The 72089-nt window shown below is 40.2% G+C and overlaps 5 protein-coding genes and 1 long non-coding RNA gene across 7 annotated transcripts in view; 5 read left to right on the forward strand and 1 right to left on the reverse strand.

Annotated features, from left to right (window-relative positions):
- Window positions 1-11699: 11699 nt before the first annotated feature.
- LOC131316486 (uncharacterized) lies at window positions 11700-15230 on the forward strand. 2 transcript variants are annotated; one of them, XM_058345872.1, is made up of 6 exons: window positions 12425-12699; window positions 12822-13454; window positions 13583-13728; window positions 13802-14434; window positions 14513-14653; window positions 14735-15230. In XM_058345872.1, exons 4-6 carry the CDS (start codon window positions 14330-14332, stop codon window positions 15038-15040), a joined length of 552 nt encoding a protein of 183 aa, XP_058201855.1. In that variant the 5' UTR covers window positions 12425-12699; window positions 12822-13454; window positions 13583-13728; window positions 13802-14329; the 3' UTR covers window positions 15041-15230. The 2 variants fall into 2 exon arrangements, with proteins under 2 accessions (XP_058201856.1, XP_058201855.1); XM_058345873.1 differs by having other exon boundaries at window positions 11700-12699; window positions 13583-14434.
- Window positions 15231-32699: 17469 nt separating this feature from the next.
- Window positions 32700-36443, forward strand: LOC131316686 (uncharacterized). The gene is made up of 7 exons (XR_009197227.1): window positions 32700-32892; window positions 33061-33099; window positions 33806-33860; window positions 34672-34749; window positions 34844-34947; window positions 35708-36338; window positions 36395-36443. It is a non-coding gene; the product is annotated as an uncharacterized LOC131316686 (long non-coding RNA).
- Window positions 36444-37838: 1395 nt separating this feature from the next.
- Window positions 37839-41515, forward strand: LOC131316685 (thymidine kinase-like). The gene is made up of 2 exons (XM_058346118.1): window positions 37839-38283; window positions 41024-41515. Exons 1-2 carry the CDS (start codon window positions 38136-38138, stop codon window positions 41224-41226), a joined length of 351 nt encoding a protein of 116 aa, XP_058202101.1. The 5' UTR covers window positions 37839-38135; the 3' UTR covers window positions 41227-41515.
- Window positions 41516-63384: 21869 nt separating this feature from the next.
- Window positions 63385-67316, forward strand: LOC131316105 (uncharacterized). The gene is made up of 7 exons (XM_058345384.1): window positions 63385-63758; window positions 63995-64366; window positions 64843-65070; window positions 65160-65514; window positions 65601-65725; window positions 65873-66008; window positions 66912-67316. The coding sequence occupies exons 2-7, from the start codon at window positions 64023-64025 to the stop codon at window positions 67149-67151; spliced, it is 1428 nt and encodes a 475-aa protein (XP_058201367.1). The 5' UTR covers window positions 63385-63758; window positions 63995-64022; the 3' UTR covers window positions 67152-67316.
- An 865-nt stretch (window positions 67317-68181) lies between these two features.
- Window positions 68182-69877, reverse strand: LOC131315860 (pentatricopeptide repeat-containing protein At5g66520-like). The gene has a single exon (XM_058345075.1). The coding sequence runs from the start codon at window positions 69652-69654 to the stop codon at window positions 68305-68307; it is 1350 nt and encodes a 449-aa protein (XP_058201058.1). The 5' UTR covers window positions 69655-69877; the 3' UTR covers window positions 68182-68304.
- Window positions 69878-71533: 1656 nt separating this feature from the next.
- Window positions 71534-72089, forward strand: part of LOC131317339 (uncharacterized) — a 6612-nt gene continuing 6056 nt past the window's right edge. The window contains exon 1 of the mRNA XM_058346897.1: window positions 71534-71732. Within this exon, the coding sequence (XP_058202880.1) occupies window positions 71534-71732 (199 nt within the window). The remainder of the gene's footprint in view (window positions 71733-72089) is intronic.

Here is a 72089-nt window from a genome sequence, read left to right on the forward strand (position 1 = left end):
TTATTTTTAGGTGCTAACCCGGGACCATAGCTTGCATTGCTTGGCGTGCTTGGAGTATGGACATTATTTTTGAAAGCTAACCGAAGGAGTTACCTATTCATCTTTGTAAATTTATTTTGAAAGATGTATTTGTAACTTAAACTGTAATTCTTTTGACTCGGAATATTGTAACCACTAATTCTCTTTCGAACTTCGCTACTTATGATAATTTGGGGCCGTCGAGCTGATATTGTAATATTTTGGAACCGTGTGAACTTGGAAGCGTAATTAAGGGAATGAGAACACAGTGGTCTTTTGGGTACCGTACGGATATTTGTGAGTATTCTTATTATGTAAATTATTTATAATTATGTTAAAAATCGAGTACGTGACATATGTAATAAAATGCCCTATTAACGTACCCAGAATTTGGGGGCGTTACATTTAATCTCAATCAACGATTCACTATGCGATAAACAAAATCAATCTCACAAACGGAAAGCAAACAAATAACGAACACCAAGATATACGTGAAAAACCCCTGGAAGGGTAAAAACCACGGGAAGAAATCAAGCACTACTAAACATGAGGTTACAAGAACTCTTACGATAAGTTTGAACTCCACAAACCTAAACCTAGACGCTCTTGCTGAATCCACGCACACCTCTCTGAATGCTTGATCGTTGCTGCCTCGAATCCACGAGCCTTCTGTTTGCCTCCAGGAATCCACCGAAGGACTTGAACTTGCCTAGGAATCCTCCTAGGGCTTTTCTTCAGAGATTGATTGTTGTTGAAGTAGAAAACCCCTCGAAGATGATTCTTTAGAGCATAGGAATTGATAAACTTCCACTAGTCTTCGAGGTGTACAAACCCTAGCCGCCAAAAGTGTTGGGAGATGAGAAATATGAGTTGTCCACTTTTATTTCGATGCTTGTCATGTTTCTTAACCTAATGGGTTGATATTTATAGACAGGACCATAAGTTGCTGTATCGCCCGTTTGCTCGAGCAAAACTAAAGGCTTGAGATTTTGCACGAGCAAAACCCTCTTTCATATATTGTTTCCTTATTCAATTTCCACTTTCCTCTTCTCCATGATTCTAGGCTTGACCAGGAAAGCCGAGTCACGTGCGTGATTGTTGGGAGACCGATAGACGACTCGATCTAATTGCTTGATATTGCTTCCACAAGAAATTACAACTCAATAATCACAATTACACAGACGAATGTGTTTTGACGCATGCCATTGACAATCATAAATATTTTGCCCTTACAATCTCCCCATTTGGCAATACATGACAAAACACATCAAATAAAAAGTCTAACACCTCTAACACCTAATCCCAACAATCACAATGATCATCCTACAATGTTCTCAACAAGCACACAGTTAGATCCCATAACATCCTACTCCCCCTTTTTGTCATGTATTGACAAAGGAAGAGCAGGGATAAATGAACAACATATGCTAGGACACGCAAAGAAATCAATTAAGCGCATATAGACTAGGTATAAACACAGATATATCGATGAAACCAAGATACTCCCACTCACCAAACAAAGATATGCTCCCATAGAAAGGGATCTCAAAGAGACAAAAGAATATACCATGAAGCACTCAATCACCAAGATATATCACACACAAAAGAAACATCGCATGGTACCCCAAGTAATAATTGCTTTCAAAGGAGCTACCCTAAGAAAATTTCAAAGAACGACCATGGGTATGAAATCATCCTAGTGTCATAGTGAGTGTGTGCAATGATAGCCTTAACAATAGAATCAACTCATCGCTATGAGGTCATATCAACCAAGAAGGGACCAACTTACATCATTCTCCACAAGGGTGGCAGACCAACTCTAACCCGCTTGAAGTATGATCATATCAAAAAAGAGGTTAAGTGAGTATATAACATGATATTCTCCCCCGCAAGAGATCCCAACTTTATACCAAATAATCACACAATATTTTTGCACCATCATGGGTGGCTTTCACACATCTAAGGCCGTAGCTTAAATCCATGACGCAAAAAAAAATACATGAGGTGCAAGGCAATGGTAGCTTACACATGCACATAGAGGTAGCCATTTCCTCAGGTCTCAATTCTTTATATTTTCTCTTCTTTCTTTTTTTTCAACCCATCAAACCGAGCCAATCGACTTCACATGGGGTAAGCAAGTCAAAGGTCAATACCTAAGGTGAATGACATAGGGTGTCCACCACAAGGACAAATACTCACCCAAAGAGATAAGGATCAACTTCTCAAGGCTATCAATGGGCATGTACAAACACATGCAATGACTGCCAAACACATGATTTTTCGATGAACTTCTCATGAAAGTAGCTCTTGAGAAGGCATGCATGACAAGTATGAACCATGAGATGCACTAGTATGAGATATAGCAAAGACATCAAGAAGTGCAGCATGCTCAGTGCGAAGAAAATGTTTTGCCTTTTAAAATTTTTTTTTTGGTATATGCGAATGTTTTTTGTCTTTTTCAATCATTTATCAAAAATAAAATCTTTTTGGCTTTCCTAAAAAAAATAATGGCAGTCTAGGAACACAATTAAAAAAAATTAAAAACACCAATATAAACTAAGTGCGATAAGAAACTAAGCACAACTAAAAAAAATCAAAGCTCTAGGTATAAGATAGACAAGAAAATCAACCTAGACTTTGGATACAATTAATTAAGAGCAAGCCTTTAAAAGGCAAGGTCTACTCCTCCAGATGATCCAGTGTCATCTAAATGGTTGGTAGATATATTCGCTCGATATTTCAAGTCTGACTTCCTCCCCCAAATAAGTCTGGTCTTAACTTGCACTGCACTACTTGGTTTGCTAGGCATAGGTTCAGGTGTCATACTCCTAATGTTGACATGATTAGTAGTGATACGAGCACGAGGAAAGTAACCATGCAATTGGAAACAATTAGGTCTAATGTGACCTTTTACACTACAACAGTGACATGTAGGAACAAATTTTGAAACATTAGCTTTTCTAACATAAAGAGGCTTCTTAGCAAGATTAATGCTATTAGGTTTAGGATTTACCTCTTTAGACTTTGCTTCATTTACTTTATCTTCGAATTGTTCAGATGATGAAGCTTCATGAAAGCCAAGGCCTGACTTGTCACTTGTTTGTCTTTGAGCACCAAGAATGTCTTCTAATTTCTTTGAACCTGCATTCATTCTTTTAAAAAAGCATTGGCCTTGTCAAGCTCAGCTTGCAAATTAGCTACCTTTAACTCAAGTAATGTGTTAGATTCAAAATAAGCATGCAAATCAATACTAAGTTTCACATTCGTGCTTTTAATCTCCACAAGTTCATTAAATAAAGAGTCCCTATTATTCTCGACTTGACTCTCCCGAGCTTGAGCTTCCAAAAGCTCTTGCTTGAGTTTCACCTAAGACTCATGCTTGAGTTTCACGTAAGACTCATCACTCATCTTCACTTCACTAGATAGCTTAATGTTAGTCTTAGTCAACCTCAGACTTTCTTTGAAAAGTTTATTGTAGGCTTTTTGCAAACTCTCTTCCTCCTCACTTTCACTATTGCTCAAATCTTCATCATTCACTCTCCCATCTCCTAATTTAGACTCACTCACATGAGGATGCATAGAAGCTCCTTAAGCCATGACTTTACTATTCCCCTTACAATTTTCTTCTTCATCAGAGTCAATGTCATCCCAAGTTTTGACATTATAGGATTTATTTTTCTGTTTGTTAGCACACTCTTGGGCAATATGACCAAACCCCATGCACTCGTAACATTGGGGACCAGATGATTTGCTCTCTTTCCTCTCTTTACCATTGGAAGACCTACCATTCTTATCTTTTGAACTAGGACCAACGGTTTTATTCTTTTTAAAAAAACTTTCCAAATTTTTTAACAAACAAAGCCATTTCCTCTTGATCCAATTCATCGTCATCACTATTTGAGACCTTGAAGCTATCTTTAAAACTAGAAATAGCCAAGAATTTTTCCTCATTTTTGTTCTTCTCTTTTTGAGGTCTGTATTGTGACAATTTAGTTTGAAAAGTTAAGAGGTGGCCAACAACTTCCTCAACCTTCATGGAATCAAAATTAGGCAAACATTCAAGAACTTCAACTTTAGTAATAAACCTCTCAGGTAAAGACCGCATGATTTTCTTAACTATTTTTTCTTGAGAAATAGGTCACCTAAGTTAAAGCTTGAGTTCACAATTTCAGTCAGCCTTGCATAAAAATCAACAAAGGTCTCATTGTCACTCATCCGTATCATCTCAAAATCAGTGATAATACTCTAAAGTTTTTGTTGTCTCACTTGATGTAACGCCCCCAATTTTGGGTATGTTAATAAGACATTTTATTACAATGACAAAGTGAGTCTGCTCATTATTACATCACAAAGTCTTACAAGAGTACTTTTATCCAACAAGGGAGGGAAAACTAAGGTTCCTAACTACAGCTCCATCTGCTCTTCCATCCTAGCCAGCTCTTCGGCTCCAAAGGCCTCCAAGGTGTGCAGCTCACCCTGTTCATCTACCAAGTTTGACACATTATACCAGCGTCGCCACCAATATAATATGTCAGGGTTACCAAAAGGTAACACCGTGAGCTACGAAGGCTCAATAGAAAACTCATACCCACTAACCCTTAAATTACAAACATTAAATCATAAGATTAACAGTTAAGAATGACACATCCGCATTTACTATTCAAACTAACGTTGGTGTCCATGATTTTCTGAGTTTCTCCTATGCAACTCGTCGTAGACCGTGTCACCATTTTCCACATTCCCAAAATCATTTTTTAACACACCCAACCTCGGTTCCGCCGTTCCGGTCTCCCAAGTATCCTCACAATAGTTCCGCCGCACCGGGTTCCCATTGGCACACTTTGCATTGGCTCCTCTCTGCGGATAACCAAGTCACACACCCAACCTCAGTTTCGCCGTTCCGGTCTCCCGAGTATCCTCACAATGGTTCCACCGCACCGGGTTCCCATTGGCACACAAAACACACACCACACAATGGGCTACCACGTCCGGCCACATTGCGGTTTCCAAAACATTTCACCCTTTTCAAAACACGCCTTTACATTAACCACACCTTAGGTGTCACGTTTCTACTTTTTCGATTTTCATGTCTCGCTTTCATGCAACGACTCCGCGGTAGGACTTTTCACATACAAAATCACAAATCATTCATTGTAATCTTGAAACTAAACTAGCAAGATCATCCAACTCTATATTACTAATCATGCTCAAATACAACTTTAAAGCATAACGCCACATGTACAGACGCCTTTGGAGTGAAAATCACATATGCTTTACAACAAGACAAGTAATGCAAGCAATTCATGTATGCATGCTCATAGCCATCCTAAAGATCAAAATACGAATACTTCTATCAAACGATAAAGTCTTATCCTTAAAAAATCGTTCTTTCTTCCTTTGTGGGAAGTTCAAAACAACACATGTTTATTGAAGTAAAAGTTCACTATTCAACAAGTTCATACCACCATTAGCAAAACGAGTTTGTTAACCATTGTGCATTATAAACATTATAAGCGATAGATAACCTTATCTACTTGAAAATATTTCATGTTATACTTTGAACTAAAGAATAAAGACATCCTATTTTTTTCAACATACGGTTCTATGCTATACGTTGAGTTAGGGGACAAGGGATTCTACCTTAGTTCTTGGCGGTTGGTCGGTTTTGAGAATAGGTGGTTGATTTTGCGAATCGGCGGCGTAATGGCTCCGAAGTGCTTCGAAAGGAATAGAGATGGATTTTCTCTTCCTAGAAACAACTTTGTTAACTAAACTAGGCTACTTTAAAGATCTATGGGTGATTTTTGGAGGTGGTTTGGAGGTAGCTCTCAAGAACTTCAAGAAAACTCAAGAAACTTGAACCTTGGAACTTGGAAAGCTTAGAAATTCTAGAGAGAAGTTGGAGCAAGGAGTGAAGGTGTGAGTTTAAGCTTGAATGAGCTTGCTATTTATAGGCCAAGCATGCCCTCTCTCTCCCTCTCACCCGAATCTCTCTCTCTCTCTCTCTCTCTCCTATCTTGAATTTTTGTCATGCTTTGATTGAAAGATCAAGGGTTTGCTTGCACTTTTCTACCTAGTTCTAGGCTTGCATGGCTAGATTTAGTACTTTGGATTTGATTTTGGAAAGATTGGTGGAAGGAAGGAGGATGGTACAAGGTTTTATATTGGCAATTGTACATATAAGGACAATGGAGGATAGATTTTTGCTTGAAATAATATATAACCATAGATCGAAAGGATGTAAGAAGATCATGGAAGTCAAGTCAAGGTACAACCAAATCTCCCTCTCTTCTTCTTTCTTTCTCTCTCTCTCCTTCCCTCTCTCTTGGCCACTCTCTCTCTCTCTCTCTCTCTCTCTCTCTCTCTCTCTCTCTCTCCTAGCACTAGTACATATATATACACACACACACACACTTCTAGCTACAAGTAAACATATATATAGGAATGTACTTAAGGTACTATGTGATCTAATGGGATTTCAAGTCAAGATTTTCCCATTAAACTATTCTAATAAACACATGTGTACTTTTGTAATAATGTAAGTATATATATATATATAAGTCCAAGCACACACACACACACACACACACACACACACACACACACACACACACACACACACACATATATATATATATATATATATATAAGTGTGTACCATGCAATCTAGGTAGATTTCCAAATCAAAATCCCTTATTAAAATAGTCCAAATTGGCACATGTTCTTATTATAATATTGTACTAGTGTACCTAGGAAATCTAGGGTATTAAATCTATAAGGTACATACACACACACACACACACACACACACACACACACACACACACACACATATATATATATATATATATAAGTATATCATCACATGGGCAATCTAAGAAATGATTTATTTAATAAACCCTAGTACTTGTTGGTAAGACTAACTCTATTATCCAATGGGTAATAATTTCCCTAGTAGTTATTGACCAATGGATAAAAGGGTGAGGTACTATATATACTAGAATAATACCATATGTCCTTTAGGCATGTGTATATAACTATATATGGGTATTTTAACAAAATCTAGTAAATACTTTTGGTAGAAAATCTAGGTTTTCTATTGAGCCTTCGTCGCTCACGGTGTTACCTTTTGGTGACCCTGACATATTATATTGGTGGCGACGCTCGTATAATGTGTCAAACTTGGTAGATGAATAGGGTGAACTGCACACCTTGGAGGATTTTGGAGCAGAAGAGCTGGCTAGGATGGAAGAGCAGATGGAGCTGTAGTTAGGAACCTTAGTGTCCCTTCCCTTGTGTAATAAAAGTGCTCCCATGGGAGTTATGTTGGAATAATGAGCTAAACTCTATTTAGTTTTCAATGGAAAATGTTTATTTAACGTTCCCAAAATTTGGGGCGTTACACTTGACTATTCCCCTCATGAGTGATGTATAAAATATCCCAAGCATCCTTAACTATTTCACAAGTTGAAATATGTTGAAACTCAGATATCGACACACAACTAAAAATAGCATTAAGGGCACATGAATTATGAGTCGCTTTCAAGTGATTAGTGTTATCCCAAGACTCATCAAGCTTTCGGACAATTTTAACAGTTTTACCTTCCACAGTTGTGGTAGGCTCAGTATAGCCATTAACAACTGAGAGCCAGACACGATTGTTTTGAGATTTCAAATAAGCCTTCATTCTGGCTTTCCGATATGCATAGTTAGAACCATCTAGGAGAGGAGGTTTAGCAACAAAGTTATTAGGGGCTTCCATAATAGCAAATGAGAAAAAAAATTAGGATCCGCTCTAGGAATAAACCCTAATATTACGAGCGACCCGCTCTGATACCAACTGAAAAATTCCTAGCTTGCCTAGGTTTAAAGATTTGCTATATTTTAATCTCAATCAACGATTCACTATGTGATAAACAAAATCAATCTCACAAACAGAAAGCAAACAAATAACGAACACCAAGATATACGTGGAAAACTCCTGAAAGGGTAAAAACCACAAGAAGAAATCAAGCACTACTAAACACGAGGTTACAAGAACTCTTACGATAAGTTTGAACTCCACAAACCTAAACCTAAACGCTCTTGCCGAATCCACGCACACTTCTCTGAATGCTTGACCGCTGCTGCCTCGAATCCACGAGCCTTCCGTTTGCCTCCCGGATTCCACCGAAGGACTTGAACTTGTCTAGGAATCCTCCTAGGGCTTTTCTTCAAAGATTGATTGTTGTTGAAGTAGAAAACCCCTCGAAGATGATTCTTTAGAGCGTATGAATTGATAAACTTCCACTATTCTTCGAGGTGTACAAACCTTAGCCACCAAAAGTGTTGGGAGATGAGAAATATGAGTTCTCCACTTTTATTTCGATGCTTGTCACGTTTCTTAACTTAATGGGTCGATATTTATAGACAGGACCATAAGTTGTTGTATCGCCCGTTTGCTCGAGCAAAACTGAAGGCTTGAGATTTTGCACGAGCAAAACCCTCTTTCATATATTGTTTCCTTATTCAATTCCCACTTTCTGTTTCTCCATGATTCCAGTCTTGACTAGAAAAGCCGAGTCACATGCGTGATTGTTGGGAGACCGATAGACGACTCGATCTAATTGCTTGATATTTCTTCCACAAGAAATTACAACTCAATAATCAAATAATCAAAATTACACGGACGAATGTGTTTTGACTCATGCCATTGATAATCATAAATATTTGGGAGAATTTTTCATAAGTCCATTATAGCATTTTTCAAACCTCCTAAGTCCACTTCTAAGAGGGCATTTTTGTCTTGGTTTAATTTCTTTTTTTTTAAAAGTGGACTTAAGACCTTACTAAACTATATTAGTGGATTAGATGGATTACAAACATTAGAAGTGGACTAACTGGGTTACAAGTTCTCTATAATGGACCCTAGACTAATTTTTTATAAATATTTTGCCCTTACATCATTTATTTGGATCAATCGCAAAAACAATCACGAAAGCTTAAAGTCTTTTGCCCAATATTTTTCCACGTGCTTTTCATGGGCTAGTGGCTAGTCATATTCTCAAGTTTACTTTTCTTCATCCCCCCTTAAACTTGAGACGTCCGTTTGAATTCAGATCAAATCATTTTTTAGGGCGTTTGAATCGTCTTCAACATGCAACTCAGATTCAGTGCTCAAAACTTAGGTTTCACCAAATCAATTCCTAGGCAGCGAAGAAACAAGTTTTTTGTTTTTTGTTCACCGGGTTGTTGTTGCCAGAGTTATTTCACTATCAGTCGACTGAGAACATGTGAGACCTGTGGGCTACCACAGCCCCGGGTGGATCAGGGCGGCCCGAAAAAAAAAAAACATGTTTTTGATTTGAAAAATTGATGAGTCGCCAGCTGAATTTATAGTTTGCCACCCAAGAAACCATTTTAATTGAAAAATGATTGCTTTGAATTGAAAACCAGAGATTCGTTTGAGGATTCGGAAGCCATATTACGAGGGGAGAAGGGTTTTATAGCACCCCCCTCGCCCAATTTAAAATCGATCTCTACTAAACATTTGCAGGATTTTTTGAAAGCCCTTTGTTGCATTAAACACTTAGCAAGTGTCCACATGTGTATATCAAAATAGAAAGTGCTGGCATGTGCTGGTGTACAATGTATGTTGATGAAATAATGCTAAATATAGAATAACGCATAAAAAAAAATGGAGATCACTTTCTGAGAATATCCCCGAGCGTTCGGGAATGCACTCCTGAGTGCTCAGGAATACTGCTATTCCATCCTGCAAATTCTGGTTAGACAAACATGCTGTAATAATTGGAACAACATAAATATTAGTCATTGCTCAGCGGAGAACTTGAACAACAAAGAACTAGTCGTGGCTTTCCAAGCCTTGCTTCATTGCACTTGAATTTAAAGACTAAACGGACTCTTCTGAAAAAGAATTTTCAAAGAAAATGTGGTTTTATCATGTTTACATTAACACATTATTTTCATCCTGTTTTCTGAAAATGAAAGGTCATTGGAAACAGTTGGAAATCTGAATTAACAACAAAATTTAGAAATAATAGGTATTGGATTCATAAAACCCTCATTTTCCTTGAATATTTGACAGAAAAAATGTGAAACGTGAACAGAATTACTCCTGAGCGCTCTGGAGTATTACAGAGCCTATTTGAAAATTTCGTTTGCAGCTCTTTTGCCCTTGTTTTTACACTAAGGTCATTCAGCCATACATCCAGTATTGTGGACTAGAGTGAACTTAATGACCTCCCTCAGACGAATGACAGCCTTTTGAGGTTTAAAAAAGAAAAAGGATTCTACCTTCTTGAATGAACTCTTGCTTCCTAGATGGATTTTCAAGGTGGAAAGAGGTGGAGAAATTCCAATAACTAGGATTGAATGCAACTTCTAACTTTCAGAATTTTCCTTGGAATATTGGAAATTGTTTTAATTTTTGTCAAGCCTTGGAGAGTATTTTCCTTTGCAAAGTGGATTTTTCTTTGAAAATGAGGGAGTGTAAGTGCAGTATTTTCATGGTTTCTTCAGGTGCCTAAAATGCAGCATTAAGGCTGCTATTTATAGGCCAAGAAAAATTGAATTTGAAAATTGAATTTTAATTATATAAAATAATATAAAAATGCTTGAAATGACATAATACATTATAATGTGGTCTTCTAATTTCTCTGATGAAATACTGTAGCAAAGACCGAATATTGGAACAAAACATTGCCATGTGCTTGCTAAAAAAGTTGGAAATTCAAATTTTCATGGAGAATTTTGTTGACCTGAGCGCTCGGGAATAGATCTGAGCACTTGGGAGTTAAAATTGTGAGCGCTCAGGAGTGAGCAAAATTTGGATTTTTGAAATAAGTCTTGAGCGCTTGGGACCCAATTTATTGAGTTGATTTTGATCTTTAAAATCCCAAGAAACAAGATTCCACTATAACCGGTGCTCATATCAATCCAAATTCCTCATCGGGGGAGCCACAAAGCCACAAATTAAGGGATTTCAATAGGTTCAAATTGGGGTGTCAACAGTTGCCCTTTGGACGGCGCTCGGCATCATGTATGGATACGAGTGGCGCCCAAAGATCGAGACAGCTCAATTTGAGCCATACTGAACCCTTAATTCAAACAAAAACACAAATACAAGATGCATGAATGTTTGCAATATGAGGTCATGCCCTTTCGGGTTGCCTATGTACCTTTTTCTGCAGGGGTCAACCCAGCGTAGTTCTTTGGGGCAAAACGCATTTATGAAAAGGATTCGACATGAGATCAACACATGAGGGGCCCACGCATCATCTTAATTTGGAAAAGTATGCGAAAAAAATACACCTTCCTTACCAAACAAGGCGATCTGGCAAAAACTTTGATGATCAATGAAATTTTGACTAACTTCGCTGATTTTTAAATTAAGTGCTCAAGTGTTACTTGACAAAAAATGCATCAACAATTAAAATTATTTTCGACAACCTTAATTCAACGCGTGTGCTTGTCAGGACTGAGATTGATTTTGTAATTTAATCGAAAATTAATGCAATTCAGAAAAGAAGAGATGCGCGAGCAATTGAAAGCTTGGCACGTGAACCAAAATGGGGCTAGGGTTTTGAGACCATTCCTGACCGCTCAGAAGTGGTCCCGAGCGCTCGGGACCGCTACTTGGGCCCGGCCCTCTTCGTCTCCAATTTTTTTTAAAAATAAGTGTTTTTTTCCATTTCCGAGCGCTCAAGAACCAGAGATCAGACCTATCCGATTTCCCTTTTTCATTCTGCTCGATCTCCCTCTCTCACTCTCTCGGTTTCACCTCCTCGAAATTATCCCTTGAATCAACACAGATCGACTGGGGGAACTCGAATTTTCGGCCATACTGCAGTAGGAAACCGTGTGTCAAGAAATCCAACTTAGAAGAAGAAAAATGGATGCAAGGAGGGAAGAAGAAGGGGCGGTCAGAGGTAATGGCGAAGGCAGGGGGCATCTGGTGGCGAGGGAATCGCCGAGGGCGCCACAGCGGCAATGGGAGGAGCTAGCAAGAGTGCTGGGGCTTTCAGCGGAGGTGTTTCAAGTAGTGGGAATACTCCTCACACTCCCACGGTGGAGGAGTTGCTCAAAGCTGCGGACGAAGGATTTTCCAGCGGTCAGGAAGCTACGGCAAAGAGTGAGGCTACAACGGTGGGTCAATTCACTGCCACATCTATTTTGAGGACTTCAGTTGTGGAACCGAGGGGCGGGGATGGTGGGATCGGAGCTTCTGAACCGGTTCCGTTAGTTGAGGGTGATTTCTTAGAGAGAGCTGATCCTTTGGACATTCTTAGGGCTCTCAGGGTTGACCCTAGTGCTGCAGACATACTAAGAGGAGCCGGTTCCCCCGATGCCAGGGCTGTGGCTATGCTTTTGGGTGCATTGCTAAGCCAAGGTGATGAGGAGGCAAGGATGCCTGGAGGAGGATCTGGGCCGGAGGAGGCAGGAATGCCTGGAGACGGACCCGAGGCAGGGGAGGAGGTAGAGGAGCGAATTACAGTGGTGGAGGAAGTGAAGGCCTTTCTGAAGGTTGAGCGCCCTCCTTTTTCTCCCAACACTTATGCTCTGTAGCCACATTTCTTCGAGCCGGTGGGGATGACGGGCTACACTTCGGTTAGCGCTGACTACCCGGGGTACTTGCTCCTGAGAGATCACAATCATCACATTTCGTCGGAGTGGACCACGGTAAGATCGCTTTTCAATTGTGGATTATTCTTGCTGCTCTGAAAATGCTTTTTGGTTGCAAGTTACGCTTATTATGCTAAAGGGATTATTCTGAGATTATTTTACCACTTTGCTTATAACAGCGTACTGTCAACGTTTATGGCCACGGAGGTTCAGCCAAATCTTTAGAGTACTTTAAAGCGTTGCCTCAGAGCGTGCGAGCATTGGTGGAAGAAGCGGGCTTTGGGCCGTTCCTATAGCTATTGACAGTGGTTAGGGTCAACCATGCGGTGTTGACGGCGCTGACAGAGAGATGGTGGGGCACCACTAATACCTTCCATTTCCGATTCGGGGAGATGACGTGACACCCCTTGATTTTGCAGCGATCACAGGGCTCAGGGTTGGAGGAGAACCCATTCCCTATGATTCGGGCTTGGTAAATGATGATGCAGCATTGAGATGGTTTCTCGGGCAAGTCCTGCTTCACAATGGTTGAATGGCGACATATGGCTAGTTCATGACGTACTGGGACCATGAGCCAGCAAATGATGAGGAGGCAGCCCAGATGGCCAGAGCTTATTTGTTATACCTGTTCTTCTTTGTTCCCAAACAGATGAACACGTGTCCATCTCTGCTTCTTGGCGGGTCTGGTTGATCTGAGGCGAGCGGGGAGATACGACTGGGGTGGTGTCGTGCTGTGCACACTCTATTATTTTCTTTGAGCTTCCTCTTGCGGAGTCGGCAATACCATCGGTGGGTATTGGAGAGTAATCGAGGTACAAATTAAATTATTGCCAAACAAAATTGTCCTCTTATTAATCATCCATTTATGAGGTGCATTTATTAGAACAAATGAACTGATTTGAATTCTAAAATACGCAACTCTGGGCTTATGAAATACTAGGGATGTTTCCTCTCGAGAATACTTGCACAGACCCACGCTTACTTCCTCGCGGCCTAGCTTGGAGTAAAGAGTATAGGAAGACCAAGGAAAGGAGAGGGGAGGTGATGACTTTTCGTCGTTGGTTGGATAACCTGAGAGGCGTTTCGGTATGGATTGAATTTTATGCTTATTTTTCAATATCCATCGTTTCTGAAACTGATCCCCTTTTTGACATTGTAGATTTTCTGGAATCGCTGGGATGGGTTGGAAGCTGACTACTTAGTAAGGAGTCGGGAAGTAACCAGGAGCAGGGTTCTATTGGAGTGTCCTCTTGGCTATCAATGGTATCTGGGGGATCGAGTGACTCAACAGTCACTCGGGTTCTCGGTGTTCGTTGTACCGGGGCCACTTCCACCTTGAGTGCAGAGAACAGATACTTACACTTGCGCAGAGCTCGAGCAATTCATGGTGCCAAATACTGATTTAGAGCAGCTCCTGCGGCTCACGATGGATCATGAAGCTTACCGAGAGAGGTATTTGCCTACGAGCTTGGGCATGGAGCAAGAGCTTCAAAGGCGGGTGAATGAAGCAGAAGCCAGGGTGACAACTCCTAAGCTTAAGGGAGAGATCAGAGGAGAGCGTGGTCGCGGAGGCTGCTCATAGAGAGGCAGCGGTAGAGGTGCCAGCTCTCGAGGAAGGGGTAGTGGTAGTACAGGGGTTCCAGAGGTAGCAGTAGGATGTGGTGAGGGTGCCCCAGAGGCGGGTGAGATGCCTGATTTGCGATGGGAAATAAGCGCAAGGGATCGAACAAGTGCTCGGGCGATTGTGGATATCCCACGCCTTCCTCGCCCGGAGATGAATTTTCCAGCTCAGGTAAACTTGATTTGACAATACGCAAATCGACTTTGATGCTTTTAAAACATGATTTCTAATTTGAGCATAATCTTTCAGATTAAGCGAGAATGGGCTGAGTTAGCCATTATGAAGATGTTGGGAATGCACAAGCTTTTACGAAACTGCGCCAAAGGGAAGACATTACAGACTCGCCTTGCCCCTGAGCCAGCTATCACACCAGTCGTGGAGCCGTCACAGGTAAAACTTGAATGCAAATTTTAATTTCATGCACTTTGCTTTGAAAATTTGCCTATTGTTGCAACATGTTATGATATGTAGGTGCAGACTCACCGCGCGACTCGATCACAGTCTCAGGTGGTCACCAGGCCTCTTGCCCCTAGAGTTTCACAAGTGGGTAGCCGACAGTTTGAGCTGCGGCCACGGCCTGGAGCCCAGAGGCAACCTGAGCCTGAGGAATCAGAGGAGTCAGGAGAGCCGGATGAGCCAGAAGAGTCTTTGGGTACTTCAGACTTAGACACTAATTCTGGTTTACCTGACCCTCCTACCGGAGACAGCGATGGTGATGATGACGATGAGAGCTCTGAGGAGGAGGATCCACCACAAAAGAAATCACGACACGACTGAGCTTGTTTTTAATTTGCTAGTTTTCATATGAGCCTACGTGCTATGAGTAGTTGTAGTTTCCAGGCCTGCATGCCTTGGCTTTTGCTTGGGCCTGCATGGCCCTGGTAGTTAGCATTTGGGCGAGGGTGCCCCTCTTTTGAACATTGCATATACTGCTTTTGATTTATGAAAATTGCATCCCTTTTCTTTGGACTCTTGCATTGCATTGAGAATGTATCAGATACCATTATCGGCTAACTTGAACAAGAATTGAAGGATTCGCGAGTTTATACTGATACCCTTAAGACAAATGATGATTTTAGTGAAAATAATGCTAACAATGTGAATAAAACGACAAGGCATGCTCTAGACACGGGATTTATAGCGTCTGAGCGGAAAAATGAAGGATTAAATCATCTAAAAGGCGAAGATCGTAACCAAGCCCTTTTTATTTACAATCGACTGCACCATATAGTCACTCTAGCGTATTGTGACTCACGGGACTCAGCCAAGTTATCAAAATGCCCCTGAAGTAAGATTTGATATACCCCAGGAGGTAAAATTTTTGAGAATTTGGGAGATTTTACTGAAAACACTGGAATTTATGTGGAAACTGGACTTGAATACTGTTGTATCCCTTTTCATATTGAATAGAACAAGTCTTGACCATTGGAATCAAACAAGTGTTTCATTTCATCAACAAATATTGCCCAAAACAATCTGCCAGAATTCAGTAGCACTCTCGCTCTGGTCTGCTGCTATTTGCAAACCTGAGCTAGCTTCCAAGAAAGCCCTGGCTTTTGCCCATTGTCTTCTTCTGCATGTATGACACTTAGACGTGTTTTGGCCTTTACTTCATCTGTTTCCCAGAGGAGAATGGTTTTCTCGGACAAAACCTATGCTTTTCATATTCATTCTTTATATTTTTAAAGTTTGCATGCAAGAAAATAATTGGAAAATATTGCATGTGTCATCACTTTATGACTGAAAGCCATGCAAACCTCCCTTCAGGCCCTTATAAACATTCAGTCAAACCCATTTACACCTTTTTGCCATCACAAGTTACTTTTCCTCCCAAAACCCATTATGGCCATGCTTAACCAAGCCTTGCATCGTCCATGACTGGATAGTCTTGATGTTCTCGATTGGTTGAATTTCCGAGGTCATCACCTTTATGCCTTGAAGCATCTTCGGGAGAACCCTATTTGGCCTGACCTTCTGCATGCGGCGGTGCACTTCTAGGATCCTGAAGTGCATGTCTTCAGATTTGGCATCCAAGAGCTTTGCCCTACCATAGAAGAGTTTCATGCGTACCTCGGGAGTCATGACTTGGAGGAGCCAATCGTTCTGATGATCCAAGAAAGCATGAAGAAACTGCTCAAAACAAAGCTGGGTATCAGTAGTGGAGCTGCTAATTTCCTCATTCAAGATGGTGCCATTAAGATTCTGCGCTTGTTTGAAATGTTCAGCCTACCGAAGGAATTGGCGAACTTCAAATATCAGGGCCACCGTATGACAGCTTGTTGTATTTGCCTCTTAACAGCCTTCTTGCTGGTGCCTTCCGTTGGTGAGCCAAGCTCCTTGCTAGTGGGGGTTGCGGCTCAAATCGGGGCTCATAAAAATGTGGCACCGCTAGCTCTTGCTGAAACTCTGATGGGATTTGATGCGGTTCATGCTGGCCATACACTGACTTTCGGGGGTTGCCGACTTTTGTTGTAGGTAAGGACCTCACTCAGCTCTCCTTTTTCTATTTCTCTCATTCATTTTACCTCGACACTCAGCTTGGTTTTATCTAGTTTCTTACTTGTTTTCTCTCTTTCATCATTTTATTTCGACAGATGTGGGTCTATGACCAACTCAATTTGATGATACCTCCTCCTGAGAATTGGTTGTATCGACCTAGCGAGTGTAACCATCCTCTTAGTGTAATTGAAGACTTCCTCGCATCAGTCGGCGAGGAGGATATTTCCTGGCGCTATCCTTGGTTAAGATTGCCGACCATGACTACGAGTAATATGGGCTCCCAACAAGTGTTCCTGGCTAGGTTGACAGATTTCACATTTTATCTGTCGTTCTGCATCCTTCGCCAACTCTGAATTAGCCAATGCATGCCACCTCCAGGATCTGAAGTTCTTCGTCTCCCTCCGTTTACTATTTCGGGTCTCCGTAGCGATGTCCGAACATGGGTGAACCGCAGGACTGAAACGAGTGATTCAAACTTTGTAACTACCCTGGCTGGACGATATAGGAAGTGGCTACAAAGGGATGTGAAAGCACGGATGGGCTGACTGCTTACTTTACTGCTTTTTGAAATAAAAATGTGTTTTGCATTTTCTTTTCATTCGTGCTCAGCATGTAATGAAGAAATGTTCAGAATAAAAGTTGAATGATAAGGGTTTCCCCCTTTTGGTTCCTTAATAAAGCGCCTTTATTTCGTTTGACTGATTTGTCAATTTGGAACTGAATTTGATGATTTATGATGGTTTATAGTGAGGCTGCCTATGTATCTCTCATAGAAGAGAATCAGGCCAATATGTAGTTCAGGCTAGGGTTCGCTCAAGTATTGACGCTTTTCTTTTGCGCTCTAATTTTTGCCTAGAACCGCCCTTTCCGATTTTCGGCCTAGCGAGCTCTTTCTTGAATTCTTAGCCTTAACTTTTGCCTAGGCCGCCCTTTGGGGTTTTCAACCTAGCAGGCTTTTTGCTCTAATTTTTGCCTGGTGCTGTTTGCCCTTGTAGTTTTTAGCCCAACGAGCTCTCTCAGGGGTAATAGCGCTTGAGCTGGTCCAAATTGACAAGACTGGAAAATTTGTTTCCGTCAAAATCAATGATTGATGCAGCCCCTCTGGAGAGAATCGTCTTGATGATGTACAGCCCGACCCACTTTGGTCGAAACATTATTCGTAAGTCAAAACTGGCGCACGAATCTCTTTGACCACCATATCCCCCTCTTGTAGGTCTCTCATTTTCACCTTCTTGTTAAGCGCCCGGGCAATTTTTCGTTGGTAGCCCTGGATGTGGTATAATGCCCGCAATCTCCTTTCATCGAATAGCATAAGTTCCTCGAACCTCCCATTGATCCATTCAACTTCATCCATCTCGCATTTGGCCATGACTCTTAGTGATGGTACTTCTAGCTCAATGGGGAGAATGGCTTCCATACCGTAAACCAAAGAATAGGGTGTTACCCCCGTTGGAGTACGGATAGACGTCTGGTATCCCCATAAAGCTAGCAGAAGTTGTTCGTGCCAATTCCTAGCCGACTGAGTAGTCCTTTCGAGAATCGTTTTGATAGTCTTGTTTGCTGCTTCGACCGCCCCGTTCGTTTGTGGTCTATAGGTCGTTGAGTGATGAATCTGGATTTTGAATTCCTCAAACAATTCCAGAACTTTCCCCTTGAAATGAGATCCATTATTTGTGTGGGCACACGCCCCTGAAATTTTATTTATGTGTAAAATCGGGTACGCCCTTTTTGGAAAAGCACGGCGAAATGCTACAATTCAGAGTTGCCACTCGAGTTTTAGCGGTATGTACCCAAGGAACCGAACTTGAAACATTTGCTACGTTGTTTGATTTTTGAAAAGGCATAGACTGGTCCGTCGTCACCTTCAATATCTGAGGTTCGGGAGCCAGGTTATGAGAGAGGAAGGGTTTTACGGCACCCCTCTCGCCCAATCTGGAGATCGGTCTCTACTCGGGTGTTTTATAAAACATTTGCATTTTTCTCTCATTGATCATTTTTTAGCCAATTAAGGCGGGGGAACAGATAAAGGGGATTAAAACGGCAACAAGTTTGTAGTGCGATAGAATGTAATGGATGATTTATTTAAACAAACATAATAGATTGAGAACACGTACCTGTGAGCATTTTAAATAAACGAGAGCACACTGATCTGTAATGATGCATGCAAGAATAAACTTGTATGCACTGACCACGCCACTGCATACAGAGATGACCTGCGTACACCATACCATGACTGGCGTGCGTCGTTAAATCTAAACCCACAGCTTTTATTCTCAACCCCTCTAGGCTCTGGAAAGGACCAGTGCACACCCAGGACAAACCACCCAATTTATAGAGCATAATATGCACAGATACAGACATCTAAAATGGCTTTAAGCCATAAAAATAAATAGAACACCCCATAAACAGTGCGGGGAAATAATCAGTGGCCAAGGCCGAGTTGCCATGCAAGGGCCAACCACTAGGCTGAGTATTACTGCCGTACGCCAGTGAATGGTTACTGTACACCAGTTATACTTCTTTTTCCAGTGCTTGGCTTTGCATCTTCTGGGCTTTGGAACATGACCAGAAGGACCCCAGTGGCATTCCAAAGCAAAATAAATAAATAAACAGCTACACAGTCCTAAATACAGAAAGCAGTAAACTAGTTTTTAGCATGTAATATAGTGATAAATAGAAAGAAAAGCATAAAATAGCTAATCATTGATCCCCAGCCAATACTGCACATACAGCCATTACTGGCGTACGGCTTGAACTTACTGGCGGGCGCCAATGTTTGCTATGCTCGATCTTTAAAATCTTGCCAGCTTTAGAGTCAGGACTGGTATTGATTACCAGCCTTGACCCTGCTAGCCCCCCTCAGGGGTTAGAACATAAAGTTTAAAAAAGGTGATATACCTTTGGTTTTGAGGTTGATGAAATGTTGGAGCTTTGAACTTGAGGTATGAGAGATGGATGAGAGTGGTGGTAGACGGCGGTGATCGGATAGAACCAAGGAAGCAAAATGGCGACCGGTGGCAAGAACGACAATGACGGGAACGAAGGAGATCACTCGGACGAGAGGAAAGAAGGAGAGGTTGAGGAAGAAAGATAAAATGGCCCATGAGATCGATCGGACTTAACTTAAATCGATTTTCTGACTTTTGGATTTATCACCACTGAGACATTGATTCTTCGGCCGTGAGATCGATCTCCTGGCCCCCTAATCCATTTCCCACAGCAGCATTAGATTTTGCTCAGTGCACTAATTCAAGTTTTGGGTCCACGACGAACAAAACCAATGATAAACATTGATTGATTAGCCTTGGGGGCATTCCCAAGCAAATATAATGAGATCAGAACTACCCTTGGGGGCATCCTCGAACATATGGAGTCTCAGGCACCAGTATCAAGCCTACTTTGGAATTCTCCACAAGCTCCCTCACCCAGTTAAAGGATCTTTGATCGCTGTACTCCGGAAGTACGATAGCCGTCACACTCGTAATCAAATTCCCTCCATCCAGCGGCTCCATGCTCACTATCTCACTATCTCTACAGCTTTGTGCTCAAGCCACTCAACAACTCCGTGCCTACTACCTCAGTCATTCAGCAACCCTGCATTCATTTACCAACGAAGTTCCATATTCAAGCCATCTCGGTAATCTCACCAAGCTCACTCTCAGAGGCCCTGTGCTCCTCATCACCGCCACCCAGCAAGCCCCGAGCTCATCATTTCAGCAGTTCCAAAGACTCTATCATTCAATCGCTCTAACCTCGCCGTCATTTAACAGCTCCACGCTCATGCCCATTACTATCAAGTCACTCAGCGGATCTACGCCGAATCACTCAGTAGTTCCACGCCCATTACCTCAACCATTCAGCAGCTCTATACTTACTCAACAGCTCTGTGCTCACCATCTCCATGCTCACAGCTCAGCGGCCCTATGCCCATAAACTCATAATCCATCTCAGCAGCTCCACGCCCACTATCTCAACTGGCTCTACGCCACACCAACCAACAAGATATCATCTGTTCTCAAGCTCTATGCTTGAATGCTCAAAATCCAGCATTTTGAATGCTCGAAGATCTTCGAATGCCCAATTACTGTGTACTGGATGCTCAAGTTCTACACTTGAATGCTCAAGTTCTACGCCTGAATGCCCAACCATTACGTACTAGATGCTCAAAGCCTGTACTTTGAATGCTCGGATTCTACTCTTCGAATGCTCGAGCTCTATGCTCTGAATGCTCAAGTCCAGAACTTGAAAGAAGCTCTACGCTTAAATCAAACACACACGCACGGGCCCGTGCACATATTGCATCACCATTATCACATCGAGTCTGCATCAATTACATCACCATATCCATTATCATATCTAACCATCATCATTACACAAATACATATTTTGCATCTCTCTCTCACTCATGAAACAAGTCAATCTTGCAATCAACCGGCTCTATGCCTCGGTTTTATTGATCGGTCCAGTGCCTCGATCCTCTGGCTCTATGCCAAAATTTATGATGGGAAAGCTCTGTGCACAGACCTTCAGACTGCAACCGACTTTACACCTTGGTTTTATCAAGCTCCAACATCCTAGGCTCATGCCATATGATTGATACCGGCTCTGCGCCTCAGTCCTATCACCTCAAGCTCACAGCTCTGAATCCTCAGGCTCTCGCTTACAACCGGCTCCGTGCCTCGATTTTCTCATCTCAAGCTCCGCACTCCAATTATTGGCCTTGTGCCCCCCATATCTTAAAAATTGGTGTCCAACTTGTCTCTAGAAGATGGCTTGGATTTCACCCCACATCTCAAAATTGGTGTCCGATTGTCTCCAGAAGATGGTTTGGATTCCACCCAATTACATTTATTCCATCAAGCTCATTTGCAAGGATAGGCTATTCGACCGAGCTTCCCTCATTTAAATTAAGGACGATAAAGAAAAGACAACGACTCACCCACTGTGTATTGATTTACCCCCAAAATACTAAAGATGCTCTCCGCAAAAATTTCCCCGACAGCTCTGCGCTCCTTCAACTACTCTCCGCCAAAATCCTGGCATTGCCCAGGTATGTTGCACTACGGCTTTTAAAGCCCGAAGGTACATCTTCTGGTCTCAACCCTCCAAACCTTTTATTTTTCTTTATGGCCCCGAACTATGGTTGGTCTGAATTTCCCTTGTGGAATACGTAGGCAGCCTCCCAACCCGACCATAACTAAAACCTTTTTCAAAAACCCTTCGAATAGTGGTTTGACCAAATTCAGTTGCTTTTACGGCTTTGACTCTTATTTAAACTTGTCTCACGATCCGTTTGAGTTCAGTCAAAGAGGGGCATCTGTAGACACCCCAATTTGGCCTAACGATTATTTCAAGTCTCACCTTGGGGACCATCCCGATGATGAATGGATACAGTGATTGCTGATTGACTTCTCATGAACCCATGGACTTATGGTGAGTACTTTTAGCCACTTAGAGGACCCAATCCAGAGCCAAATAGCCTTTCAGACAGAAATACAGTATCCCAGGAAAATCTATCTTTCGGACGTAACATTGATCTCACGGCCTCAACATCATTCTTTCACTTGTGAAACATGTTGCTTGAAAATCTCCCTGAGAGATCGATTCCTTGGCAACCAGATCTATTCTTCGGCTGCCTAATCCATCCTTCGGTCTCCAGATCCTTTAACTGGCCGCCAGAACGTCTATTTTCCAGATTCTGGAATGTTATGTCATACGTTTAATCCGATCCTTAAAACCCTAGTAGCCTTTCTCCGATGCGTTTGGGCTACGAAAGCAGAATCATCTAGATATCTTATTGCCCTAGAATTCCTTATTGATTCATGCCATTTGATTGGCCAAGGTGAGTCACCAATTGCCTATATAAAGGGCCCTTAGGGTTCCGAAATTATATGTTCATACACCCTCCCTTGCCACGAAACCCTGCCAATATACTCTCTCATATCCCATCTACAAAAGCCCTAACCTCCCGAAGGCAACCTCGACGATCAAATCCCGAAGTACAAACCCTAACCCTAGGGTTTTCGTGAAGCAAATCAATCAATCCCACTCAATCCGAAGCAATCAAGCCACTGAGGGATCAAGGTGGTGAGGCCCAGGGGCCTTTGGTTTGTTTTATTTTCAGTGTATGAATGTTAATTGTAGTACTTTAGCTCTTTGTTAGTTGTTTAGCCTGGTGTGAGGAAGAATATCGGCTGGGTCTTCGATCCATCGGCCGGTACATCAAACCGGGAGGATCCCTCGGCTGTGAAATCTATTCGCCGGCCGTGGGATCCATCTCCCTGGGACAGATTTGTTTTCTGCTTATTTTGATGCATGTTTTCAATTATCGTACTAGCTCACCTTATCAACTGTTACAGGCTAAAAATAGACTATGTGTTAGAATCAAATAAAGTAAGCATTAATCATATGTCGAACTATTATGGGCCAGTCTCATGACTGGGCAAAGAGGGGTGCCTAACACCTTTCCCTCATTGTACTTTTGGCTCCCGCACCCGGAATCTCTCTCTGTTTTTCCTAGTTTTCATAAACTTGGTGGCGACTCTGTTTTGATGATAACCGTTATCGTGTGGCGATGTTCCTAGCCATGGGAATATCCATGATCTTGGTTTATGAAGCAAACAACCAAACAAGTAACCAACAATGATCAATCTGTATGGCGACGCTCCGTTTGGAAGGTGTCTACAGTTATACATTAACACTTTCTGAACAACACTAAAGGTTTTGCGCTAAATATTCCTATCATGATACACCTTAACCTTAGCCTTATAAATACTCGAGCTCTCATACGCGTCATTCCTAATCTCCTCAAGCTCACACAATTGGAGCTTCCTATGGGCACCCGCCTCTGGCAAACGCGTGTTCAACGTCTTAATGGCCCAATAGGCCTTATGCTCCATCTCAACGGGCAAGTGGCAGGCCTTACCATAAACGAGCCGGTATGGTGAAGCACCCAACACGGTCTTGTAAGCAATGTGGTAGGCCCACAAGGCATCGGTCAACCGAAGTGACCAATCCTTCCTATTTGGGTTCACGGTCTTCTCTAGAATTCCCTTAATCTCACGATTCGCTAGCTCAGCCTGACCGTTGGTTTGAGGGTGATAGGAAGTAGACACCTTATGAGAGATGCCATACTTACTCATTAACGCCCCAAAAGACCTATTGCAAAAGTGCGAGCCTTGATCAGAGATAATGGCACGTGGCATGCCAAACCTTGATAAAATGTTAGTTCGCAAAAACTCTAACATGACCTTAGAATCAATAGTCTTAGTGGGGACAGCCTCAACCCACTTGGAAACATAATCCACCGCCAGGAGGATGTACTCATACCCGTATGACACCGGAAACGGGCCCATGAAATCAATGCCCCGACAATCGAAGACCTCTATCACAAAAATGTTCTGGAAGGGCATCATATTCTGCGGGCCAATTTTACCTAATTTCTGGCACTGGTCACACAACTTGCAAAACACGTAAGCATCTTTAAACAACTCGGCCAAATGAAACCACACTCATTGACCTTGGCGGTGGTCTTCTTCGCAGAGAAATGACCTCTGCATGCCTCGGTATGACAAAACTCTAAAATTCCCCTTTGATCAGCTTCAAGGACACACCGGCGCATAATCTGGTCCGCGCAATACTTGAACACATATGGATCATCGTAAATATATTGCCGGACCTCTCTCAAAAATCGTTGCTTCTCAGCTGTAGACGAATGGGGTGGAATTTGCCCAATCACCAAATAATTGGCGATATCTGCAAACCATGGGCACGCATTAGCAGCGAACAACTGCTCGTCAAGAAAAGTATCCACGATGGGGAGATGAGAGGTGGGGTCCTCAAACTCCAAACAAGACAGGTGGTCGGCCACTACATTCTTAACCCCTTTCTTATCCTTAATCATGAGGTGGAATTCTTGCAGCAAAAGAATCCACCGGATAAGCCGAGCCTTCTCATCCTTCTTGATCATCAAATACTTCAAGGCCGCATGATCGGTATACACCACAATCTGCGAACCCACCAAGTAGGATCGAAACTTGTCTAAAGCAAACACCACCGCGACCAATTCCTTCTCGATAGTGGTGTAGTTCATTTGTGCCTCGTTCAATGTCTTGCTCGCATAGTACACGATGCAGGGATCTTTCCCTCGCCGTTGCCCTAAAACCGCCCCGACAGCAAACTCGGAAGCGTCGCACATCAACTCAAAGGGCAAACTCCAATCCGGAGGCTGCATGATCGACGAAGTAGTGAGACTCCACTTCAACGTCTGGAAAGCCTCCTCACACGCCTCAGACCACACAAAGTGCGTGTCTTTCAATAGCAAATGGCACAACGGCCGGGAGATAGCACTAGATCCCTTAATGAAACACCGGTAGAAACCGGCGTGACCGAGGAAAGACCGAATGTCTTTTACAGACTTTGGAGTGGAAAGATTTGCGATCAAATCAATCTTTGCCTTATCCACCTCAATACCCTTGGATGAGACAATGTGTCCCAACATAATCCCTTGGGTCACCATAAAGTGGCACTTCTCCCAATTAAGCATAAGTTGCTTCTCCTCGCACCGTTGCAAAACCTTTCCTAAGTTCTCGAGGCATTCGTCAAACGAATCCTCAAAAATTGAAAAGTCATCCATGAACACCTCCACGATCTTCACTACCATGTCGTTAAAAATTTCCATCATGCACCTTGAAAAGGTTCCGGGAGCCTTGCACAAGCCAAACGGCATGCGACGGTAGGCAAACGTGTCGTAAGGACACATGGAGGTGGTCTTCTCCTGATCCTCCGTGGCTACCTCAATCTGATTGTAGCCAGAGTACCCATCCAGGAAGCAATAGAAAGCTCAGCCAGCCACCCTCTCCAAAATTTGATCAATGAATGGGAGAGGGAAGTGGTCTTTCCGAGTGCTCGCATTGAGCTTCTGATAATTTATGCAAACTCGCCACCCGGTTTGAACATGGGTCGTCACTAGCTCGCCCTCGTCGTTCCTCACGACAGTCGCTCTAGCCTTATTAGGCACCACCTGCACCGGGCTCACCCACTCATTATGGGCTATCGGGTAAATAATACCCGCATCTAAGAGCTTCAGCACCTCAGCCCGAACCACCTCCTTCATATTAGGGTTCAGACGACGCTGAGGTTACCTAGAAGGCTTCACGTCCTCATCTAGAAAAATGCGGTGTACACACACCGTTGGACTAATTCCCTACAAATCTGCTATCGTCCAGCCTATTGCCCCTACGTGCTCTCTCAACAAGGCAAGCAACTTGGCTTCTTGATTCACCTTGAGGGATGAGGAGATCACTACCAGAAAAGTATCATCGCCTTTAAGGAAGGCATACTTAAGCGTGTCCAGCAAAGGCTTTAACTGTGGTTTAGGCAGCTGGACAGACGATGGGAGAGCTTTAGGAAATGCGGCGCCCAACGGCTCAAGAACTGGGTTCCAAGCGACGCCACACACATCCTCTATAGCAAGCATCTCCATCAAACTCCCTACCTCTGGAGAATCTAAGAATGACACCTCTTCGGCGGTTAAGGCTATCTCCAGAGGATCCTTGTAGAACACACTATCAACATGCTCTTGCACCAGCGTGTCGATCAAACTCACCTCATATACCTCCTCATCATCCTCAACCCGACTATCCATATTGATAACATTCACCTCCATTTTCAAGTCCCCAAACGACAATTGGATTTGTCCAGGTTTATAATTCATGACAGCACTAGAGGTGGCTAGAAATGGACGGCCAAGGATGATAGGAGTCTTCTCGAAGACCTCTAGTATCGGGCATGTATCCAAGACGATGAAATCGACTGGAAAAAGGAACTCACCCACTTGAATTAAAACATCCTCCACACCCCCTTTGGAATCCTTACACTCCGGTCAGCCAACTGTAGCGTGACTGGAGTGGCTCTCAAATCGCCTAAGCCTAGCTTCAAGTATACCGAATAACGGAGCAAGTTGACATTTGCTCCTAAATCCAGTAAAGCCTTATCAAATTTTTGGCTCGCCACTACTAGAAAATTTACTATAGGTGACGAAAAAAATGGTGACAAAATTTACTGTTTTACTATAGCTGACAAAACAACAAAATTTTCGTCACCAAAAGTTACTATAGGTTTATTTTTCATCACCAAAAGTGACTTTCGGAGACAACCTATAGGTGACAATTGAAACAATAAATTTTGTCACCTATAGCTTGTCTCCAAAAGTCACTTTTGGTGACAAAAACAAATTTTTCGTCACCTATAGTAACTTTCGGTGACGAAAATTTTGTTGTTTCGTCAGCTATAGTAAAATAGTAAATTTTGTCACCACTTTTTTCGTCACCTATAGTAAATTTTCTAGTAGTGCGCGATAGCGATAGGGATGGTGGGACAACCAGGGTCTTTACACTTGGTGGGGATCTCAGCCTGAAGAATGGAGCTCACTTGCTCCGTCAGAAGCACTTTGTCCTGACTCTTAGTTCTCCGCTTTTGACGTGCATAGATCCTTTAATACCTTTGCAAACTGAGGAATTACGTCAATGGGTTCCATCAAAGAGATCGGAAACTAAACTTTCTTGAATAGTTTAAGCATTTGAAAGTTCACATTGACCTTAGGCTTCGCCACCAAGTGATTTGGATATGGAGCAACGGGTGGCAATGGAATCGTGGGGGCTGCAGGTGCAGATACCACCACTTTAGGAGGCTCTGCCTCTCTCTCCTCCTCAGGGACACTTCCCAAGTCTGAAACGACTGCTGGCACAGCTACCGGCACCGGGGGTGGAACCGATTTTTGCTTTGGAGGTAAGTCCTTCTCGATCACCTTCCCACTTCTAAAAGTGGTGATTGCCTTAGCCTTTTCCAGACTAGGATTCAAACTACTCGGGCTAGAAGAATCAGCCACATAATGAGTACCGGCGGCATTAACTAGAGGTTGAGAAGGAAACTTTCCCTTCTCCTGCTGGACTTGTCCAACTGCCGCCGTCAACTGAGTCAATTGGGTCCTAATGTCACCAATTGCCTACTTAGTCTGCTCAATGAAGCTAATTTGAGACTACATGAGAGCCTTCAACATCTCATCAGTCTGCTTATCCCGCGGGGGATGGTTAATGCCTGGGGGTGGTCCAAAAGATGAAGGATCGAACCCCTGCTGCTGCTGAGGTGGGTAACGAAACTGGGTCATTTGGCCTTAAGGAAGTTGGAATTACTGAACTTGTGCCTGAGGTGGTGCCTGAGGTTACACCTAGGCTTTTTGATCCCTCCAACTCAGAAGTGGGTTTTGGGCCCACCCTGGATTATAAGTATTTGAATACGGGTCCCAACGATGGCTAATCGCATTCACCTCAGCCTGATTACTATAGTATGCGTCTTTAACAATGGAACACGCGGGGCAGACAGTGACTAAATGCCCCGGACACTCACATAACACACATACCTCCTTGACTCTCACCTCATTCACCTGATGGACTTGCTTAAACTTTAAGTCCTCTAACTGTTTAGCCATCTTGTCCAGCTGAGACTGAACACTGTGCTCTCGCACACTTGAAGGGAAAATGCCAGACCCACTGGGTCCCTGAGCAGCCATGGCCCTATCACAGATTTCGGAAGGTTCCCAACTTTGGTGTTTCTCGGCCAACTCATCTAAGATGTACCACGCTTTGTCTGGGGACTTGTCTAGAAAATCTTCCTCCTTACAAAGGTACTTAATCTACTGGGCCGTTGCAATATTCAAGCCCAAATAGAAAAATGACATCAACTGGTGTTTCACGAACTCATGATGTGGTAAGGATAACAGCAAGTCCTTGAACCGCTCCTAGCACCTTAAAAATGACTCGCCTCTTTTTACTTATACGACTGAAACTGGCGAGTCAGGTACTTCGATTTACTCTCCGAGAAATATTTCTTATTAAATAGATCTCGGACAGCAGCCCACGTTGTGAGAAACTGTGGTTTCTGCATTCGCAACCACTTATCCGCATTGTCCTTAAGTAAGGATGGGAAAAGCTTAAGGCAAGCATTCTCCCACTGGGTAGTGGTGGCAAAGGTGCACACCAACCGCTCGAAATAGCGGACATGGTCATACGGATCCTCATTCTCCTTCCCATAGAAGAGGGGAAGGGCATTATGCGTACCAGGCTTATGGTGAAGGCATTACGTGCCTCCACCGTCTGGTCGGCGGAACTATTGGTCCGAGAGGAGTGGTCCTCTTTCTCAGGATGCATGAGCTCACGCATTGACTTTTGCGGCTCTGCCATCGGTGGTTCGATTATTAAATCAACGAACAGGCCACCGATATCAAACAACTCACCACTAAAAGACTCCTGATCCTCCACGGTTACTCTAAGCTCTCTCTCAATGGCCAGGAGACACCTGGTATTGTCTCGGTAGTACTTAGGTTTTAGAGGTGATTGCTTTCCTACGATGGAGGACTGCCTACATCTACCTATGTTGACTTGAAACAACTAAAGAAACTAAAAAGAAAACAAAATAAATAAATAAATAAAAACTACTACCTGAATTTTTAACACACGTTACCGTCCCCGGCAACGGCACCAAAAATGCTTGACAATTTCCTAGTCCTAAATTAATGGGTTGCCCCAAGCGTAGGGCGGAGACCGACGTAACACAATAACTGGTAAGACCGGAGTCAAATCCACAAAGACGGTGATGTGTGCTAACTAAAAATTCGGGCTCTTATAATTTAAACAGGTTCTTAGGTAGCCACCCTTTGTCGATTTGATTAAGATTAACTAAAATTTAAGGAAACAACTATTCTTTTCAAATAATTAAAAGGAGGTATGGTCGTAGGGTTCATAGCATTCGTAACCAGTCCGGATTAACCTGCTCCATTCAGTGTTCTTAAAAACATTCAACTTTAGATTGAAAAAGATACCCCGCAAGATGCGAGACCCTATGGTCGCCATTTACCCATGCGCAGCCGAGAATGAGTTTTGGACCCCCATTCCTCCGTTCACATGAGCTCTGACGATGCTCGGGTTCGTCTACGAGAAGTATTTTTCCAATCTAAAATCATTTTTTCATTATTTGAAAATAGGAGCAGTGCCCAAACTGGCCACGGTATGCTAATCACCCGCGACCCTACCTATACGACTACTCACTAATCATTGTGCATGAAATAGAAGAAACCCTAATTTGAATCATGCTTCTTTTACTGGAGAAAGAAAATAAATGAGTGATAACAACTAATTGAATACCAACAAACAACTTTAATTGAGAACAAAAATTAAAACGAGTTACCGAATACTTGAATACTTGAACAAAACGTTAAAAAAATCAAAGGAAAAGCTCTGAATGAAAGAACGTACGTCTAAAAGCTGCTAATAAAAACTTCGAACAAATAATCATACAAGTATAAACTCCATTGAAATAATAGTAAAAGATTAAACCCCGAAGCCGTTGTCTTTTCCTCCGTTTTTGCGTTTCTCTCGGTTCCAGCAGTGATTTTTTATGGCAGCCCCGTTCTCCTTTTATGCGTCAGAAAAGAGAGACTTTTAAAACAAAACCCTTGCTGCCTTTTATAATAGTAGAACCGAGAGCTCCATATGGGAAATTGGTAGCACCAAATCTTTTTCCTTTCCATTGTAAAATCAGTGGGCCCTCTTTTATTGTAAATGCCAAGGCAAATCTTTGTCACAATTATGGGTCGGTCCACAGGTTGCCAAATTAATTACAATTCCCATTCTTTACTGATTAGCCATGAAGCTGAACCATATTGTCATTCTTCGCATTTTGGCTCTAAATATTATCCAACGGCTTTGTGGGTCCTGAAACAAGGGAAACGGATATCAAACTCCAAATTATAAAATAAAGGGACATAACAAGAATAAATTAGGGGGCGTAACTGGGTACATTTACGCACCTATCACTTTCTTGGAAAAGACAAATAATGGCATATTTTTGTTTAGCATAGGCGCATATGCATGTCACTTACACATTAAATTTTGTGCCTCACGCTTCCTTGGTCTTTCCATTGAGTTATGACTGATGGATTAGTGATATTTGGCATTCATGAATCATGGTAAAAGACAAATAATGGCATATTTTTGCTTAGCGTAGGCACATATGCATGTCACTTACACATTAAATTTTGTGCCTCATGCTTCCTTGGTCTTTCCATTGAGTTATGACTGATGTATTAGTGATATTTGTCATGGATGATTTTATCAAATCCATTTTTTCTTGCTGGTGAAAGGATTTTTAAAACCACTCTCATAGAGCTTGGTGAATTAGGAGCATGACTGATTGAATCTGGAGTAATGTCACCATGCTAATTCAGAACTTGTGGAATTACATTTCCAACCTGTATAGTTTTGTTGCGGTTAGATGAAAACTTCAATACGATTTTCGTTGTATGCAGGCTTCAGAAGGTCGGCAGCAAGTATGCTTAGTGGGATGTTCAATCGACTGTGAGTATTTTCCTCTTCGTTTTCTTATTTTTCAACTCTTAGCATGTTGTGTTCCATGCATTTTGTGTTTGGAGAGATCCTGTCTTGTAATGTGCATTTTGTGCAATTTTATATATTATTTGTTAGCCTGCTAGTAAGAAAGGAGTGGCAGCAAACGCCAGTGTTAGTAAGACAGTGGATGCTGCATTAAAAACAGTGGAAGCTGATATGTTGTTTAGCTGTTTGATGTTTGTTCTCCATAACTAAGGACAAATTAACCCTACTTGATATGAGTCTTGAAGAGATTGAAAGCAGATTAGGTTCTCTTATACATGCAGACACAATTTCACAATTGAAGAGTACTGTATGGAAAGAGCGGCTGGAAGGTTATTCCCTCTCTACGGTTAATAATGAAAGTTGTCTTTTTGTATGTTTTCTCTTGAGTATCATGTGTCCTGGACCTCTGGTGATCATGGAAGGATGCAACTTATGCTATTGTGTTGATGGTCAAGTGTCATTTGTCGAAGTTATAATCAATGTCATTTGCATGTTTGTGAAGTGAGAAACATACATTGCCTGCTAAATATTAAGTCCCGTTTCATAACTTTTTGGTGAATTTGAAATTTTTCTTACATTGTGTAGATGGACTTGTAGTTGTACACTGTTTGAGTAGGATTTTTTTATTTTTTTTGGTTTTGCAGTGTTTCTGTTAATTACTTCGGATTCTGTAGCTTTTTAAATTGATGTTTCCTGGAAATTGTAGTATCCTAAGCAGTTGTAATTGTATGTGTGATTTTGTTGTACATGCATTTCTCTTCTTTGTCTTTTATGTTTTGCCCAGGTTTCTTATTTTCCTTGTGTGTCACTTCATGCTTGAATTTTTTTATAACTCCCCTCTCATTGTCGCAGCAATTACCTCATTTAAAGAGCAGGTGGAAGGAACACAGGAACTCGACCAGACAGTGGAGATCTTAATACGTTTACTTTGTGCTATTCCTGGATGGAATGAGATAAATGATCAGGTATTTAACTCTTTTGCCTATATTACCGGCTGGTCTTTATGATTATTTTCCAGCTTATCAATTTCTACAAGCTGAAAATTGCAGGTCCAGCAGCAGGTTATTGCAGTTATCACTCATATAGGCTCCACCGCATCCAATTTTTCCAAAAAATGTGTTGTTCTTTGCCTTGTTGGTGAGTATTCAAGTTTTTATATATCCCTAGTACTGTGGGCTTGATTAAACATAGATGAATGTGACATTTGATGTTTAGGGTGGCTAGTTTGCTTGACCCATCGCCTCTACCAAATCAAATTTGATTGTTAAGTCTCAATTGTGTCATGACCGTTCAAATCATTGACTGGTTTATTTCTCAAGGTTAAAATGCCTTTTTGATAGGTATCTATATCTATATAATATGGAAGGGAAGTTTTCGAATCCAGACATAAATCCAACGGCCTATATCTAGTTGGTGCTTAATTGATGGGCTAGATTGTTTCAAGCCTTTTGCTCAAGGGCCTATATTAAGAGCTAGATTGAACAACAGTTGGGATGAATTTAACATCTCCAATTTTTGGCGCTCATCAACACGCACTAGTTACCAGTCACCAGTATACCACGTATTCTCTTCTATATCCCGCCCCTCCTCCTCAATTGCTCCCTCAACCCCACGTCTTTCTCTCAACTGCTCCCCACACCGAAGTTCAAAGATGTTGCGATTATAGTTCCGAACTCAATCCGGGTAATCTATTCTCTCTCTCTCTCTCTCTCTCTCTCTCTCCCCGCCACACCAAGCGCCCCCCCCCCCCCCCCCCCATTTTTTTAAATGCATTCAGGTGTTTGATTAATTGTTTACTAACTGTGGATTGGTTTGGACGCTCAAATATACTGCCACACGGAACCACCAAAGTTTGAACCTGCTACAACTATAGTTCCAAACTCAATCTGGGTAAACTATTCTCTCTCTCCGTCCTTTTTTTTAAACGCATTTCAGGTGTTCGATTAATGTTTATGAATTGTGGATTGATTTGGACGTTGCAAAGTGGCTTTCTTTTTAACAAATCCATAGTCGCACACACACCTCTGCTTAAACATACCGCAGCCTTCAATTCACGGGGCCCCATCACCCGGTTGAATGTTTGATTCTATTAAATTTGGTTAGTATTTTCATCTTTTCATGTTTTCCATTAGATTATATTTTGATGAATTTCTAAGTCTCTCACAGTTCTACTTGCATTCTATGTGTTCGATAAAATGTGAGAGAGACTCATATGGGTAGCTGTTTGATTCTGTTAAATTCGGTCAGGATTTTTATCTTTTCATGTTTTCTGTTAGATTATGTTTTGATGAATTTCAAAGTCTACTCACATTTATACTTGCATTGTACGTGTTCGATAAAATGTGATAAATTCATATGGGTAGCCCAATGTTGCCAGATGATTTTGTGCTCCTTGTAGAGCTTTGCCATTCCACCACAAACGTATATGAGGCCTTCAAAGAGTGATTAATTCATTATGTCCGATTATCATCTTCCTGTTATTGTGTGTGCCATTGGCTTTGTTGTAGTTATTGTTCATTTTCCTCTATGGAGTTTTGTTCAAGGAGGATTCCTATGATACCAAGTATTAAGTTTATTCTGACTATTTCTATTATAGTTTGGTGGGATTAGATCATTGAGGATTGCCGGTGGAAGACACATTATTTGACAAGGTATTCTTCTTTTCCAAATTCTTGATGTGTTTTGTTTAATCCTAAAAACTTGGTCATAGACATTGGATGCCTTTATCTTTTCTTTAATTTCTATATGCGATTACATGAACGGTTGTCTTAGTTCTAATGCGATGAGAATTCGAGTGCTCATTATTTTGTTCATTGTCAGGCTTCTCTATGTGAGTTTAATAGTACATTATGATCAAAACAGTCGTTATTCATGGAGTTTTTCTCTGTTTTGACGATTATTCCTCCATCTTAGTTTATCTATTTCTAACCTTAAAGTCCAACATAAGTAGCAAGTGTGGCATGCCAAAGGGTTTAACATGTTTCCTTCATTTGTACTAATAGTCCAACTCTCAAAATACTATTGTGATTTCAATGAGGCCCTTCTGTTTTAGTTTGATTGTAAATGAGGCTAATCATTCCAGTTCAGCCAAGCCGAGTTACTCAAAGTCTTAATGTGTTCGATAATACGGTTATCTTTGAACTCTATGATAATGCACTTGAGATAAATTGAATTGTAAAATGAAAAAAGCCGAATACAAGAATGATTAGTTTTCGAGTACATCACTTCATAGCCATGCTAAAATACCATTGGAACTTATAACTTAAGTCCAAATTAGGTGATGAATTATGCTTGTATTGAGTGTGTTATACAAGGTGTTATTAGATATAGCCTATTTAGCATAATCGAGCATTATGAAAATGTTTATTTATTGTTCTGATGTTTTCTTTTACTATTTTAATAGATACAACACAGTTTTATAACAACTTGATGTTATGAACTCTACTTACTTCTTATGCATAGGTCCAACTTCTTTGAGAAAGAAATGTTAGTGTTGTTATCCACGACAAACGAGAACTCAATACCGTGCGTGTTCACGAGGTAAATCTAACAATTACTATTACATTACATATGGAATTTAAACTCACTCCATTATTTTTCTAACCAAATTTTTTGGCTATGCAATTATTAATAGGAAAATTGAAGCAAGCAGAAATGGCTCAACAAAGACAGAAAGCAACCACAAAAGGCAAGGGAAAAGATAAGGCAACTGGTTCCAACGGAAAAGAGAAAAACTAGGTATGATGCTTTGACATTCTCTTTAAAAAAAAATCTGGAGTAAATATAATCTGATTGACTTGGTTGGTTGGTTGGTGCAAGTTGTTAGTTTTCGTTAGGGCTTTTATAAGCATTCCAAGTGCTCGATGAAATGTACCAACCATTTATTTCATACCTCGGCTTAGGGAATTTTGAAAAAGATAATTGGTTCAGTCTTGGAATCCTATATTTTCTTTACATTGCTTTCAATATTTTGTTGTTTTACTAATGTATGAAAACTTCAAACATCAAATGGTTTTGTTTTAAGATGGGAAAAGGTCAATGGGTTATCATTTCTTTCCGTTAAATTGCAAGATGCAACGTTTAAATGTATCAACGAGACATTAGAATTTGTTGTCAATTTCTTAACTTTAATTTGAGCCTTCTCATGTTCAGCTTAATAGGGGAAAACTGAATGAATGGATGCATATTTCCTATACTGCGGTTTGTTCGAGTGTAATGTGTTGTGGGTTTGTTCTAAATTCGCAGGTATGATTTGTTTTTCTTGAAGTGTTTACAATTCACTTTAGGTGGGTCTGTTCTTGGTTGTCCATTTTACATGCACCCGGCTTACCTTTTCATTTGCCTCTCAAAGTTATTGTCTCTGATTTTTTCTGGTATTAGATGGTGTTGGGTGGAACTAAATCAAAGATAAAGGATGATAAACCATGTGTTGCAATTGTAGTTGGTTGGAATACCGTTGACCAAGTTATTGTCTCTAATAATTTTCCATTGAATGCAGGCAGCTTTGTGATTTTTATGGGAGTTAGCTTGATCTTTTAATTTGGTTCATTTGGAAGAAGTCGGTTTTATCAAAGGGGTGGTCAATGGTAGGACTGAGTAATTTATTAGAGTGCGCTGAGAATATATGCATTGTGCCTCGAGTGCAATTGTGTTTTTTTGTATAGTTGAAATCGTTGGATAAGGGTTGAGATATTACACGTGAGCCCAACATTGGTTTGAGAGCTAATTGTTCAAGCCGTGGCTTCAGGCACAGGCATGTGTTGTAAGTGAACGTGTTGCGGATATCAAGACGCGTACTCAAGCTATGAAATGCCTTACTATTTTTTCGAAGATGTAGGCCCAAGATTTGTTTTTGAAAGAGTAAGTCTGGATGCACCTTTTCTACTTTGTGTTTAGGCTGGAAGTAATGATCTGCATGGAAGAGATGCTTAGATAGAATTTCCTGCCGAGAATTATTTCCAATTCTATTGACTTGACTTATTTCCTTTCTCATTTTCTTTGTTTTAGCTTTACAAAATCATGAAGGAGCATAAGAATCCCATGGTGCTTAGCGAGGGTATTCTATGGATGGTTTCTGCAGTTGACGACTTTGGTGTATCACAACTGAAACTAAAGGTGCCTCTAGTGTTGTAAGTTGTTTCACCATATTGTCGACGCCCTTTTCTGTTTTTGTTTTCTTTAAAAGGCAATTGGCTAATTTCAAATGATGAAAGCTGAAGGATTACCTCCATTTTGGTGGTGGTGGTGGTGGTGGTGGGGGGGGGGGGGGGGGGGGGAGTGGTGTTGTTCGATGTGTGACAGTGGGTTTTGTTGCTTGTTTTGATAGGATTTGATTGATCTTTGCAAAGATACGGGTTTGCAATCCAGTGTTGCTACCACTCGAAATGCCACAATCAAACTAATTGATGCTTTACATAAGTATATTGGTCCAAGTAACTTGTCTTTTGGTTGGTAAAAGCATATGATATCTTGAGCTAGTGATAGGAAGTCTAGCAAGATATACCTTTTGTTACAGATATCAAAGGGTTTCTTTCAGACGTCAAGCCTGCTCTTCTTAGTGCAGTTGAAGCGGAGTGTGGAAAAAATCAATTTGAGGTTTGATAAAGATAGGGTTCAAAGTTCTGTTTGTTATTGTTGATTACGTTTTTTTTTAGGGCAAATTTTCGTAGTCGTCCCTCTAATTTTACGATTATCTCAATTTCAAGCCTCTAGTTTCAATTATCACAATTTCATCCCTATAGTTTGTTTTACATTCTAAATTGGTAAAATCGTTAACACCATTAATGAAACTAACGGAAAAATATGATTAAAAAATTAAGTGCTCCAATTTTCAATCCGGTTGAACCAGTGCGAAGATCTTATTTTTTGATCATTTTATCCTAGATGGTCGTAATGAATTTTTGGCTCTAAGGCCTTTCAACGAGCACCCGAAGACTCCTTATTTAGTTTCAAGGCTCTCTTAGGGTGCTCATTGAAAGGCCTTAGAGCCAAAAATCTATTACGACCATCTAAGATAAAATGATCAGAAAAATAAGATTTTCACACCGGTTCAAACAGATTAAAAATTGGAACACTTAATTTTTTAATTATATTTTTTAATATATAAACGGCGTAAAAAAATAAGTGTTACAATTTTCAATCCATTTAAACCGGTGCGAATATCTTATTTTTCTGATCCTTTTATCTTCAATAGTCATAATGGATTTTTGGCTCTAAGGCCTTTCAATAAGTACCCTAAGAGAGCCCTGAACCTAAATAAGGAGTCTCCAGACGCTCGTTGAAAGGCCTTAAAGCCAAAAATTCATTACAACCATCTAGGATAAAATGATCAAAAAAATAAGATCTTCGCACCGGTTCAACCAGATTGAAAATTGGAACACTTAATTTTTTAATCATATTTTTCCGTTAGTTTCATTAACGGTGTTAACGATTTTACCAATTTGGAACTTAAAACAAACTATAGGAATGAAATTGAGACAACCGTAAAACTAGATGGACGACTACGAAAATTTGCCCATTTTTTTATTATACATAATATTGTGCTCATATTGTATTGTAGGGTGTACTTGTAGCTTCAAAGAAAACTGTAAGGCTATCATAATCAACATCATCATTTGAACTGGGGTGGGGTTCCAGTTGGAAAGGAGGTCGTGGGAGGGGAGGTTATGGAGGTCCAACCCATTGTCCAACCCATTTGAACCCATGTATATATGGGTTAATGTGGTTTTACCCATTTATGACCCATAATACAATATGGGTGGATTTGGGCGGGTTAGACATGGGCGGATATGAGCGTGTTCGGTGGTTGGGTTGAAAATTGCCACCCGTAAAATGGAGTGTGCGAGGTGTTGTGAACCTCGTGATTTTAGAGTTCATGGTACGTGTGCTTTTCTTTCAACTGAAATTTAGAAGAAAGAGAAGATAAAATGGGGGTCAAATTTAGCATTTTTATTTGCTTTTGGAGATTGAAGTATCTTTCTTCGCCAAAATTCAGGTTGAAGCAAAAGTTCCACGCCTTGGACACAAGTTCCCCATTGTTTACCAGTCATCAATATCGATTTCGTGCCTCGTTAGGTAAATTTTGTATAGTTTTTGGGGTTTTAGTTTTCAGAACTCAATTTTGGTTAGTGGTTCTAAATAACCATTGGTGTGGTTGCATGGGATTTCTAGCTGTATTTTTTCTTTTTCTTAAAGGGATCATAGTTGGGACAAAGGGAGTACTTTTTCTTGCCATTCACAAATCTTTCCTCCATTCCCTAACTCGAATACAGCATAACGGAAGAGGGAAACAGAAAACTGGAATTACTCATACATATTAGTAGTTTAATAGATGACAAACTGTAAAGGTTTTTGCTCTTGAATTTCTATCAAATGATTTCTGCATTTTAGCACAGACCAAAAACAGTATAAAAAAGAAGAAGTTCCTATTCTTTTTTTTTCCTCAAGAGAACCATGATTTAGACAGGCTTAAAGTTTCCAAGATGTGAAATTGTATTCGATACATATTGCTATTTACTTGATTCTAACATATTCATGGCCAACCATGCATATGTAGAAATGTTGCCATGATGAAGTCAAGGAAGGATACAAGATATACAATTAACTTAGTGGTGACCCATGACGGGAATCTGATGTCGTTTATGCTGAAATTTGGAGCTGATGCAGATTTCAAAGTTAAACACTTTGATTTGTGTGTTCGTTTTACAACCGAGGCCATCTTGTCCGTGTCGTGCTATGGCTAGGTAACTCCATTACTTGCAGATGTTAGGTGATAATAAGCTCTATTTATAAGTTGAGTTTTGTATTTATTGGTTTTGGTAACTACTGCCTATAGGCTATCTAAGGTTGAATTCTTCGCGACTGGAATTGTTATTTATGACTTCCATTGGCCAAGCCTAACAACCCAAATTGAGCCTTAAATGCGATCATTAGACACTAATCAATAGAGAAAATAGGTGATTATTTATTTTTGGGTAGGGATTGATATAAAACTCCAGTATACATAGGGTGATTGAAAATCCAATGGGTGTCTAGGTGAATTTTTGAGGGTTGTATATCTTGAGGGGGAATTTATAAGCATAGGGTGTCTGAGATCCCAAGGAAGGAACTTGTAAAGGCTTTTTAAAGATCATCATCGGGTTGTAAAGTCTTTTGTTTTGAAGATTCAATTGGTTTGTGTTGTATCAAGGAGTACAAAAAGTTTAACCTACAGCCATTTCTGTTAGTGTGCAAGTAACTCTTTGAGTACAAAAAGTTCAACCTCCCGTCATTTTTGTAAGTGTGCAAGTAACTCTTTTTACAATGAGCACCATTGTTGTATATGAGAAGCATTGGAGAAAAAGGAGACTCGAAGGCCATGTTCATTTTAGGATTTTGGGAAATGAGTGGAGAGAGAGATAAATGGAGAAATGAGAGTAAAAATTGAGAGAAAATTTATTGGGGAACGTGAGCAAAGAAAAAGTTGAGACTTGAGTCTCAAAACGAACATGGTCGAAATCCTTTGTTTTCAAAATGTCTTTTGAATATTTGTAATTGATGGCAGCGGGATGTGATTAGCATTGATAAAGCCCAGTTCTTCGATGACCTCTGTGATTTCTGCTGCAAAACACTGATCTTGATAGAAAATTTGTAGTAATTGCTCAGCTGGATGGGAACTACATGAGGTTCTGTGCGCTTATCCTTTTCCTTTCTCATTCTATCTTGATGAAAATATGTGCTTGTCTCATGCAAAAATATGGTCTCATTTGTAGTAGCACTTCTTGCTTGCTATTATACTTCTATAGTTCCATATTTCTTTCACTTCTAATGATAGTGGTTGTATCTCCACAATACGTGCTAGGAAACTGAGACATGAGATTTAATCGATAAAAACGAAAATAAACTTGATTTATATGAAGATCCAACAATTAGCTACAACATTAATACATGAGAAAACATCAAAACACTTAAACTTACTTGAGTTCTTGAAGAAACTAACTTGAAAAGCTTGAAGAACAACTATGGAAATCCTAGAAAGCAAAAAGAAAGCTTAGGCCTAAAGTTAACTATTGGCCCATCCATCCCATAAATGGCATACAAGCCCATTTTATAGGGCTTGCAAAATATCCCTTACAAAAGACCAAAAGGTTCCTAAATTATCCCAAAAACATTCCATAAATGGAAAGTTGAAAAAGTTAAAACAAAAAATTGCAGATTTTATAGGTGGTACTGGTACTGGCACTTGCTCAGTACCGGTACCAATGTTTTTGGACATTTTGGACAACTTTTGGACTGCCAGTACCGGCACTGGGGAATTCCCAGTACCGGTACTCGCTGGGCAAATTTTTAGGCAACTTTGCGGGCTCGCTTCCAAACTCAGATTTGGGTGTTCTTTGGACCGTTGGAAAGCTTGTCAAGTCTACTTTCTAACCCAAGTAGTTTGGATCCAAGATAATTTGTACATCAAAGGATATGACGATTCTACCTTCAGCTGGTCAAAAAATGAATAGCTTTGGTAAAATCCTCACATGTCCTTCAATTCCCTTGATCCTTAGGCGACCCGAGAAACCTCCAAACCATCTTTTCGAGCATCACAACAGGGTGGCAAGTGGCCTTGAGTACTTGGTTGCACTCGGAGTATTCCTTGGCGTTCAAACGCGCCTTATTTATACGAATTACCTAAAACACACAAAGACTTGTCTTACGTGCAATATCGCATAAAACACGAACTTTATAAACATAAATACAATAAAACTAAGGACTTAAGTACTAAGAATATGCATTATTGGGGGCTTATCAATACGTCTTTTTTCGCCTGATCAAGTGTTTGTTGCAGAAGAAGCTTTCGTTCAGTGCTTGATATTTATACCCCTTGTTGATTCCATAACCAAGCCGACAGCTCAATGTGAGCTTTGTGGCAAGCGGGCCTTTTTTACCCTACGGAAGATTGGAGAGACAAAGATGAAATTGATTGGTAGTTTGGATGTCTATATGCTCGTGTGTCACCAGCATTATGACAATGGACAAGTTGTTGAGTAAGCAGTACAGAATGTCCTAAAACCTTATAGCAAAGCTCAGAGCGACTCTCATATGGAAGAAGTTATAGTTGTTTAGACACCTCTACTTACATCCTAATATTATTTTTGGGTTCTATGTATTTGAATCAGCTGTCTGAAAACCATGTTGAACTTGGATATTCTATGCTGCTTTACTGATTAGCCTTTGCATATGTTGCTAATGTGACTATTAGTAACTACTATGAATATCTTGCTTTGAAGGATCACTAACCAAAGCTCTGTAGTTGAGAACAAACTATATTGTTTGATTAGTGGCTACTAACAATTTAGATCAGTAATACAATGAGCCGTATATTGTATTCTTTTTTTTTTTTGACCAACCAGAAAATACAGATATTATATATAAGAAAACAGTACAATAAAAGCATACACTATTGATCCGAAAATATAGAAATAACAAATAAAAATAACAAAACCAAAAAAGAAAAGTCGCCTGGAACCACAACGTCGAAGTCAGACCCATCGAACACACTCGTGAAGAGGGATTGGAGAGGCCGAAGTTGAGAGGCCAGGTATGAACACAGAGCAGACCCTCCTGAATGACCTGTCGCACCAAGTCGAATTCATCCCGCCGGCAGACGCCGTCTTCGTCGCTGATGAACTGGTTCCAAGAAACCAGACCTAGAACCCTAGATCTGGCTCCTGAGTCCAAAAATATTGGGGAGAGTGGGAGGTCTCAGCTCCTGAAGGAGAGTGTCACACCCTTGACTTTTAACATAAATATAAATGATTTCCATAAATAAAACCTCACCACAATCCGTACGATAACCAAAATAATGTAGCATTCCCAAAATATTACATCTTTGGCTTTAAGGCCCAAATTAACATAAGTACTGAATATTCAAGAGTTAAGGGTTACAATATTCCATAGTCAAAAGATCTACAAATAAAGTTACAAATACATCTTCAAAAGAGATTTACAAAGATGCCTAAGTAACTCTTCAATCGTTAGCTTTCAAAATAATTCCACCTCCAAGCATTTCAATCATGCACACTATTGCCCTGTGTTAGTACCTGAAAATGATAATAGGCTTGAGCTACACTAGCCCAGTAGGAAATTCTACGCTAACATTATATGCAAGAGAGATGCAAGGATGATTATAAGGCAAGAATGGGATGGAGACCCAACAATAGGCAAGAACCAAAGTTCAACAATCCAATATACTCGATACGAAATCTGGTAAACACCTCAACCTTCATTCATCTCAACTTCCCATGTGTCCAATGTCACTTCGCGTTATGTGTCATGAGTCGAAGCTCCTGCCGGGCTAATTATGGGACCCCGATACCCCCTGCCAAGCGCCCACCCAGAAGGTTGGGCCTTGAGTGTCCAATATGAGCATTAGCTCCTGCCGGGCTAATTATGGGACCCCGATATCCCCTACCAGGCACCCACCCGTCGATGGGCCCCGAATGTTCTCGTTGTGTCGATAAGTGTCCAAGAATCTCGTACTCACATAACATGTCATTTCAACTTAATCAAAGTCCATATGGAAATCAACGTCCAATTATACCAAACAAGGGGCGAGGGATGCAATGGACACACAACGAACTCAACGAATATGATTAACAATGTTATGGAGTGATTTGGTGGTGTTTAGAACAAGTTAGAAGTGATCAGGGGTCAAAACAATGGAGTTTGAAACAAGGAACAAAATCCGGCCTTATAGATACTACGAATTCCTGTATCAATACAACAAAGGCTAAAAACGTTCCAGAGACTATTGTATCGATACTGATTTAATCAGTAGTATCGATACTGAGCAGAGCAGTATCGATACAAATGGTGAGCAGAGCAATATCGATACAAATGGTGAGCAGAGCAATACGATACAAATGGGTGTTCCAGCAGATTTTCTGCAAAATTCGATGATTTCAACAAAAACAACAACAACAACCAAGGACACGATTTAAGGCTAGAAAACACTTCTATTACATATATTGAAAGGTAGAATCCCTACCTCGAGGCCGAAGAACGAAACCCATGAAAATACGAGCCCTAGCTTTCCGAAATCGAAACCAAGAGCGATACGACTCCACCGAGCTCCAACCGGTGAAATACGGACCACAATACACATAGAGGGTGAAGGATTGAAGGTTAGTTTGAGTGGATTTTGAGTTATTTTGGTGAAATTTTGAGAGAGAGCAAGAGAGAGGGAGAGAGCCGGTGAGGGAGATGAGAGGGAAAATGATTCCATGCTCTCTCATCCTCCTATATATACTCATATATATAATAATTACACATGCACCCCTCAATTAACCATCTTAGCACATATGTCTCAAATCACGTAAACACACTTATTCTATATTTCTTTCTCGATAATAATCAAACATTTATAAAACATTAACTTTGATAAATAAATACGGGTCTCTACATTCTACCCTCCTTAAAGAAATTTCGTCCTCGAAATTTTCCATGCCAAGACTAGCTAATATACTCATCACATATGCATACAACAATCACAACCATTAATCTTGTGCAACAAGTCAATTATCATGACACGTAAATCTTAAACACTCACATTGGTTCATTCCGGAAATAGATGCAGATACTTCTCTCTAACTTCGTCCTCCCTTTCCCATGTCGACTCTTCTCTACCCTGATTACTCCACAAGACTCGTACTAATTAATGGTATCGTCTTACCCCTTAGTACTTGATCGCGTGAATCTAGGATACGTATCGATTCCTCCCCATAAGACACGTTGGCCTCCAACTCAAGTTCGGACCATTCTAGCACGTGCGATGGATCTGGTTCGTATTTTCTCAACATAGACAAGTGGAACACGTCATGTACACTCGATAGTTTCGGTGGCAAAGCCAAATGATATGCGACCTCCCCAATCTTCTCAATGATATCAAACGGCCCAATATAACGTGGCGAAAGCTTCCCTTTCTTCCCAAAACGCGAAAAACCCCTACGAGGCGATACTTTAAGGAATACGTGGTCCCCTTCTTCAAATGACAATGGGCGACGACGACGATCAGCATAGTTCTTTTGTCTACTTTGAGCGGTCAACAATCTTTGGCGAATCACCTTGACTTGTTCGGTTGTTCTTTCTTGTGCTTTCTTAAGGCGTTGACGAATAGCTTTCATACTCTCGGAAGTCTCCTTGATCATATCCGGCCCCACTAATGTAGCCTCACCTAATTCGGTCCAACACACAGGCGATCGACACGGTCTCCCATACAAAGCCTCATAAGGTGCCATTTCAATACTAGATTGATAACTATTATTGTACGCGAATTCGACTAATGGCAAGTGGTCCTCCCAACTACCCCAAAAATCCAAGACACAAGCCCGAAGCATGTCTTCCAAAATCTGTATCGTTCTCTCGGATTGCCCATCGGTTTGAGGATGATACGCAGTACTAAACAAAAGGTTGGTGCCCAAAGCAGCTTGCAAGCTTTGCCAAAAACGTGCGGTGAATCTCAGATCTCGATCGGACACAATAGATACGGGAATCCCATGAAGTCGGATAATCTCCCGAATATACAAACGGTTGAGCGCATCCACGGAATCGGTAACCTGAATAGGTAAGAAATGAGCGATTTTAGTTAAGCGATCCACAATTACCCAAATAGCGTCATGCCCCCTCGGCGACCTCGGTAAACCCGTAACGAAGTCCATTGTCACGTTCTCCCACTTCCACTCGGCCACTAGCAATGGTTGTAACTACCCCGCGGGTCGTTGATGTTCGGCTTTCACTTGTTGGCACGTAAGACACTTGGATACGAAAATCACAACGTCCCTTTTCATTCCGGACCACCAAAATTGCCTACGTAAGTCATGATACATTTTCGTTCCCCCTGGATGGACGGCTAACGGTGAATGGTGAAACTCTCGCAAGATTTCTTTCCGACACGAAACAGGTACGAACAACTTTCCTTGATAGCGCAAGCTATGATCGGCGTGTATCATCCACCCTTCTTGAGCTTTTCCACTAAGGAATCTAGCACGAAATTCCTCTGCTTCTTCATCGTGTTGTTGAGCCTCAATTACTCCAGGCAATAAAGTTGATTGCACGGTCAAGTTGCATAACGTAACCCCTTCCTGAACTTCCTCGAAATGCGAAGCATAAAAGCCCAAATCGTTCATCATTTTCCACTCGTGGCTAGCTAGACTCGCTAAGTGTATCGGTTTTCTACTCAACGCATCCACCACGACGTTCGCTTTCCCCGGGTGGTATTGCAATTCGAAATCGTAATCCTCCAAGTGCTCCATCCAGCGGCGTTGTTGAAGGTTGAGTTCCTTTTGAGAAAACAAATATTTTAGACTTTTGTGGTCGGAAAATACTTCAAATTTTTCACCATATAAATAATGGCGCCAACTTTTCAAAGCAAAAATGACGGCCACAAGTTCTAGATCATGGGTAGGGTAGTTTCGCTCGTGAGTTTTCAACTGCCGCGACCCATACGCTACTACTCGCCCTACTTGCATCAATACGCACCCCAATCCCTCCTTAGACGCATCACAATACACGGAGTAACCAACTCCACGTTCGGGCACAATCAAAACCGGCGCGGTAGTCAACCTTTTCTTCAATTCTTCAAAGGCCATCTCACACGCATCACTCCAAACAAAACGCGTTCCCTTACGGGTTAATCTAGTCATTGGTGCCGCTAAACGAGAGAAGTCAAGAACAAAACGGCGATAGTACCCGGCCAAACCCAAGAAACTACAGATTTCAAACACGTTCTTCGGTCGTTGCCAATTCATAACGGACTCTATCTTTCCCGGATCGACAGACACCCCACCTTTCGAAACCACATGACCCAAAAATTTGACTTCGGATAACCAAAACTCACACTTACTAAGCTTGGCATACAATTGGTGCTCCCTTAGTTCAAGAACAATGGTGAGATGCGATTGGTGTTCCTCCTCCATTGGCGAATAGATAAGAATATCATCGACGAATACAACCACAAAACGATCAAGGTACGCACGAAAGATACGATTCATTAAGTCCATGAATGTAGCTGGAGCGTTCGTCAATCCGAAAGGCATAACAACGAATTCGTAATGGCCATAACGAGTGCGGAATGTGGTCTTAGGAATATCCTCCCTCCGAACCCTCAACTGGTGATAACCGGACCTCAAGTCAATTTTGGAAAAACAGGTCGCACCCCGAAGTTGATCGAATAAATCATCGACTCTAGGCATGGGATACTTATTCTTAATGGTAACTCGGTTTAGCTTACGATAATCGATACACAAGCGAAGTGAACCATCCTTCTTTTGCGCGAAAAGAGCTGGTGCTCCCCACGGTGACATACTAGGACGAATGAATCCTAAGTCCTCCAATTCCTGCAACTGAGTCTTTAACTCTTTTAATTCGGCAGGCGCAAAACGATACGGAGGTACGGAGATAGGAGCGGTACCAAGAAGTAAATAGATAGTGAACTCAATCTCTCTTTCCGGAGGTAAACCAGGTAACTCTTTCGGGAACACGTTCGGAAAATCGCAAACCACCAAGGGTTACTCCCCACGCATGGAAACATCCTCATCTAATGTCAAACTCGCCAACAAGGAATAAATTGACTCGCGCTCTCGAGACCCAAATAGGTATGGTTTCAACGACTCCCGACGTTCCCCCAAGAATTCGAAACAAGGACCCTTAGGAGGACAAATACGAACTCGACGCTTGAAACAATCAATGGTAGCGTGAAAGGTAGATAGCAAATCCATTCCCAAGATAAGATCAAACCCCGACATTCCCAAAACGATGAAGTAGAATACAAAGCGACAATCACGAATAATCAACTCACAATCTCGACAAATACGATTAAGAGGTGTCCTACCCCCTAAAGGTGTCTCGACAAACAAAGGAGGACTAAGACTCTCCGTTTCCAATTCCAAGGCACACACAAATGATGCAGCAATGAACGAATGTGATGCTCCAGAATCAAAGAGTACTCTAGCGAATGAGTTGAATAAAAGAAAAGTACCCCTTACAACAGATGCCTCTGGATCTTGAGAGACCGAAGGTGAAGCATTCGAGTTGATGTTGAAAACGTGCCCCTGAGTTTCCTGACCCTATGCAAAACCTCCCCTTTGACCAAAACTTTGAGTAGGCGCAGAAGAACTCGCTCCTTTATCACCCCCGGAACTCTGAACCGACGTAGTCTGGTGGAAGTGAGGCTGCTGCTGCCTCTGAGTGCCCCTAAACTGCTGGCCCACATTATACCCCATTCCCGGATGCTGCACGGAACCCGACTCACTTTGCACTATTGACCCCTGAGGACAATTCCTAGCGAGATGATCTGTCTTCCCACAAACATAACAAGCCTTCTGGAGATGTGGACACTGAGCACGAATGTGTCCAGATTGATTACACTTGTAGCACACAAGCGGAGGTCTAGACAAAGCACCTCGAGTCCCTGAAGATGAAGGCGGTGGCCTAAAGTTCAACGAACTACCTTGTGGTGTCTGAGATGGTTCCCTCGGCCTTTTCCTTCCCTGACTCCCAAAGCTTCCCAACGATGAACTCGCAGTCACAATTGGTTGTCTCGGTTCCCAGACTCCCCTATTCCTCTGCGCTTCCTTTGGTATCTCAATACTTCTCGCACACTCAACAACCTCGGCGTATTTTGTCTTACGTTGCACCATTACCATTCTCCTCACGGTATTATGAAGCCCCTTCTCAAAATGTCTACATTTTCTCTCCTCTGTCGCCACCAACTCTGGCACAAATAGAGACAAAGACTGAAACTTTTGAGCGTACTCTGACACGGTCATACTCCCCTGCTCTAACTTCTCAAACTGATCTCTCAACTGCTCACGACTAGTCTCTGGAAAGTATTGCTCCTCAAATAATGTCTCAAACTCAGCCCACGTCAAATTCTCAACATCTGGTTCATTTACTTGAGTCGCAGTCCTTGCCGCTCTCCTCGCATCCTTTCTAGATTCTAGGACAGATTCCCACCACTCATTTGCTTCCCCGGTAAGTTGGACAGCCACAATATTCACTTGTAAGTCATCGTCGATAATCTTGAGAGCATTGAAGAGTTTACGAATCTGTGCTAACCAGTGGTCGGCCACAAGAGGGTCACTACTTGTCCCATCAAATATTAGAGGATTCCTACGGCTAAACTCTCGCATTGCCGATAAGGCTCGATTGTCTGCATTTTCTCTAGGAGCTTGGTTGAACAGATTTGCAGCTGTAAGTGCTGCGACGAGATCCCTAGCAAATTGAGTCTGATTGGGTGGTATTCCTACCGGCCTCAGTCCCCAGATTCCCACCTGGGTTCTCCCCCTGCTGACTAACCTCATCCTCCGGTGGCACCCCACGGCCACGACCACGGCCACAACCTCCCCGATTTCCTGTCGCACCCCGTCTAACACACGATTTCGGAGGCATCTTACTACATGATATAAGAAAGGAAAACTATTAATCACAACATCAAAACTATGAGGTCTAAGCCCCAAAATTTCCAACACGGATTAATAACAACTCCACACCACTCTACGATATCGAAAATGCAATGCCATGTAGTCATACGAATATTAGTCACACAAGCATGCACAAGTCATGTTAAAAGATGCAACGTTTTGAACCCATGAGACAAAACGTCTCCCCATGGTCTCTAGGTGTTCTAAACCTATGGCTCTGATACCAAGTTGTCACACCCTCGACTTTTAACATAAATATGAATGATTTCCATAAATAAAAACCTCGCCATAATCCGTACGATAACCAAAATAATGTAGCATTCCCAAAATATTACATCTTGGCTTTAAGGCCCAAATTAACATAAGTACTGAATATTCAAGAGTTAAGGGTTACAATATTCCATAGTCAAAAGATCTACAAATAAAGTTACAAATACATCTTCAAAAGAGATTTACAAAGATGCCTAAGTAACTCCTCAATCGTTAGCTTTCAAAATAATTCCACCTCCAAGCATTTCAATCATGCACGTTATTGCCCTGTGTTAGTACCTGAAAATGATAATAGGCTTGAGCTACACTAGCCCAGTAGGAAATTCTACGCTAACATTATATGCAAGAGAGATACAAGGATGATCACAAGGCAAGAACGGGATGGAGACCTAACAATAGGCAAGAACCAAAGTTCAACAATCCAATAGACTCGATACGAAATCTAGTAAACACCTCAACCTTCATTCATCTCATCTTCCCATGTGTCCAATGTCACTTCGCGTTATGTGTCATGAGCCGAAGCTCCTGCTGGGCTAATTATGGGACCCCGATACCCCCTGCCAAGCGCCCACCTAGAAGGTTGGGCCTTGAGTGTCCAATATGAGCATTAGCTCCTGCCGGGCTAATTATGGGACCCCGATATCCCCTGCCAGGCACCCACTCGTCGATGGGCCCCGAATGTTCTCGTTGCGTCTATAAGTGTCCAAGAATCTCGTACTCACATAACGTGTCATTTCAACTTAATCAAAGTCCATATGGAAATCAACGTCCAATTATACCAAACAAGGGGCGAGGGATGCAATGGACACACAACGAACTCAACGAATATGATTAACAATGTTATGGAGTGATTTGATGGTGTTTAGAACAAGTTAGAAGTGATCGGGGGTCAAAACAACGGAGTTCGAAACAAGGAACAAAATTTGGCCTTAGGCTCTGTGGTATAGATACTACGAATTCCTGTATCAATACAACAAAGGCTAAAAACGTTCCAGAGACTATTGTATCGATACTAATTTAATTAGTATCGATACTAATTTAATCAGTATCGATATAACAGTAACTAAATTCATTCCAGAGATTCTTGTATCGATACTGAGCAGAACAGTATCGATACAAATGGGTGTTCGAGCAGATTTTTTTGCAAAATTCGACGATTTCAACAACAACAACAACAACCAAGGACACGATTTAAGGCTAGAAAACACTTCTATTACATATATTGAGAGGTAGAATCCCTACCTCAAGGCCGAAGAACGAAACCCACAAAAATACAAGCCCTAGCTTTCCGAAATCGAAACCAAGAGCAATACGACTCCACCGAGCTCCAACAGGCGAAATACGGACCACAATACGCGTAGAGGGTGAAGGATTGAAGGTTAGTTTGAGTGAATTTTGAGTTATTTTGGTGAAATTTTGAGAGAGAGCAAGAGAGAGGGAGAGAGCCGAGAGAGGGAGGAGAGAGCCGGTGAGGAAGATGAGAGGGAAAATGATTCCATGCTCTCTCACCCTCCTATATATACTCATATATATAATAATTACACTTGCACCCCTCAATTAACCATCTTATCACATATGTCTCAAATCACATAAACACACTTATTCTATATTTCTTTCTCGATAATAATCAAACATTTATAAAACATTAACTTTGATAAATAAATAAATACGGGTCTCTACAGAGAGAGTCTCAACCAACTCACAACCATGGACATTGAAAGAAAACAGGAAGAGAGGAGAAGTCTGGAGATGGGAGATTGAGAGGAGAAACGGAAGGAAGATGGTGGGAAAAGGGGGAAAAAGGAGGGAGGGAGGGAGGGAGGGAGGGCGGGGAAGGGGGGCCCACCCAAGAGTTTCTCTCTCTAACTCTGCTTCCTTTCTATGCTTTGGTAAGTAATATTCTTGTTTGAGTGTAATGTTCTACATCTTGAAGTTCGTTGAGCAGGTGACTTTATTTTCCTAATTTTTTGCTTTAATTGAAATGTTTGTGTACAAAGTACAATACATGCAATGGCTTAGAACAATACAAATGCATGGCTAAGCATAGAAAGAACAATCAACATGTAGACCTGCAAAAGCAACGGCTTTTTGTACGTATATATAGACCTGCAACAATCAGTGCAACTACATAAGAGTGTCATAGTTGTAATACAGATAAGATGGGCCAAAACAACCAATCCCTTGTATTTGAAAATCTGAAACTGATTTTTAATTCAATAAGCTCTTACTATGTCTCTACTATCATCACAATGAAAACAAAAAAAAAAACACTTCTCGACTGCAAATTAATCCAATGAGAATGCGGACATGTGCGAAGCACGGGCATTACACTAGTATAACTAGAAGAAAAGCTAGAAGACTTAGTGTGATTAGTGGAATTCCCCTTACCGCTGACTTGTGAAAATATTTAGGAGTCCCCCTCTTGCATAATAGAGGTAGTAAACAACAGTTTAATGACTTAGTGGAAAAAGTGCAAAAGAAGCTTACGTCCAATAATCTTATGCTCGCAGGGAGAGCCACTCTAGCCCAATCTGTGTCCTCAACCATCTCGAGCTATAATATGCAGACCATGCACCTCCCCATAAACATATGCAACCAACTGGATAGACTTAATAGGAGTTTTTTGTGGGGTGACACGCCAAGCAAAAGGAAAATACACCTTGTTAACTGGAACCAAGTTTGTAAGAAAAAAGATAATGGAGGCTTAGGCCTTAAAAAAGCTAATGTCCAGAATCTTGCTCTACTTTCTAAGTTAAGCTGGAAAATGGTGAATGAAAAAGATAGCATGTGGAGCCATATTCTCAGAGAAAAATATCTTAAAAATCATACTGCCATGTCCTGGCCAAAAAATAGACCTGCTTCCCACATATAGGGAAGTATTGTTAGTACCAAACCCATCATATATGCTAGTATTAAATGGACTTTAGGGAATGGGAAATTGGTTGGCATTTGGAAGGACTGGTGGGTGTGGGGATAAACCTTTGGCTAAAAGTTTTCCTAGAAACCATGTGAATTCCAATCTGAAAGTTGTAGTGCTTATTGATAATAATAGATGGAATCTGAACACTATTAATCATATCATATATGATAGAACCAGAGATGACATTCTGGGCATTAACATTCCCTTAGATCCTGATATTTCTGATTATCCTTGCTGGGTTGGTACTTCTTCTGGTATGTTTTCTACAGCCTTTGCTTATGATTTGATCCATAAACATGATAATGATTTGGAGGGCTGGAGTTGGCGCTGGAAATTTCATTTGCCAGCTAAATTTAAGACCTTCTTATGGCTGATTATGTTAGACCATCTTTTCAGAAGATGCAATAAATCCTTCGAGCTTTGGGGTCACATTATGGGAAGTCGATTATGGAGAGACAGATTTGACAGCCCTGTCTCTGAGTGGATTTCCTTCCATCTCAAATCTAAAAGGCATGCAACTAGTGGGAAAGAAAGGCCTTGGAACACTGTTTTTTGTGCCACTCTTTGGCAAATTTGGAAAGACCGAAACAGGAAAAGTTTTGATAATATTGATGTTGTGACATCAGTTGCTTCCAAGGTCATTCTTTCTTACGCTGATGAGATAGATTAGGCTTTCAAATCTCCTCTCTATCAGAAGAGAGAACACAAGACACAGGATATTATAGACACGAAGTGGGTACAAACACAAAATAGGTTAGGATCAAAGAGAGAACACAAGACACAAGATATTATTATGAAACTGACTGACTTGAACTAACTTGCTTGCCTTTTACAATGGGGAGAACCCTCCTTTTATAGGCGTAAGAAGGGGTAGCTTGCGTCATCGCTTACATCACTGAACAGTATTATACATAATTGCCTCGTACTGTTACTACATAGACTTTTACTACTATACCAATTATATGATAGGGCTTTACAAGATCCATTCTGATTAAATGGAAACCTCCATGTGCTTTACAAGATCCATTCTGATTAAATGGAAACCTCCATGTGCAGGCAAAATCAAACTCAACACGGATGGTTGTTGGTACCAGTCAAGTCAAAATGCGGGCTTTGGAGGAATCTTCAGGGATGCGAATGGAGAATGGATTTTGGGGGATTTTGGCAAGGCTGCTTGTGACTCTAGTTTGGAAGCTGAAATTTGGAGAATATACAGAGGATTGACCATCATCCTGGAAAAGAGCGTGTCGGAGTTCACTATTGAATCAGATGCGCTAATGGCGGTTAAACTGATTAACGAAGGCAACTCAGTTGATCATCCTCAGTGGAACATGATCAAGGATATGCCCATGCCATCACTAGGACGGAATCACACTCCGACACATCTATCGGGAGGCGGATCAATATGCCAATAACCTAGCAAGAATTGGAGCTGAAAAAGGAGAAGACCAGGTGGTTTCCACGGTGCAACCAATCTCACTCAGGGAATTTTGGATTAGGGATCGCCTTAATCGAAGGCAGAATCTCGACTAGTGTATTAGTGTGTAGTATGGGTCTGTAATATCTATTATATTCGCACAACTGATGCATAACTCTTTCGTTTGAACATTTTATAATATTCCGAAATATCGGGAGGGGGGGCGGGGAAAGAGACTAAGATACATTGCATGTTTTTATCCTACAATACAGAAAATTGAGTCACAATAGTTACGAAAATTATGTGAAAGTAATTTCTATCATACAAAGTGAAATTTCAATGTTGCATTTGTATTAGAAGCTGTTTTGTTTTATTTGGTCAATTGTTCTTTCTTTTCTTTTTCTTTTTTTTTTTTCTCTTTTCCAACTTTGGTTGGACTGCTCCCTCCTCCCCTTGCTGATTGTTGGCTTGCATGATTATTTTATGGTGCCCGCGCTCTCATTCCCAATGTATCCTTTATCAAGTTTTCAATAATAAAAAAAAAATTGCCGATAAAAAAAATAGTAAAAAACTAACTTGTCATATATACTACATATTAAAAAATTGTAGGTGTTGTCAAAGTCGAGACTTGGACGGCCGGAGGGAGCTTATATACTTTCCTAAATTGACATGATTGAAAAATACAATTAAACTTCTTCTAAATTTGAATCCAACTTCTGTATTTTTTGTTTTTTGTTTTAACTAGATGATGGATTTCTGACCTCCGTTTTGTTTTGGGAAAAATGAGGTGAGAGGAGAACAAGACGCAAACAAATGTTATAGACTCACATGATAATCTAATTCTAAAAGAAGAAAACTATCTATATTATAAAACAGAACGGTTTTTCATCAAAATGTTTATACATACAAACATAGATGCATCTACAGTCGTTCGATCATACTTAGTGATAAGGTTATAGCCGTCGGATTAAATGAATATTTCCTACTCCTTCCGTCCCTTTTTTTGTGTTCAGTATTCCATTTTGGGCTGTCCCTTAATAAGTGTCCATTTTATAAAGTTAGGGGGGTAAAAGTTGGTGTATTGTCTATTTTGTCCCTAAAAGTAGATTTTATTTTGAAAAGTTAGTGAGTAAAAGTGTAATGATGATGGATAAGTAAGGAAAGTGGAGGAAAAAATTGATGTGAAATGTGTAATGATGATGTCTTTTTAATAAATTAGAGTTAAGAAGCAGGACACGTAAAAAGGGACGGATGGAGTATTATATACACCTACGCTAATGTAAAAAAAGAAGTTACACGTTAACTTGATAGAGAAATATACACACCCCTTTCTTTTTCAATTGATCTATATTATAAAACAGAGCGGTTTTTTACCAAAATGTCTATACATACAAACATAGATGCATCTACAGTCGTTCGATCATACTTAGTGATAAGGTTATAGCCGTCGGATTAAATGAATATTTCCTATTATATACACCTACGCTAATGTAAAAAAAGAAGTTACACGTTAACTTGATAGAGAAATATACACACCCCTTCATTTTTCAATTGATTTCTCTAAAATTGATTTTCTTGCATTTAATTCAATATTTGCTTTTAAATTGATTCCTTTAAGGTTGATTTCCCTACAGTAAAAAAAGTAAACAATCATTTTTTGTAACGACCCTGATTTTCGATAAATAAAAATTTCGTTAAATATTTAAATTTTATTTTAATTACTTGGATAAAATTCCCTTTTAATCCCTATAATCCGACATAATTAGATTTAAGCCCTTTAAATTTTATTTCTTGACTAGAAATCATACATGGCAAGTAGAGTTAGTTTCCAACCGATTAGTTGGAGGAACCGAACTACCAAATTACCTAGTTGCAATCTCCTAATCCTAGATAGACCTTTTTGACCATCTTTAAGCCTTATGAATCCATCCAAACCCTAATTGAACCTTTTTGGACCAAAGGATGTAATCATTGCACTTTCATGACTAGTCAATTCTTGACTTTATTCCTCATCATTACATCTTTCTAGTGTATCTTTTCTCTTTACCCATTGAACGATAGTTGTTAGGGAAATTCTTACCCTTTGGGTAATAGGTTTTGTTTCTAATCATTTAGTTAGGCAAACCTAAGTACCATTTAACTTAGTTACATTTCCCTAGCATTTAAAAACCATTGGATAAATATAGTAATCATGATACTACCAAAAGTAGCACTCATAACCTACTTTAATCATGACTACTTGACCATAGACTTACTATCTAGGAAACTATTAACCATTGGACCATATGATTACCTTTGGAAGCTTAACCTTTAATCATGACCTACCTTAGCTTTATAAGCCTACTTAGACCTAACCATGTCTAGCCACATCAAAACCTTACTTCTCATCATTATTCTTTTACCCATTGGATAATAATTGTTAGGAAAAATTTTATCCCTTGGACAATAGACATTAGAAATTGAAATTGTCAATGAATGTATTGACTTGACAAGACAAGTCATACCAAAGGTAGTCATCATTTAGCTTCCAAAAGAAGCAACCTTAGCCATGCCATGCATGCAAACCTAGAGTTATAGCCTTGAGCCTAATTATTCTAGGGTTACTTTCCTAGATACTTATATATATCTATCTTATAAAACAGGAGGGTCTTTGGGAATATTCCTAAAGAATATTCTCTCTCAACGGTTCAGATTTCTCCCTGAAAAAATTTTATCTACCCATATAAACAAATCTAACGGTCCAGATTTTTCTACCCTTCACATACAAACTAATGGCAGTTTCGTAAATACTTTGCATTTTCTGGAATAAATGGTAGAGTACTGATTCTTTCAGTTTTGGTATTTAATTTTCCGGATTTGGTAATGATTTAATTTTCCAATTGAGTACATAGATGGCCTTGAATGCTATCTATTAATTAGGGACCGATTTTGGCATATTTTTCGGTCGAAACCGGTTGAGATAATACGGTCCGGTTTCGACCGGCTCAACCGATTTCGGTCCAGTTTCGACCGGTCTTTAAAACACATAAACCGGATCCAAATTATTTTTTCGGTTTATAAAATTTTATAAACTAGAACCGGATCGAAATTATTCAACCAGTTTGAAAAATTCGGTCCGATCCGATTTTTTCGATTTCGATCGATTTTTCGGTCTCGGCTACTATTAATCAATCTATCTAATAAAACACGAGGGAGGATTTTTTTTGAATTCCGATTTTGGAAAGATTTGATTAGGAGATTTGGTAATGATAAATTTGGTTGGGAGATTTGGTAATGGTAGATTTTTGGAAGCTTGATTTTTGGTGGTGATTTTGATTGCCGATTTTTGGTAATGATTTTGATTGCCGATTTTTGGTAATGAAAGCTTGATTGAGCAATACAGTCTTTGGCGTTTATTCTCATTTTCAGTTTTCTCTCTCTCTCCCCCTTAAACGTTCTCTTTCCAGTTCTCTTTCCTGTCCCCCTAATCCTCGCCTTCTCTCCGGTTGACTCTCCACAGGTATGGCTTTTAGTTCTTTCTTCTCTTTTTTTTTTTTCCAGCCAATTCTTTGTTTTCTCGACACGTTGTTTAGAAAATTAGTGTTGGTTTCTAATTGGGAGTTGGAGTTAATCGAAAAATTCTTCTAACAACCATAATGCATAGGCATAAGATTTATTTTTAAAGTTATCTTTGAAGCTTGGGTTTCTCAAACTCTTTAGCTTCTGTTAAAAGGATAGTTTTTTTTTTTCCCTCCGAAAAAATACACTAATGAATCGATTATTTGCTAATTACACACTAAATATTAGGGCAGTACGAAATAGGGCATTATTTGCTAATTACACACTAATAAATCGATTTAGTGTTTGGGCCACTAGCAAGCAAGTGCCGTAGGCATGGGTAATTTCAACCGTAATGCGTAGTGCCTAGTGCCGTAGGCACGAGCAAGCACTAGTGTGTGTGTGTGTATATATATATATATATATATATATATATACACACACACACTTATATATATGTACATAGTACAAGAGGAGAGAGAGAGAGAGAGAGAGAGAGAGAGAGAGGGAGAGAGAACCGAGAGGGAGGGAGAGGTGGAGTGTGTGCATGTGTTTGGGACACTTGCACAAGCTACCTATTAGCCATAAGCCTATTTCCTATTTGCCAACCCATTTCTAGTCAAATTCTAGCATAGAATCCTAGTCCTTAATCATCCTTAGATCTAGCTCTTAATAACCTAGATTTTGACTACAAAACCTAGACAAGGATTGACCATACATGGAAGGCTATACTTTAGCCTAATCAAACCCTACCCTAGACTTGTAAGACCTAGGCTATAATCACGTAGATTCACCTAGAAAGCCTAAGATCCTAGTTAGTTTATAGCCTTAAGCCTAAAAGGGTTGGACAAGACAAGTCATGGAAGGCTTTCAAGCATGATTTGACATGACCATGGAGCAAATCCATGGGAGATAGAGAGAGAGAGAGAGAGGGAGGCCGGCCAAGAGAGGGGAGGGAGAGCCCAACATTTTGCTATAAATAGGACCTCATTCTTGCCATTCAACTCACACCTTCATCCTCCAACTTTTCTCTCTAAGAAAGCTTGTGTTCTTACTTGTTCTTGCTTAGTTCTTCCTTGTTCTTGAAGTTCTTCTTGAAGTTTTTCAAGAAACTCATCCTAAACCACCCTTTCAATCCACAAAGTCAAGTAGTTTTAGTCACGAACTAGTTTCGAGAGAATCCTTTTCTCTTTCGAAGCTTTCGGAAGCATACGTAGGAAGTTACTCCACCCGATCATCAACTTACTTTTCGTAGTCGTCACTACCGCCAAGAAGAAAGGTAGAGTCCCTTTGTCCACCAACTCCAAGTATAACATAGAACCGTATGTTGGAAGTATAAGTAGATTCTCCGTATATAAGGTTACCTATTGCTTAAATGTTGAAATGCATGATAGTTTGTAAACTCATTTTGCTAGATGGTGGTATGAGCATGTTGAATAACCGAGTTTTACTTCAATAAACATATGTTGTTTTGAACTTCTCACAAAAGAAGAAAGAGCGGATTTTTGAAAGATAGATACTTATCGTTTGTTTAGAAGTATTCGTATTTTGATCTTATAATGGTTATGAGCATGCATACATGAATTTCTTATATTACTTGTCTTGTTGTTAAGCATAAGTGATTTTCCCTCCAAAGGCATCCGTACATGTGGCGTTATGCTTTAAGTTGTGATTTGAGCATGATTAGTAATATAGAGTTGGATGATCTTACTAGTTTAGTTTCAAGATTAAAATGAATGATTTATAATTTCCTATGTAAAAAGTCCTACCGCAGAGTCGTTGCATGAAAACATGACACGAAAATCGAGAAAGTTAGAAACATGACACCTAGGGTGTGGTTAATAAAAAGGCGTGTTTTGGATACAAGAAATGTTTTGGAAACCGCAATGTGGCCGGACGTGGTAGCCCATTGTGTGGTGTGTGTTTTGTGTGCCAATGGGAACCCGGCGCGGCGGAACCATTGTGAGGATACTCGGGAGACCGGCGCTGCGGAACCGAGGTTGAGTGTGTAGCTTGGTTATCCCCGGAGAGGAGCCAATGCAAGGTTTTGTGTGCCAATGGGAACCCGGCGCGACGGAACCATTGTGAGGATACTCGGGAGACCAGCGCGGCGGAACCGAGTTTGGGTGTGTTAAAATGACGATTTTGAAAATGTTGATTTGGTTAATGAAAAGTGAAACCAATGACACGGTCTACGAGGAGTCGCGTAGGAGAAACTCGAAAAATCATGGACACCAACGTTAGTTGAATAGTGAATGCGGATGTGTCATTGTTAACTATTTTGTCGAATATGTATGAACTATGTGAAAATCATTTAATTTGTGATCATTTGTTCGTAAGCTAAGGGTTAGTGGGTATAGGTTACTCTATTGAGCTTTTGTAGCTCACGGTGTTACCTTTTGGCGACCCTGACATATTATATTGGTGACGACACTGGTATAATGTGTCAGATCTTATAGACGAACAGAGTGAACTCTACACCTTGGAAGCCTTTGGAGCCGATGAGCTAGCCAAGATGGAGGAACAAGCGGAGCAGTAGATAGAACCCTAGTTTCCCCCCTTGTTTTGTTGAATGAAAGTACTTTTTTTAAGATTATGATGTAATAATGAGCCAGACTTTATTTAGTTTTTCAATGGAATTGACTATTTAACGTTCCCTAAATTCGAGGCGTTACATTTTTTGGATTCATACGCGAAAGGAAACAACCCTTTTTATAAGAAAATACACACAATTCTTCTACGTTGGGAAAGAAAAATTGCACTATGTTGAGTTTTTTTTTTTTGAATAATATTGATGAGTGAAGGAAGATGCTATGTTGATTTTTTTTGCCTTTGAGTTTAAAGAGGCTAGAGGGATATTCAAGAATAATTTTTTGACCATCGATTTGGAGCCATGCCTTTTGGCGCGGTATCTTAAAGGAATATTTCAAAATTTAAGTACACATACAAACAAGACCACATTTTTAGCCGTTAGATTGAGTTTTCAATACGTTACAGCCGTTGGATCTTACAATATGACATTTTGGTAAATACATTACATTTTGAGTGGCATTTTAGCGAGGGAGGGAGGAATCTTAAATAAAATTCTCTCTCAAAACCACATTCCCCCTTGCTCCGTGTACTCTCTCTCTCTCTCTCTCTCTCTCTCTCTCTCTCTCTCTCTCTCTCTCTCTCTCTCTCTCTCTCTCCACACAGGCAATAGAAATGGGTTGGGTGTGGTCCGACGAAGTAGACAACGGCCATGACATCACTGCAAAATCATTGATACTGCTTTGTTTAAACTAGTGGTTCCCATCTATAGCTTCTTTCATTCTCATGTACTCGCTACCTTTTTTATGTAGCCAATAAGGTGTTTGATGGAATATCCAACACATGTTCGGTGAATCTGTATTAGTAAATTGGTTTTTATAGTAAGTAGACTACTTTTTATTCAATTGTATGTGTTTCGGAAAATCTTTGGAAGCAGCTAATGGCTATTGGCCATCCATTTAAGTTGGAAAATGTGTAAGCGCATGCAGTGTGCATGTGAACAATAGTTCATGACTGAGTGTTTTATCTTTTTTTCTCAGGTATAAGGCTGCATAAATCAAAAACACCAAATTAGAAGGATGATAATTTGCGTCCCCTACTCTTATTGCTCTCTCATTTTTATAAATTAAACCAAAAGGCCAAAACCAGTACCAAAAAGAGTTTCCATTATTATTTTTCACCTCCTGCTGATTTAGTTGATGTAGAGTATTGGTTGGTATGTTTAAATTTTAAAATGTTGGTTCTTAAAATCCTACTCTTGGACAGGGGTTTATATATTGGGTTCAATATCCAGTATTTATTTAGCAGTGTACTAATCGTGGAGTCGTGCCTTCAGGCACACTAGCAACGTGCCTTTAGATACGTTGCGATACGTTGTGCCGTGCCTTCAGACACAGGCATACACTATTACAGTATTATCATACTATATAGATTTGTACAATTTTAACAACTCTTTTTTTTTTCGTCGACAATTTTAGCAACACTATTGAAGGTGGTTTTAGTTTGTAGTTATAGTGATCTCATCCATGAAAAGTTTAGATTTGCTTGACCATGTTTTTATATTCATGTGGAAATGAAAATAATATATGGATAACTTGCTCCTCCCTAAAAGTTCTTTAATGAAATATTTATGCGTCAACTTTTCAAATACACTCGCCGTAACATTGGGATCAAGGTCGATCCTATCATGGCTTGGCCTAAGGTGAATTTCAAAGAAGGGGTGGTAATTGTTCTTTTTGGGCTTCTATGCTAAGTATAATTTTTTTGAACTTATATGTCGGGTTCTAAAAATAATTGAAAAACCTAAATTTTACACTATTTTAGGAGTCTACGACGAATGCTTCTTGTCCCTTAGCTCAGAGCTAACACTGATTGGAATAAGGATAATGAATAAGATTGAGATCTTTTGGGGAATATATGTTCCCTATAACCACAAGGAGACGATCAATTCCAGTCATACAATTTTATAATTTTTAATTACCATTTGGTTGTGACTTCCTTTTAATTACAATTTTAGCAAAACTACTCCTTGCGTCCCTTTTTGAATGCGCCCCTTTTTAAATGTCTTTTACTGAAAGACGTAAAGTGCGCCATGTATAATTTTTTTCAATTTCTTTGCATGAAATTAAACATCAGAAATGGCATAAAAGTAATGCTATACCATCTGACTGTATAACTGCATAATCAACTCATTTTCCGAAAAAATTATACCCAAATCTAATAAAAATATTAAAAAAATGACCAAAAAGATGTGTCAAAAAATGGTGAAAAATTAGCCCAGAGGGGCCCTAAATTGTCACGTGGATCAATTTCTAGGGTTCTCTGTGTAATTGTCCCAATACATTTTCGATTTCTCGCGATCTAGGGATTTCTCTGTAATTGCCACAATATATATATACACACCACGGTTCACACGAGGGATCCCGCACTTTCTTAGAGCATTTTCAATCCATACAAAATAGAGGATGGATGTAACACATTGAGGGGAGATTTTGTAATTTATTCCACTTTTTCTTCACTTTTTCTACTTTTTGGGAGAATCTTTGAGGGACCCACCGTCCTTTTTAGAGTTTGGTCCTCCAAAAGTAAATTTGGTCCTCTAAAAATGGAGGACCAAAAGTAAATTTGGAGTACAAATTTCCTCCAAACTCTAAAAAGGACGGTAGGTCCCTCAAAAATTCTCCCAAAAAAGTACAAAAAGTGAAGAAAAAGTGGAATAAATTACAAAATCTCCCCTCAATGTGTTACATCCATCCTCTATTTTGTATGGATTGGAGATGCTCTTACGGTGCGGGACTCTCCCTTCCCATTGAATTTTGATGATTCGAGCCGCTCAATGTGTGCAGAACGTGATTTTAAGGATACTCGCGAGAAATTAGCAAAAAAAATGACCGAAAAGGGCTTCATCTGAGCAGTTTTTTTTGAACCGTTCAATGAAAACTGCTTGGATGAAGAGCTTCACGGTCATTTTTTTTGCTGATTTCTCGTGAGGACCCTTAAAATCACGTTTTGATCACTTTGAGCAGCTCGGATCATCGAAATTCAATCGGGAAGGGGAGTCCCGCATTATTTTAATCCCTCACCGGTACTTGACTATATATATATATATATATATATATATATATATATATATATATATATATATATCCATTTCTATGCGATCAGACCCACCAGCAGCAACCCAAAATCTTGAACCAAGCAGGTATAGCTCTCTCTCTCTCTCTCTCTCACTCTCTCTCTCTCTGTTTTCCGTTTTGCATAGGTGATTTAGATGGTTTTAGTTTGTTTTTTCTGATGTATAGGTGCCTTGTTTTTACGGGGAATGCCTCTTAGAGTTTGTAGTTGGGTTTGAGCTTTATAATAAAAAGTACCTATCAAAAAAAAAAATTTAGATGCTTAAACATAATATGTTTGGCCCTGTGTATAAGAGCTATCATAGAATTTGAATGTTTGTGTCTAATTTGAAGAATGGATCGTGAGATCTAAACCCTGTGTGTTTGGATCCAAGGAACACAAGGAAAAGTAAAAGATACGAAAAGAAGATGAGATAATTTTCTATTTCTTTTTTTTTTTTTTCCGTTTGGGGTTAGGGAAAAGGATAATGAGGAGATATTAAATAGGTATTGGTAAATTATCATTTTTGGGGGTTTTAATTTTTGTGTACATGCAAGAAACCTATCCTAATTGAAGAAAAAAATTTCAATGCAACGGTATTTGTAATGCCCAACACTATGGTGAGATCGAACCCGGGATTTGGTCCTTGTAAAGGGAGCACCTTACCACTTGGGCTACCTTTGTTCGGGTTTGATTGTCATGAAAATGCACAGGTTGTTTAATTTCCCATTAGTCGAGGATTTTTTGGTCCAAAGATAGCAATGGAAAGAGATTATGTGTGTTTGTGCATGTTTGTATGTGTTTTGGTTGAGAAATTCACGATACGGTCTGACTGAGAACGGATTCAATACAGTTGGAGCATCTTTGGTTTGTTTAATTTTGTCATTTGTTGCTCTTATAATGGCATCAACTTAGCTATTGATTTTTTCCTTGTGTAGAACTGAGTCTACAGACGGCTGTTAACACTTGTTGGGCACTCTATGTTCAATTTCGTTAATGAGGTTTGAGCTGCGATTGTGCAGTAGAGCATGCTGCTCTTGATTCATTCTTAGGATTGTCCTAACTTTCAAATTGGAGCCTGTTGTTGAGACAAGGAGGCTATATCTGTTATTCCATTTGTGAAATGGATTTTTCTGTGCCTTGTATGTATTGGATTCTGTCCCGCTTGCGATGTAGTGTAGGGGTCCTGTAGTGCACCCCCGGTTGTCGAGATGGAATCTGGACCATTGATTGCCGAGATAGATGGTTCGGATTGTGCACTATACCTCTGCAGAGCATCGCCGCACTACAGTACCCCCTTGTCCAAATAGATAGGGTTTGGCTGCTTCTTCTTTTTCTTGGTTTGGTTTAATTAGCTTTTACTTTTTTCTTATGCTGATTTTTATCTTTACAAGGATACTTGTTGCAATCTATGTTTAATCACCCTATTTATAAGTTAAAATCGGTCGGATTTTAAATGCTTCTAGATATAAAGTTACTTTTTGCAATTTCTCGGTGCATTAGCATTTCCATTTACATTGGTAGTTATACATTTGATATATCTGGAAGCAGGTTGGGGTAACTGTTTTTGGTTAAAAGAATGGGAGGAGGATTTAGGGTGCTGCATCTGGTCCGGCCATTTTTATCATTTTTGCCAGAAGTTCAGAGTGCTGACCGGAAGGTTCCTTTCAGAGAGAAGGTCATATATACGGTCATTTCTCTTTTCATCTTTCTGGTTTGCAGTCAGCTCCCTCTATATGGCATACACTCTACAACAGGTGCAGACCCTTTCTATTGGATGCGTGTTATTCTTGCTTCAAACCGTGGAACTGTCATGGAATTGGGGATTACGCCTATTGTGACTTCTGGACTGGTGATGCAACTCTTGGCTGGGTCAAAGATCATTGAAGTGGACAACAGCGTCCGTGAGGATCGTGCACTCCTGTGGGTACCTGGATTCTGAGCTCCTTTTAGCTAGCTAGTTCGTTAGTTTTTTTTTTTTTTGTCTGCTGCAGTCTGCTTGTTTCTATTAGTAGGAAGCTTATATTGCTGAAATGGTTTTCCCTTTCCTTGCAATCATTTGATGGTTTTTTTTTGTCAATGTTAGAAAATGGAATGCAATAATCAACTCTGTTATTTTTTCATTGGTTGACATTATCAGTCGAAGACATGATGGAAATTTTTTTTCATGGCCGAAGTGAAATCTTTTTTCCGCTTAATGTTTTCCTATACTAGCCTGAAGTAACACACCATTCTTTACGTAGTGTTTTTTTGAGGAGCTTTCAAGCTTATACTACACATTTCTGTTTATCTTGTGTTGCTTTAGATTATTAAGTTCAAATCAATTGTACCCTCTAATACCCGCTTGTCAGTGTATCCTATTGTAATATGCTTGGTTTCTCTCTCCTGTCTTCCTGCAGAAATGGTGCACAAAAGTTGCTGGGAATCCTTATTGCTGTTGGTGAGGCTGTTGCCTATGTTCTCTCTGGAATGTATGGCAGTGTCGGCCAACTTGGTGTTGGGAATGCTATTCTGATTATAATTCAGCTTATCTTTGCTGGTATTATAGTCATATGCTTGGATGAACTTCTCCAGAAGGGATATGGTCTTGGCTCTGGGATTTCCTTATTTATTGCAACCAATATCTGGTAAATAGCCTACACCGCTTTCAATTTCTGCTTTGATGTTCAATTTTTCTGTATAGTGGACAGTGTCCTCAGATTTGATTGGTTTGCAGTGAAAGTATAATCTGGAAAGCATTTAGCCCCACAACTATTAACAGTGGGCGTGGAGCTGAATTCGAAGGTGCTATTATTGCTTTGTTCCATCTGCTGATAACTAGAACAGATAAAGTCCATGCTCTGCGGGAGGCTTTCTATCGGCAAAACCTTCCAAATGTGACAAACTTGCTGGCTACTGTCTTGATATTCCTTGTTGTGATATATTTCCAAGGTTTCCGTGTTGTTTTGCCTGTGAGATCCAAAAATGCGCGCGGACAACAGGGCTCTTATCCGATTAAGCTATTTTACACCTCAAACATGCCCATCATTCTCCAGTCTGCACTTGTTTCCAACCTTTATTTCATCTCTCAGGTATGAAGTTTTATGTGTGGTTGGAGTTGACGAATCTTGTATTCTACTATTGTTGCGGACATTTATTACCTTCGCTTTTTGTTCAGTTGCTCTACAGGAAGTTCAGTGGAAATTTCCTTGTAAATCTCTTGGGCAAGTGGAAGGAATCGGAATATTCTGGGCAGTCTATCCCAGTTGGTGGTCTTGCTTACTATGTCACTGCACCATCAAGGTAATAATGATTTTCCCCATATTTTCTAACTATATGGTGTCTTTTTTATCATCTCCTTTCTAAAATTTTCATACACTTCTCCCAGAATATACTTCTCATTCTTTTGTTTTATCCTGGTTTCACTCTTTCGATTGTGTAAAATTTCAGCTTGGCAGACATGGCAGCCAACCCTTTCCACGCTCTCTTCTACATAGTGTTCATGCTGTCAGCCTGTGCACTGTTTTCAAAGACTTGGATTGAGGTTTCCGGATCTTCTGCTAGAGATGTGGCCAAGCAGCTTAAGGTAACATTAGATGAGTTCTTTGATTTCTTGTTGCACCCATTTGTTATTATCTGCCATAGTCTTTGATTAATTGTGCAAGTTGAGGTGAATAAGATAATTTTCTTGTACCATCACCTAATGCGACCTGTCCTCACACTTGAGGCCCTTTGCCGAGTGATTCTCTTATTCTTATTCCTATGGATGTCGTATTTCTTAACTTTTGATTTGGTAGGTGTCAAGTGGTACTGGACTACTAGTATTCAATTTTTTATAAGATCAACCTTTGGAGATTGTGGCTTCGGTAGCTGTTTGATTTTATTTTTTAGATCATCCTATGTATTAGTTCCTCGGTCAATATTGTTGAGAATTGAGACGAGCCTCAAAATTTAGACAGTTAAACTTTTACAGGACATTTTCCAGGTGTATATTAGAGTATTCTTGTAGCATGCTCTAATGTTATGAATTTTCCACGTTAGTTAGATCCTGTAGGAGGAATCATTAGATTTTGAGTTAGAACTGATATGCCTTCAGTGGGTGTTACGGTCTGCGAATTTTTTGTGCACTTCTCTTTCCCCTAATCTATTTCTTATCCATTAACCAAAATGCAAAAAGGATAAAGACATGAAAAAGGAAAAGTAAAGGTCATCGTCTTGATTTTGAAACACCTAGTACTTGATACTCGTAACAAAAGGATAAGTTTTACAAGATATGGTTTCTTCGTTAGTCATGTTGGTTGGTAGTTATCTGGTTCTGTCCTCGTATGTATTTACATATTGCCCAAGTCAGAAATATATTATTGGGCAGGTAGAGATCTAATTCGTGCACAATGTACTAAGTAGGCATTATTTTCACATGATGGAAATTAAACAACAGAAATGAGTTTTCTACATAAGGTTTTTGAATGTTTTGGTATACTTTTGGCAGGAGCAACAAATGGTGATGCCTGGACATCGAGATTCAAATCTACAAAAGGAACTGAATCGCTACATCCCAACTGCAGCTGCCTTTGGGGGAATGTGCATCGGTGCCTTGACAGTGCTGGCAGACTTCATGGGGGCAATTGGCTCTGGGACAGGTATTCTGCTTGCGGTTACAATCATCTACCAGTATTTTGAGACATTTGAGAAGGAGAAAGCCAGTGAGCTAGGTTTCTTTGGCTTTTAAGCCTCTCTTTGTAGTTTCTTGTCGAACAACAGTATGATAGCGAACAATAGTGTGATAGCCAACCGCATATATCGATGTAGTTTCACTTGTAAGCGTCTGTGCCATTTACTTTTTTACTTCTCTAATTTCGAAATTTAAAAACAAAGCGTAGATTTTTTTTGTCCATAACATTCATGCATTTACGAGTCATGTAATGGTATTGATACTCCTGAAAGGTGAACAACAAACGTGTTGGGTGCACACTTTTGCCGGAGGTGTGTGTTGGACAATGAATGGATCATGGATGTGAAAAACATAGCTTTAAGGTCATTGACATTCTTTTTCTGTTTTGCCAATCGGTAACAAACTTAACTTTATTGATCACTACGACGCAGAAATATCCAAAGAAGCTTCACTAAATACCCAGCTTGGAAATCTTTTAGCCAGGCAGGCTGTAGGTGAACATTGACATTCTTTTTCGTCTGAAAATTCCTTAACTTTTCCTGTAAAGTGGCTGAATTAATGTCTTTCACTTCTCATTTATTTAGATGATAAATTGATAGTTATAGTCTTACCCTTACTTCTTTATCATCTTTTTTTGAATCTCGATATAAATTAAGTTGATAGTTGATTCATTGCGTGCAGACAGTACCCTGTGCAACCCACGAGAATCTGCAAGAACTGGCACGAAAATTTGCAAATGAGTTAAAAATGAATTAAAGAAAATCTTAACGCTCAACATAAGGTCAATACATTTAACTAATACTTGTGAACTTGGAGAGATTTTTATTTAGAGAGGGAATTTATGAATAATTGAAACACTTAGTTGGAGAGCTATGATTAAGTTAGGGCTACAAAGGAGCCGAGCTTTAGAATGTTCAGGTTCGTTTGTTAAGTTTTTAATTAAATTCGGACTTGGTTGGAGTCGAACATGAATTTGTTCACGAGCCTTAACGAGTCCAAAATACTCGTATAAGATATAGAGTAATTAACAAATTCTGTCTCTTTTAATTTTTTTTTTGGGTCTTCGTTTATTTTTTAAATTTGTGGTCTAAAATTTTCACTTTGTGGATATCGACGAATCGAAAAATATTACTATTCGGTTCAAAACTAAATTTTGAACAAAAAACAAAAATAAGCCAAGTGACCTAAAGTTATGTCAAACGCAAGTTTTCTAAAACCCTGCTCCACTTCTGATGAAACTAGATCCTCTTGTCTTCTTGACATTTTGATTTACCATCAACTTCCTCACTCTTTCTGCATCATCCCATTTTCCACTCAAAACATACAAATCAGAAATAAGAGTATAAACCCCTCCGTCGTTTTCAGGTTTCACCGTCTCCATAACCTGATCAAACACTCTCTCCGCCATCTCGAATTGCTTATGCAGCTTACACGAGCACAAAAACGAACCCCAAACAACGACGTTAGGTTTAAGTCTCATCGTTCTAATGACCTCGTAAGCTTCCCCCAACAGCCCCGCCTTCCCAAACATGTCGACCATGCACCCATAGTGCTGAATTGTAGGCTTCAATCCGTATCCCTCAATCATTCTGAAGTATCCGTGGCCTTCCTCCACCAACCCTGCTCGTGCACAAGCAGTAAGAACCCCTGTGAATGTCAATTCATTTGGTCTAACACCGGCTTGTTTCATCATATCGAAAATAGACAACACTTCTTTGCCATATCCGTGTTGTGCTGATCCACAAATCAGAGCAGTCCATGACACTACGTTCCTGCCTTCCATCAAACTGAATACATGACTAGCATTCTTAAGATATCCACACTTGACATACATGACCACAAGAACAGTACCAAGTTCCGCGTTCAACTCCCAACCGTTTTTCAGCGTATATGCATGAACCGATTTTCCCAACAATCCTATCGAACCCATGTGAGAAAATCCCGCTAAAATCGAACACAATGTCACTCGGTCTGGTTTTAAATCCTCGAGCAATAACATTTCACGAAAGAGTACTAACCCATTCTCCCAAAGGCCATTACTCATGTAACACGCGATCATTGCAGACCACGAGGCAACATCCCTCACAGGCATTCCATCAAACAAATTCCGCGCCTTTTCAACATTACCCGATTTTGAATAGCCTGAAACCATCGTATTCCACGTGACCGTGTTCCTCTCGGGCATTTCATCGAACAGGGCATGGGCATCGTCAGACGAGGCCCCAACGTACGCTTGTAGAAGGGAAGTTGCAACGTAGACGTGGGTGTCGAAGCCGAGTTTCAGGAGATGGGAGTGGAGGTGACGGATCAGGGGAAGGTTCTGCAAATGGGTACAAGATTTGAGAGTGAAGAGGATAGAGAAGGTGTCGAAGGGGAGGGACAAGCGGTGCATCTGGGAGTAAAGGTGAAGTGCTTTGTGGGGTGAAGAAGCATTTCTAATGGCAAGAGACCATGAGTTAAAACTTCTAACTAATCTAATGGATTGTTGATAAATAATGGGGTTGAGGATTAAGTGAGAGAGAAACAGTTTCATAGATTTGCTTCTATTAAGCAATGACATTAATTTGATAGAGAAAGAGAAAGACAATGGCACCGCCACTAGCTTAGATGCATGTAGAATTTTGATGGTGGCGAAAATACGATGGATCTTTTTAGGTGAGGGGTTAAAATTTCGACGACAATAGGTTCAAAACAGAGAGTAGATATGTGAACGGATAGAAGACGAAAGTGATATATGTGTTGAAGTCCTATCGGAAAAGTATGTTGGAATTAGTGAATCATGATGCTTTCCCAAATAAGGGGGCAAGGTCCTCTTAAGTTTCCCGTCCATTTGAATTTTTTTTTGGCCCCATCTCAGACCGGCAATAAGGATTGGATTTGTTTATTTTGTAGAGCTTGTCGAGACCTTCTGCCATATAAAAAAATCATGTTCGTTGGTTACCAATCGACGCTTCATCGGAACACTTTTTTGTTTGAATAGGTGCACTTATCACAATGGATTGGACCCATTTGTTGAAAGAGAAATATAATCCGATCAGTTGTCGATTGGTAACCGACGAACATGATTTTTTAAAGAAATATTTAAATATTTATCCTCTTTATTCATGTCATGTAAGAATTCATCCTGCCATTTTTTCATGCTTATATTTTCATCTTCTTAGTGTGTGAATTACATTTCTTACCCTTTCACTATGATATACATATATTATGTTTATTATTTTCCTAATTTAGTGAGATTGGATTGGATTATTTCTCAATTTAGTGGAATTGGATTGGATTATTTTCCTAATTCAGTGGAATTTGGTAAATTTAAATATAATTGACTACTTTTATTTTTTTTATCCTATTACTTTTATATTTCAATTAAATCGCATCGAAACAATCATAATTCATGATTTTTGGTAATTTTAATATGATTGATTACTTTTATATTTCAATGATAATATTTGAGGGTATATCATGTTTATTAAATCAGTTTCAAGCTAGATTACGAATAGTCATGAAACGTTGAAATTGACATGGTAATTTAAATATGAAACGTTGATCACGACAACACATGTTTTGATGGTAATTTAACCATATTTCATGGAATAAGATCAATTATTTAGGAATATGACATGATAAGTTGACCACATCTTTGCATGTTTTCTTCATTCCTCGAGTTGGCCAACCAAACAATAAAAAGTCATATTTTCCATTGATCTTATTACACGGAATATGGCTAAATTACCATAAAAAAGAAATAACATGACATACTCAAACCGTTACATGGTTAAATCGTTAAATTACCATGACATTACATGGTTAAATTACCGTGACGATTACAACGGGAACATGATAAATATCCCATGATTCGAACAAATATTTCATGGTAAACGGTTCAAATGATTTATCAAATGAAAATAACAGAGAAACATTTTTCTCAATGGCTTCAATTTCACGGTAAACGGTTTCATGGTATACGGTTTCAATTTCTTTGGATATTTTCTCAACAGCCAAACAAGAAATTACGGCAATAAACAAGAGTCTTGGAAGAGAAACTCTAGCAAAGGGATTTCCTCTAGAACCCAGTTAAATCGAATAGAAATCTTGAATAAATTGAACCAAAATAGCCCTCAAATCATGAATCGAACCAAAACATGAATAAATCGAAAAACGTGAATAAATCGAACCAAAACAAACATTGCAACCAAAGCGCAGCCCTTGTCGACCACCACTGACTCAAGCCTAGCCCTCGCCGACCACCGGCGAACGTTTTCTGGCCACCGACAACCCTCGACAGATCTCAAATCCTTAGATTTGGTTCCTTGCTAGTGGCTGTTTCGAACCCGGATGCCTCTCCAAACACCTTACCCAGTTGTCGAACCCTTTCAAAATCCCATTCTGGTTCTCCTTGCAAGCCAAAAGCGATCGATGGGTTGCATCGACCTGACAAAAATATGTCGAGCGCCCCGGTTTCAATACCATCGTTGCCATGGTGGGCGGAGCTGAATCGGTTAGCCGATGATGAAGGACTGGCCGATGACAGAGAGGCCAGGGAGGAGGGGGGGTTTGGACTTGAAGACGTCGGAGACAAGGCGGACACCGACAACAAATTGGAGGACATTGTGGTTAACAGCGACGATTCTGTTGACGAGGGCGAGTTGTGATCGTAAAAACTTTCCGTTGGAATAGATTGTGGAGAGGAAAATATTGGAAGAGAATCAAAGGAGAGGACATATTAAAAAAAGGGTGGGGGGTGGGACGGGCCCGATTAGGTGGTGGGATGGATTTGTGGTGTATATAAGTAAGAGCAATTCACGGGAATTCACCAGTAAATTCTATCCCTATAATAACGGATAGGACCCATAATTTTAAGATATCATCCCAAAATTCATTGCCTATATATGGTATTAGTTTATCATATAAACAATGAAAAAGGGCAGTATTGGGAATATTCAAATTTGAGGATGCAAACATAATCCCAAAAAGTCAACGGGATGGAAACATAAGTTC

The sequence above is a fragment of the Rhododendron vialii genome, chromosome 2a (assembly GCF_030253575.1).
Source record: "Rhododendron vialii isolate Sample 1 chromosome 2a, ASM3025357v1".
In the NCBI taxonomy this organism is placed as follows: Eukaryota; Viridiplantae; Streptophyta; class Magnoliopsida; order Ericales; family Ericaceae; genus Rhododendron; species Rhododendron vialii.

What these genes read in the sequence shown, in the direction of transcription:
- LOC131315860 (XM_058345075.1), bottom strand. Translation starts at nt 69,654, where the DNA reads ATGTCATTGCTTAATAGAAGCAAATCTATGAAACTGTTTCTCTCTCAC.
- LOC131316105 (XM_058345384.1), top strand. Translation starts at nt 64,023, where the DNA reads ATGGGAGGAGGATTTAGGGTGCTGCATCTGGTCCGGCCATTTTTATCA. An exon ending in CGTGAGGATCGTGCACTCCT is followed by an intron (nt 64,367 to 64,842) that starts GTGGGTACCTGG and finishes GTCTTCCTGCAG; the next exon opens with AAATGGTGCACAAAAGTTGC. An exon ending in TTTATTGCAACCAATATCTG is followed by an intron (nt 65,071 to 65,159) that starts GTAAATAGCCTA and finishes ATTGGTTTGCAG; the next exon opens with TGAAAGTATAATCTGGAAAG.
- LOC131316486 (XM_058345873.1), top strand. Translation starts at nt 14,330, where the DNA reads ATGCCTGATTTGCGATGGGAAATAAGCGCAAGGGATCGAACAAGTGCT. An exon ending in AGATGAATTTTCCAGCTCAG is followed by an intron (nt 14,435 to 14,512) that starts GTAAACTTGATT and finishes ATAATCTTTCAG; the next exon opens with ATTAAGCGAGAATGGGCTGA. An exon ending in CAGTCGTGGAGCCGTCACAG is followed by an intron (nt 14,654 to 14,734) that starts GTAAAACTTGAA and finishes TATGATATGTAG; the next exon opens with GTGCAGACTCACCGCGCGAC.
- LOC131316685 (XM_058346118.1), top strand. Translation starts at nt 38,136, where the DNA reads ATGGGGGTCAAATTTAGCATTTTTATTTGCTTTTGGAGATTGAAGTAT. An exon ending in TCGATTTCGTGCCTCGTTAG is followed by an intron (nt 38,284 to 41,023) that starts GTAAATTTTGTA and finishes TGTTTGTTGCAG; the next exon opens with AAGAAGCTTTCGTTCAGTGC.